Source organism: Oryctolagus cuniculus, chromosome 13 (assembly GCF_964237555.1).
Source record: "Oryctolagus cuniculus chromosome 13, mOryCun1.1, whole genome shotgun sequence".
Lineage (NCBI taxonomy): Eukaryota > Metazoa > Chordata > Mammalia > Lagomorpha > Leporidae > Oryctolagus > Oryctolagus cuniculus.
This window is the reverse complement of record NC_091444.1, coordinates 12,058,944-12,131,032: the sequence shown is the minus strand read 5'-3', so window position 1 is coordinate 12,131,032 and position 72,089 is coordinate 12,058,944.

Here is a 72,089-nt window from a genome sequence, read left to right as displayed (position 1 = left end):
CAAAATAGTTTGTCTTTCCCACCCAGTTAGATGTTAGCCTCAGACTTTCATAGGTTCCTTCTATCAGATGGAGGAAGTTCCGTTCTATTCCAGATTTTCGGAGATTTTAAAAATCATGAATGAATGATGGATTTTGTCAAAAACTTTTACTTCAACTACTGTAAAGATGCTCATTTTTCCATAAGTACCCTATAATATAATGGACTGCTCTGATTCAGGTCTGTTCTATTTCTTGATCAAATGAACTGCAGAATTATTGTTTATTAATTAATTTATTTATTGTCCCAACAAGCAGTTTCATGTTTATTGAACTTTGTTGTTTTCTGTTCTCAATTTTGCTGATTTATGATTTTATTTTTATTGTTTCCTTCCTTCTCTTTGTTTTGAATTTCTTCTACTTTTCATTATTCCTAGTTTCATGAAATAGAGGCTTATATTATAGAGTTAAAAAAACATTGTTTTATACTATAAGCATATAAATGTCCTTGTAATATTGCTATAAATGTATTCCTTGTTGTTGATATGTTGGGTTTTCACTTTTGTTTAGTCAAAATAGTTTCTGTTTACCCTTGAGATGACTTCTGCCTTGAGTGTTCATTACCTAAAACAACACTGAAAGCTTTTAAGAATATTTATAGATTTATCAAATACCTTGTGGTATTTATTTTGTGCTCATTTTTTTAATTTTAAAGGAATTTATTACTATATTAGGTTCTCAGCATCAAAGCAAACACATAACTACTACAATACAGCTTTCATGTTAATGTGGTATTAATACAAGGACAGATTCAATGTACTTCATAGGTACAATGTTAAGCATACAATGATACCACCCTTCCTCCTTTTGCCTTCTGCCCTTCCTTAATCCCTCCCCTTTTCCTCTTTAATTTTTTTTAATCAGAGGACAAAATTTGAGTAATTTCTGTTCCTTTAAATCTAATAAGACTTGTTTTGTTACCCAGAATGTGATCCACTGTGGTGGGTGAATGTGGAGCACTACTTTTCGTGTAGAATGAATTAATGCATTGAAGAACCTGCAGCATCTGGGTGGCCCACCCACTAAATGTCACCATTTTGTCACAGTCCTTTTGCAAGAAAACTTTTCTCTGAAAATATTATGTGCTTTTTGGAGGCAGTGATGCCTCCTGTTAAAAATGACTGATTTTAGAAGTTCTTCCTGAGCCGTGGCGTTGCCTATGTATACAAAGGCTGTTGATTTTTATGCATTGATTTTATATCCTGATACTTTGCCAAACTCTTCTATGAGTTCCAATAGTCTCTTAGTAGAGTTCTTCGGATCCCCTACAAAGAATCATATCATCTGCAAAGAGGGATAATTTGATGTCTTCCTTCCCAATTTGTATCCCTTTAATTTCTTTTTCTTGCCTAATAGCTCTGGCTAGAACTTCCAGAACTATATTGAATAGCAGTGGTGAGAGTGGGCATCCCTGTATGGTACCAGATCTCAGTGGAAATGCTTCCAACTTTTCCCCATTCAATAGGATGCTGGCCGTGGGTTTTTCATAGATTGCTTTGATTGTATTGAGGAATGTTCCTTCCATACCCAGTTTGCTTAGAGTTTTCATCATGAACGGGTGTTGTATTTTATCAAATGCTTTCTCTGCGTATTGAGATAATCATATGGTTTTTCTTCTGCAGTTTGTTAATGTGGTGTATCACATTGATTGTTTTGCGAACATTGAACCATCCCTGCATACCAGGGATACATCCCACTTGGTCTGGGTGGATGATCTTTCTGATATGTTGTTGCATTCCATTGGCCAGATTTTTATGGAAGATTTTTGCATCTATGTTCATCAGGGATATTGGTCTGTAACTTCCTTTCAATGCTGCATCTTCTACAACAGTACAAAGCCGGAGGCATCACAATACCAGATTTCAGGACATACTACAGGGCAGTTATAATCAAAACAGCATGGTACTGGTACAGAAACAGATGGATAGACCAATGGAACAGAATAGAAACACCAGAAATCAATCCAAACATCTACAGCCAACTTATATTTGATCAAGGATCCAAAACCAATCCCTGGAGTAAGGACAGTCTATTCAATAAATGGTGCTGGGAAAACTGGATTTATCCCTTTTAGTATTTTTTTTTTGTTCTACTAAATACTATTGGTTGAATTCTTTAATTAACACATAATTATTCTTAGGTGTTTAAATTTAGCTAACAAGTGATCCCTGTTAAATGTAAGAATGGGAATAAGAGAGGGAGGAGATGTACAGTTCAGAACATGCTCAATTGGACTTGCCCCAAATGGTAGAGTTAGAAATGTGCCAGGGGATTCCAATTCAATCCCATCAAGGTGGCATGTACCAATGCCATCTCACTAGTCCAAGTGATCAGTTTCAGTTCACAATTCATCATACTGATAGGTCTAAGAGTCAAAGGGATCACATAAAGAAGACTAGTGTCTGCTAATACTAACTGATAGAATAAAAAAGGGAGAGAATGATCCAACATGGGAAGCGGGATACATGGCAGACTCATAGAATGGCAGATGTCTCAACAGCACTGTGGCCTCAGAATCAGCCCTTAAGGCATTCGGATCTGGCTGAAGAGCCCATGAGAGTATTTCAGGCATGGAATGCCAAGACACTCTGGTAAAAAAAAAAAAAAAAGAGGACCTAAATGAATGATCTCCGCGAGTGAGATCCCAGTGGAAAGAACGGTCATCAAAGAAGGAGGTGCCTTTCTCTGAAGGGAGGAGAGAACTTCCACTTTGACTATGACCTTGTCTAAATAAGATTGATGTCCATAAACTCAAAAGGTTTCTATAGTCTTGGCAACTCATGACAAGAGCCTAGGGAGATTACTGAAGCCATAAACAATTTGTTAAGTCCACAACAGGAGTCACTGTGCACTTACACCTCATGTAGGATCTCTGTCCTTAATGTGTTGTTCAATGTGAATTAATGCTATAACTAGTACTCAAACAGTATTTTACACTTTATGATCTGTGTGAGTGCAAACTGTTGAAATCTTTACTTAATATATACTAAATTGATCTTCTGTATATAAAGATAATTGAAAATGAATCTTGATGTGAATGGAATGGGAGAGGGTGCTGGAGTTGGGAGGGTTTCGGGTGGGAGGGAAGTTATGGGGGAAAAGCCATTGTATTGCATAAGCCGTACTTTGGAAATTTATATTTACTAAATAAAAGTTAAAAAAAAAAGCATATCCACCAAAAAAGAAAATGATTGATGTTGTGCAGAGCAACCTCTCTCAAACTAGTTGGAGGTAGTGCTAGAAACTCCCAAACATGGGTCCACCATCCCTATTCAGAAAGCAGATCACTGATAGCAGACTTGTGGAAGAACGTGGGATTTATTTGCAAAGTTCAGAGAAAGGAAGCAGGATGCCATGTCTTACGTGCAAGGCTCCCTGAGGGATTAGATAGGAAAGTTCTCACGGAATGAAGTTGAAGATGGGAGCAGCATGTCAGCTTGTGTTCAAGTTCCTGGTTCTCAATGATGTCCGTAGTCTTCCTTGGATGTGTCTACGGTCTTTTCCTCTGCTGGAGAGTTCATGATGACCAGGTGGCCTTTAGTCCCATGTAGGCATTAGTTAAGTTCTGCCCCAGACCTGGAATTCCCCTAAGCAAATATCTCCAGACAATATTCACCATCAAGGTTTCGTCTATTAAAGAAGCAGAGGTCTCTTTGAGTGCAAGGATTAGAATCTTCCTGAATAGCTGTGCCACTCCCTGGATAGAGTGAATTCTTATCTATTCTTAAATGGCCAGTCCTAGAGGACAAGCAAGGGAAACTCAGGCTAAGGGAGAGAGACAGAACCTGGGTCTTCCTTATACACTGGGGACACGCAGTAAGGGCTCCGATTCAATTTCCACAAGTGTGAGTATTACAATTATTTAATAAATGTGGTATATGATCATTAGATATTTCAGATTTACAGGTTCTCAGTCCTGTTTTACTCACTGTAAAATATATTCATTATTAATTTCTTGACTTTTGTTTCTTTTAATTACTTTAAGTAAAATGACCAAATTAAGGAAGAAACTATGCTAATTGATGCTTTCCTTTAGCTGTCTTCTCTTTTCCTTTGTATGTGTGTGTATGAGTGCTGACCTACAAATGCATTTTGCCTTTATCAATATTGGAGACTTTTAATTTTAAATTTTAAATATTAGGAAAATTACCATTCTTTGTATTATAACTTTTAGTATGGTGAAATTGATGTGGACTCCAACAAAAAGATGACTTTTTAGGTTTTGTCTAACGGAATGTGACTTGAGACAGTGTCTCCTGATTGGTAGTGTGGGCAAGCCATGAACCATTTGATAATCACTTAGTAATGACAGCTCTGAGGCTTAGCCCAGCTGCACTGGACCGTCTGCACCCATCATTATCTCTGCTCTGTGAAGTAAGCTGTCATTATGGTGCACACAAATACATTTTAGTCTTTTCATAGCTGGGACAATTCACCTGGGAGAACCAATGGAGGAGAGATCTGCAATGTAGCGATTCTTTTCTGCTGAATAGATAGCTTGATATAAATAATATTAGTAATGGAGTTAGAAAAAAAAAGTGTCTCCCATTGTTCTGTCTGACAGATGGTGTTGGAATTTTCTGATTTTGATGGCAAGAATTTTAGAAGTCACAAACAATTCATCTTCTATTCAAGACCGGTGTGCTTTCATGGATTGGCATATCAAACTTGCACTGATAGATTCGATATTGACTGCTTATAATTGGCTGATAATAACTGATGGAGGTTTTTATCACTTTTTATGCTTTAAACTACAAGTAGAAGTGTGACACCAAGTCACTTGGTGAATATCTAAATATTTACACATTTATTTATTTAACATTTATTTATTTCCTTGAAAAGCAGAGTTGAGAAAGAGAGAGAGAGAGAGAGAAAATCTTTCATCTGCTGGTTCACTCCCCAAATGGTTGCAGCAACCAAGGCTGGGCTAGGCTGAAGTCGCCAGGAGCTATGTTCGGGTCTCCCACATAAGTCCTGGGGCCCAAAGACTTGTTCCATCTTCCAGAGCTTTCTGCAAACACCTTATCAGAGATCTGGATTGGAAGTGGAAAAGCCAGGACTCAGACCAGCGCTCATATGGGATGCCGACCTGACAGGTGGTAACTTAACATGCTCTCCCACTATGCTGGCCCCTAAGTTATTTTTTAAAACAAGTTCAACTGAATTATATAATTGTCCTTAAGTTCACTACTAAAAAAAAAAAAAAAAAAAAACAAAAACAAAAACAAGATAATAATATGCTATATCTCCTTGTACTCTAATAAATATCATCATATTTCACAAAAATTTTAATTGTCATGTTTATTTTTGTATCAAACACTTAAATCTAATCTGACAAACGTGTAGCTCAGCGAGACACTGTCATTACATGGCTTAGGTGTCATGTTTTCTAGTTTTCTTGATTTCCAAAATGACTTCATTTACCAGAAGCACCTACTAATCCGTCAATATTCAACTTGTTTGTTACTTTACTTGAATGTGTGAGATAAAATGATTAATTTCTCCTTTGTGATCTCATTGTAACCTAAATGTTCTGTGCCTATAAGATCTTACTGAGCTACTTGTTTCCCTGTGTCAGTCCCACACCGAGTAAACTGAGCACAGGAGGGAAGTCAGCAAGTATTTAAGGAGAATGTCCTCTGATGGGACTGCAGTATATTGGGATGAATCAGACCAGCTTTTGCCATACAGGAATCATAATTTTTGAAGATTTTTTCCCCCTCATCCTAGGGCCAACCACAGTTTCCGCAGTCCATAGAAACACATTTTAGTCCTTTAGGGAAATATTGACTAAATGGTAAATAAATGATGTCTTGGTAAAGTGTTACATTAGTAACTAAAATGGCATGGCTCCTTCCCCCCGTTTGGCCCACAAGCCTGTACACTAGGAAAGAGTTATGCAATTCCACCACACAGCTTCCCTGGAATCTCGAGGTCTGTGCTGCCTTTGCCTGTGTTGTTGAACCGCCCTTTATAATGAGCAGTGATCCTTATTTAGCAGGTTTATTGTGCAGACTCCAGAAGGTACTTGTGCCGAAAATCTAGTACATATCAGGGGCAAATTTTATTTTTGCTGATTCTGTCCTCAAATCTTTCTATGTAATTATGTGTTCATTCATGACCTGTGGCTTGTAGCATTTTAGTTTATTTTTACTACAAAAGGTGTGTCTTAATCTTATTAATAAAAATTATTCCTAGAATGAGTAAATGCATCTTTTATTAATTAATAGTCTTGTCTTTATCTAGTGCAATGCCTTATACTTCACAATTGCTTGAATCAATTGTTTGTGGAGTGAATACATTTATTTCCACACCAGTCTTTTCATCTTATAAAATATAAATGCTCCCCCTTTGCACACACGCAGGTAGGACTCACAGATGGAAAGCTCCTGAATAACCAGTTCTTCCACTAGACTATAAAAGTATGCAATGAGCATCTAAAGTAAGAGCAAAATTTAATTTTATTTCTAGTAAAAATGGAAAATAATTAAAAGTCAGAAATATTTACAAGAATGTAAGTGATTTTATGAAAAATATATAATTTTAAAAAAATTATGATAAAAATGAAAATAATGGAGAGATATATTATGTTTCAAGCTATAAATGAAGGTGAATTGTACTACATGATCCTCAGGATTTCTTTTAGAAATAGTTCATAATATGGTTTTGTCAGAACACAGAGTTTATCCTGTGGACTGAAATCATTGAGATCTATGTAAGTATTTTGTTCCTATAGTGCATCTCTGTAAAAGGTTAAATTCCTCAAATGCAACAATGAAGAAAGAAAGACCATTTACCTTGAAAAATAATTCTCCTTTCTCCCTTTATATTAAATGGAACTAATAATAGTACAGGTTTAGAAATAACTCTTGTTTACAATACTACCAAATTGCTATCTTACTACTCATCTTTTTATTCATGACATAGTTTTTAAAAAAACGTCACATTTGTAGATTATAAGTGTTCTATTTTCTGATCAGTCTTTAAAATTTTCACCCAGAGAGTCTTCACTGAGAAGAGCTAAACTGAAATGTGTTTCACACATACAACCAATTCGAATTGGACACGGTTCCAATGTTTCTATAGACCACACAGCCATGCTGTCAGCATCAAGTACAGTTGAAATGGTATCTCCCGCTTGGGATGAGGTCATTTCCCTTCTTTTTCTTGTGATGCCAGGTGGTTGGGTCAGAATGAATTTGTCTTACTTCCTAGGAAGCTGAGTGATCTCTTTACACTCATGTTCTGAATCAAGTAAACCATCCTAGTCCTCAGTTTCCCATGTGATACTTTGATAGCTCCCTGAAAGCCTAATGGACTATAAGCATATTCTTTTTTTTTTTGACAGAGTGGACAGTGAGAGAGAGAGACAGGGAGAAAGGTCTTCCTTTGCCGCTGGTTCACCCTCCAATGGACACCGCGGTTGGCGCGCTGCGGCCGGTGCACTGCGCTGATCCGATGGCAGGAGCCAGGTGCTTCTCCTGGTCTCCCATGGGGTGCAGGGCCCAAGTACTTGGGCCATCCTCCACTGCACTCCCTGGCCACAGCAGAGAGCTGGCCTGGAAGAGGGGCAACTGGGACAGAATCCGGTGCCCTGACCGGGACCAGAACCTGGTGTGCTGGCGCCACAAGGCGGAGGATTAGCCTAGTGAACCGCGGCACCGGCTATAAGCATATTCTTAACACCCAGAGAAAGCCCATGAGTTCACTGACACTGTTAACACTTTGCAGGTTTTTTTTTTTTTAAGAAGAAGACTGTTTTTCATGTGTGTCACTCCCTCCCCTGTTAGTAGTGTTGGGGAACCTCTGGCCATACTATGTAACTCCTGCAAAACCATTTAGTCTGGCCTTGACAAGACAACTGCAGATGGAACTAGAAGTGCAATAAATGCATGGCCGGCTAAATTTTAAAATGATAATAGCTCACATGGTGCTTGGCAGAACAAAAGGTTCCTCCCCCTTGCCTGGAACAGAATGAAGGATACCTGCCCCTTCCTCCAGCTCCACACTCCGTTGTGATGCACCACAATGTTTATCTTTATCACGTTCTGCATTGCATTTTTATGAATGTTGAATACAAAGTTCTATTTTTCTTCATTGAGGAAGTGATGTTGCCAGTACTCCTATTGCCCTTCGGGTTCCCTGACATCATTGCACAGCACTAATACAATCTTCTAAATATGAGTAAACAAGGGCAAGCTAGTGCAGTATAGCAGGAGGAAAGATTACATAATGGTGTTGTTCAATCTCTTCCAACCACAAGGAATCATGATACAGAAATTTGCCTTCTACTGCAGTTCTTCATTCAAGTTGTTCATTATTACCCTAAAATTCAGTGGGAACCAACCCATTTCTTGTTTAAGAAGGAATTCTCTTCTCTTGTGCATGTTTGGGCACACTGCCATCACAACAGTGCCTCCAGCATGTTAGTCAAAGTAAACTTTTATTCAAAAAGAAAAGTTTAAATCTTTCTGAATCAGTAAAGAGAAAATCTTAGAAAACATTTTACAACAGGAATTACGCACCTTAACACTTGTAACTAAGTGCATGTATTAATGAAAGGTAAATGTTTCGTTCTAGGATTTGCAAACTACCACACTAGTTAAAAATATTGTGACAAAAAACAAAACCAGCTTACCTACAAGCTAAAGGCAATTTATTTTAACATCACTCACAACCCAAGAATAATATTATTCCACACCAACACAATCAAAACCAAGGCTATTTGCAATGCATTTCATCAAGTTGTATTTATTACTAGAAGAAATGACCCAGAACTTAACAATCATTTTTCTCAGGATTGAATGTGCCCTGTGTATTGTCATACATGCATATAAGTTACTTGGTTAACAATGATGAAAATTGAGGGGTTGAAATAAAGGACAACAATGCAGGCAAAAGACAGACGTGTGTACTTAATTAGAAGAAGGTATCTTCCCAGCCGTCATAGAAAGCCTTGCACATTATCATAATAGTCTTTTTTCAGGTTTAGGAATTAAGGTGATGCTGGCTTCATAGAAAGAATTTGGGAGGATTCTCTCCCTTTCAACTGTTTTGAATAACTTCAGAAGAATTGGAGTTAGTTCTTCTGTAAATGTCTGATAGAATTCAGCAGTGAAGCCATCAGGTCCTCGGCTTTTCTTTGTTGGGAGGGTCTTTATTACCGATTCAATTTTTGTCTGGATTACGGGTCTGTTTAGGTTTTTTATGTCTTCATGGCTCAATTTAGGTTAAGTTTTATGTGTCCAGAAATCTATCCATTTCTTCTAGGTTTCCTAGTTTGTTGGCATACACTTTGTTGTAATTTCTGATGATTCTTTTTATTTCTGTGGTGTCTGTTGTTGCATTTCTTTTTTCATCTCTAATTTTATTGATTTGGGTCTTCTCTCTCTCTCTCTTTTTTTTTTTTTTTTTTTGGTTATTGGGCCAATGGTGTGTCAATTTTGTTTATTTTTTCAAAGAACTGGCTCTTCACTTTGCTGATCTTTTGTATTTTTTAATTCAATTTTGTTGATTTCTTCTCTAATTTTAGCTATTTCTTTTCTCCTACTAGTTTTGGGTATTATTTGCTAACTTTTTCTAGATCTTTGAGATGCATTGATAGCTCATCTATTTGGTACCTTTCCTATTTCTCAATGTAGGCACCATTTGCTATAAACTTTCCTCTTAACGCTGCTTGATGTCAGGTAACCCGAAGGGCAATAGGAGTACTGGCAGCATCAATTCCTCAATGAAGAAAAAAAAAAGATGCTTTGTATTCAACATTCATAAAAACGCAGTGCAGAACGTGATAAAGATAAACATTGTGGTGCATCACAACGGAGTGTGCAGCTGGAGGAAGGGGCAGGTATCCTTCATTTTGAAATGTTGTATTGTCATCTTCATTTGTTTCCAGAAATCCTTCTTTTTCTTTTTTAAAGATTATTTATTTATTTGAGAGGTGGAGTTACAGATAGTGAGAGGGAGAGACAGAGAGAAAGGTCTTCCTTCGGTTGGTTCACTCCCAAGATAGCCATAATGGCCGGAGCTGCTCTGATCTGAAGCCAGGAGCCAGATGCTTCTTCCTAGTCTCCCTTGTGGGTGCAGGGGCCCAAGGGACTTGGGCCATCTTCTACTGCTTTCCCAGGCCATAGCAGAGAGCTGGATTGGAAAAGGAGTAGCCGGGACTAGAACCGGTGCCCATATGGGATGGCCGTGCCGCAGGTGAGGATTAACCTATTGTGTCACAGAGCCGGCCTCTCCAGAAATTCTTTATTTCGCTTTTAATTTCTTCTATGAACCACTGTTCATTCAGGAACATGTTGTTCAGTCTCGTGTGTTTTCATATGTTCCAGAGATACCTGAGTTGCTGATTTCCAGCTTCATTCCATTGTGGACAGAGAAGACGCATGGTATGATTTTTTTTTTAATTTGCTCAGATTTGCTTTATGGTCTAGTATGTGGTCAATCCTAGAGAAAGTTCCATGCATTGCTGAGAAGAATGTGTATTCTGCAAGTGTAGGAAGAAAAGTTCTGAGATATCTGTTAGGTCCATTTGGTCTATAGTGTCGATTAACTCTTCTATTCCCTGCTGATTTTCTGTCTGATTGACCTGTCCATTGCTGAAAGTTCTATAATGAAGCCCCCATTAGTATGGTATTGGAGTCTATGTCTCCCTTTAGATCCCTTAATATTGCTTTTAAAGAGCCAGGTGACCTGTAATTAGGTGCACATACATTTATATTAGTTACATCTTTCTGTTGAATTGATCCCTTAATCATTACATAGTGACCTCCTTTATCTCTTTTGAAAGCTTTTTGGTTAAAACTATTTTGTTTGATATCAGGTTGACTACACCAGCTCTTTTTTGGTTTCTGTTGGCATGGGATATCTTTTTCCATCCTTTCACTTTCAGTTTGCATACTTCTTTGTTGGAGTGATGTTTCTTGTAGGCAGCAAATCAATGGTTTTTGATTTTTAATTCATTCAGCCAGTCTGAATGCAGTTTTTATTTCTTCTATTGAATTCTTCATTTCATATTGCATTCTCTTTAAGATTTCAATTTCATGAGAGAAATTTTCCTTTATGTCTTGTACAAATTTCAGTAGTTCATGAATTTGTTTCTGATTACTTCTATGTAATCTTATGATCAATTTTGTGAATTCTATTTCTTACATTTCTTCAATCTCATCTTTTCATAATCTAGTATTGCAGTGTTGTGTTCTTTTGGGATGTTATGTTATCTTCCTTATTCTTGTTTCTTGAATTGCTGTGTTTGTTATTTGGCATTTGTGGAGATACTTGTTGGTTTCTTTGTTTTTTTTTTTTTTTTTTTTTTTTTTCACTGTGGTGGCTTTTATCTTTGTACTGTGCCTCTGTAGATATGTCGAGTGTCTTCTTTCACTGACTAGTTAGAGGTGTGTGGTGGGAGTGGCCAGGGAGTTCTGTTCAGTCCTCCATGCTGAAGGGTGTGTCTAAGGTGACAAACCCAGGTGACAAACCCAGGGTTAGCGTGGTGAATCTCCTCTTTTTTTTTTATCAGAAGGGAGAATTATTCTGCTTAGCTGAGCTCCTCCCCTCAAAGGAGACCAGTGGCTGAGTGCTAGCCCCATTGGATATAATATTCTTCCACTCTGCCCCAAGAACCACACAAAGGATCTGTGTAGTCCTCAGTGTAAGCTCAGATTCCCTCCCAATGTCCCCAACCAGGTAACCAGGGAACCCTGAGCATGTGGAATCTCCCACACTGGTTTCCCAAAGTCCCAGCCACACCGTGAGTTCTCCCATCCAACCCCGGATTTCTCACAGTCCCAGCACACAAGCCTCCCATAGTCATGAGAACCCAGTCCCCTGTTAGTTCTCCCCACCGGATTCTGGAGTCTCCACTTTGCTAGTTGCTGGGCTCTGTATGAGCTAGCGCAGCTGCTACATATGTCCAAAAAGGTGCCCACCCTATCAGCTTTTTACAGGACACCTTGTAAGGTGACTGGGGAGAAAGAACCATGTCCCCCCCTTTTTTTCCTCCTCTGGTTTGGCAGGTGCACTATCCCACATGGAGCTCCAACCTAGGTTCCCTCTAGGCTCTTCCTGCAGCTTTCTTGCCAGTGGCTTGGGCTGCTACAGTCTGGTCTCACCTCACTCTCCATTGCTGGTGTATAGGCTCTTGGCTGCTGGGGTCTTGAGTTGTGGGTATCTATACCCTCCACGTAGGTCCCCTGTGTCCCTCTAATTTGCATAGAGTTTCCTCTGCCATTTTCTCCCTACTCTTCCCTGATACCGCTCTCTCTCCACTTTTTTTAAACTATCTTCTCCTAGACTAGAGCAATAAGTTCCCTCCCTACTCTGCCATCTTGGAAGCTCTCAGATAAACTCTTATGTATGTAAATCATTGATATTCTTAACACAGTGGGTTTTAATAAATCAAGCAACAAAACCAGTCAAAAATGAATTTCTTTTACCTTACACTCAGGGATTATTGAAAGCCTTCTAGGTGAATTAAATTATTGCAAATTAATTCCATACAAATGGAGAAACTATAACAGTATTGGATCAGCTCCTAAAGGGGCTGGCACTGTGGTGCAGTAGGTTAATCCTCTGACTGCAGTGCTGGCATCCCATACGGACACTGGTTCTAATCTTTGTTGCCCCTCTTCTAATCCTGCTCTCTGCTATGGCTTGGGAAAGATGGCAAGGGCTAAGTTAGTTGGAATACCTGCTCTTGCTTTTCCCAGTCACATTAGCAGAACATAAAACAGTATACTATTAACTATAGGCATCGTGTCCTTTTACAGATATGTAGACTTACTCAATCCCTGTAACTGCAAATTTGTACTCTTTGACCAGTATCCCTCTACTTTCCCTGTCACCCCATTCCTGGCCCTTAATGTTCTGCTCTCTGTCCTATGTATTTGATTTCTGTGAGATTTCACATGGAAATCAGACCATGCAGCATTTGCCTTTCTGTGCTAGACTTACTTCATTTAGCATAATATCTTCCAGATTCATCCAAATTGTTACAAATGGATAAATTACCTTTGTTTAAGTGTTAATATTCATTCTGACAAGCATGTTTTTAAGAATATGTTTATATCACATTTCCTTATGCATTTGTCATCCATCAGTGGGCACGTGGATTGTTTCTATATCTTGACTGCTATGAACATTGCTTGCCAAGAACAAGGGTGCAGACTAGCTCTTCAAGATGCAGATTACAATTATTTTGGGTATATCTCCAGCAGAAGGATTGCCGGGCCATATGGCACTTCCATTTTAAATTTTTTAAGGAACATCCATATGATTGTTAGAGAATTATTTAATCATATATTTTAAAGGCACAGCAAAAAGAGTGAGAGAGAGAGAGAGAGAGAGAGATCTTGCACCTGTTTGTTCACTCACCAAATGACTACAAAAAGCCAGGGCTGCCCCAGGCTGAATCCAGGACCTGGAACTCTATCTGGATCTCCCACCTGGGTGGCAAGAATCAAGGTACTTAGGTCATCATCTGCTGCCTTCCCAGGAACATCAGCAGGCAGCTGGATATGAAGTGGAGCAGACGCGGCTCAAATGGGATCTCTGATATGGGATGCAGGCGTTGCAAGCAACACTTTAACCTTGGGTACTCTTACATTGGGCCTCATCTTATTTTTCTTGATACTTGTACCATTTAACATTCCTCGCTAAATGTTTAAGTGTTTCCTTCTCTTTGTACCCTTGTGAACCCTTTTCTCTTGTCTTTTTTATCATAACCATCATAAGAATTGTGAGGTGGTGTTTATTTGCTATTTCATGTCTTCTTTCGAAAAATTCTTATTTAGGCCCTTTTTGCACATTGCATGTAAGGAATTACATGTAAGAATTAATTTCTTGGAAATATTAACTTTGCGAAAGCACAGACTCAGAAAAGTTAAATTTTGCATAAAACTCCAAAGGTAGAATATGTTGATGTGTTTCAGTGCGTCTTTCTGATTTTCAGCTTCTAGTATTTTGCATGGCTCTGTGCTGAAACTTCTGGCTATGCAAATGCTTGCACTTATGGTTCCCACTTCAGCTCCTTCAAGAAATGAAAAAAAAAAAAAAAAAACACGCACAAAGAAGAACATAATGGCACCCTCCCCCAAAAATCTCAGTATTGCTCTCATGATTTACCTCTTCAGAAACATTGCAAAGCTGCTGTGGTGAAGTCCTCAGCAGGAGAGGGTTCCCTGTGCACCTGCTGTGAGTTGCTATATTCACCACACTTCAAGCCTGTTTGTAGTCTCCCTTCTAACCTAGGCTACCGCCTCCACTGTTTGCATTCACTTTCAATTCATTTGCATTCAGGAAAATTGTCTAGAGTATGTTCCTCTTCTGATAATCTTGGATGGATATAATTAGTACTCCTGGGATCATGATTCTTAGAATCCCAAGTCTTTCCCAGAAGAAAATTACTTGTTTTTGCCATGAAGATTAGTTTCCTGATTGTAATTTTTTTACAAAGATATTTAGATGCCTATTTCTATGTCATGCTTTAGTATTACGTTGTAACTTGTGTTTGTAGACTAGCAATTCAGGAATTAACTGAAAACATAATATTGATAATTAGAAGTGATAAATCTAAACGACTTTTAAGTATTTTTTTAAAGATTTATTTTATTTATTTGAAAGAGTTACAGAGAGAGGCAGAGCCAGAAAGAGAGAGAGGTTTTCCATCCGCTGATTCACTCCTCAAATTACCCCAACCGCCAGAGCCAAGCTGATCTGAAGCCAGAAGTCAGAAGCCTCCTGTGGGTCTCGAACGCAAGTGTAGCGGCCCAAAGATTTGGGCCATCTTCTACTGCTTTCCCAGACCACAGCAGAGAGCTGTAATGGAAATGGAGCAGCGGGGACTAGAATTGGCACCCATATGGGATGCCAGCTTTGCAGGTTGGGGCCTTAACCCACTGTGCCATAGTGCCGAACCATCAGTATTTTGATATATGGCCAAAACTGACATCTATATATGAAATTATACTATAGTCACAAATTTTTTTCTTATGATTTTAAGTCTTACTTCTTACAGAAACTCTGATTCAATCCATCACAGTAAACTCAATACACTTATAATTCCTAATGATGAAATAACTATATAAAAGTTTAAAAAGAGATCAGAGAACGAGAGTTCGAATTGTCACTGGTGAAACAGATTTCAATAAGTTTTGTGATGAGAACCAACTCACTCAGATACTGAGCTTCCCATGCCATGTGGGGTATTTCTACATAACAAAACATTTTCTTACCCAAATACATTTATTACTTCCAGTGTGCGAACTACTGGAGAGTGATGAGATAGGAGTATTCAGTATCCACTGAGAAAAGCACCTAGGTAAACTGTTTCTCTATTGACATTTGTTTGCCCTTGAAGTGTTGTTTTCTCTTCAGTGACCAATGCCCTCAAAGTATCCACTGGTATTAAAATGATGTCTTTTGAGATTGGCATAGTGGTTGTTTACATGAAAAAGTAAATGTTTCCCTCTGTGTGAGTGCTTTTTATCATGCCCTTTTTGTTTCCTGACAGTATAGACAGATGCTACTCAGTTGGACGTTAGCTAGCTTATGATTATTAGAACATTATTTAAATTAACTAATTTAATTAGTCTGCATGCCTCATACAAACATTAATTAGCTTCACCTCAAAGTCATCTCTTTTCTTAGCAGGTCATACACTTTTCTTAAAAATCGGTAAAATATGTAAAATTTAGGAATGCTGAACAACCTAAAATATTGCATTTTAAACCAAACTACTTACCTGATCAAATCCCCCTGTTTATCCCCTCTTTTTCTAATTAATGGGGGCAGTAGGAATTAGAGGCTATTTGAAGGAGGAGATAGGCCTGTATGTTTTTGGAAGGAGTGGCAGCACTGGTCTTCCTCTGCAGAAACCAAGAGTAGGGTTTTTGAGACTGCCTTGCAATTTAATCTGGAACCAAGTAAGAACAACAGAAATAAAACTATATTCAAGTTTCTGTCCAAGAGGTTAAAAAATTCAGCAGTGTTGAAAAGGGGCGTAAAGTAATTCTGAAATCCTTTTTACAAGCAGACTGGATGAACCATCGTAGCTTTCTCTGTACAGAATCTGATTAGCATCACGAGATGTGGAGAGCTATTCAACAGAGGAGAAAAGGAAGTCCAAGTAAGATAGACGGTTGGAACTTCCTGAAATTCACAATATTGGGAAAAATTGGAAGGGGAGGCAGAATGGTTATAATCACCCACAGTTGATTATCTGCAGACTTAGATAAGGATTTTAGAGAACAAAAATCTAAGAGAAAATGAGTAACAAGACATTTATCAAGACAGTGGTGACAATCGCAGAGAGATTTGTAGCGGGTTCAGGTGAAAAGAACCTAGTCCTAATACCAAAATCACAGCTTCTTCAATCTATGCAGTTATGTTTGATATAATTAATAGCAATAACATCAAAATGTGGATATATTGGAGGCATTTTAATACTGGAAAATATAATATTGGAAGCGTTTTAATACTGGAAAATATACAAAGTATTGTCATTTATATGACACTAGTAGTTATGGATTGAAAGCAAAATCAGTTAATTTAGTACATTTTCTGGTTCTAGTACAAAACCATGAATATCATCTCTTTACCTAAAAAACAACTCTCAGGGTGGGCATGGTGGTGAGTCAGAGTCCCTGTGCTTTAACCCCACTGTCACTTCCAGTCAGCTTCCTGCTAACGCGCATACGGGATGATAACAGCTGGTGGATGACATGCTTGGGTCCTCGCCATTCCCATGAGGGAGCCAGGGGAGGTCCTGGGATAACACGTCTGGGAGGCAGCAGATGATGGCCACAGAACGCGGGTTCCTGCCACGCATGTGGGAGACCCCGGTGGGGCTACCGACTCCTGGCTTCAGCCTGTCCCAGCCTCAGGAGTCACAGGCATTTGGGGAGTGAACCACAGGATGAAAACTTTCTCTCTGTCTGTGTCTCTTCTCTTTCTCTCTTATACTTCCTTTCAAGTAAATAAAGGAAAGAAAGAGTTAAGAACATAAAAGAGAAGAAAATATTCAATTTAACAATGAGAGAAGGAAAAAATATCTGGTAATAAACAATAAGAGATAAACAGAAACCAAATCACAACTACTACAAGTCTTAAAAATATAATAAATTGATACTTTCTGTTTATGACTAAGAACAATGTAATTATTATCTTAATTGTTCTACAGTAAGTAAATACATTTATATAAAACCAATAGAAATATAGAGAAGTTAATATTTTAAGCTTGACAGATTATCAAACTTCATTTAAAATTTTAATGCAATAGCATACAAAAAATCTCGTATGACAATACCAGTAAATTACAACACAATGAACTAATGAATTTTTCTGGAGGAAAAAAGCACAAAGATAGGAAATACCTAGGAAAGTGAGTAAATATTCCTAAACACATATACGACATATTGTATCAGTTGTTTAAAAGACTTATTTATTTATTTATTTGGAAGTCAGAGCTAGAGAGAGACAGAGAGAGATTTTCCGTCCACTGATTTAGTCCTCAAATGACCGCAAGGCCCGGGCGGTGCCATGCTGAAACCAGGAGCCAGGAGCTAGGAGCTTCTTCCAGGTCTCCCATGCGGGTGCTGGGGCCCAAGCACATGGGCCATCTTCTGCTGCTTTCCCAGATTCATTAAGAGGAAGCTGGATAGGAAGTGGAACGGCTGGGACTTGAACTGGTCCCCATAAAGCAGGCCGGCACTGCAGGCAGAGGCTTAACCTTCTCCACCACAGTGCTCGCCCCTATGGTAGAAGTTTTAAAATTTGTCTTTTATTTTTTAATTTATGTTCATTTATTCTTTGTTTCCCATATCTTATTTTGGACAAAATAAAGCTTGAATAGTATAAAGACAAAAACAGATACATATCCTAATGCAGTCTCATTCCCATACTCCCATTCAACAAGGCTGAAAATGCTTCAGGGCTATTGGCTAAATATTTGACACTGAAGCAAGTTGGGCAGTGCAGGTTGGTCAAAAGAAAGACTGAGCAGTAATCATGAGTGTACGCATTTCTGTATGATAATGGCGTGGTCTTACGGTCTTAACTGCTTGGCAAACAAAACAAACAAACCAACAGAACAGACAGTTTGAGGAGTGTGGACAGTGTTTGCTTCCTAAGCCTTTCCCTGTTAGAGGGACCACCTCAGTCTAATAACTGCACTGTTCAACAGTGTGACTCAGGCCTCCCGGCTCCTACCGTTTTCAGCTGAAATCCATTTGGTTCGGAATGTTTGAGAAGCTGACACTGAAGTTGTTCTTTCCTTTTGATCCTGAATTGTAGCTCTGTCATCCTGGATAATGACTGATGTTCTCAGCACCCACTGCGCTTCCTCTAAAATGTGCGCTGACAGTTTGTTAGCTGTGCGTGCTGGTGTGGCGTGTCAGAATCAGAGGAGAAGGATGCTAATTCTCCACTGCTCCAACCTACTTTCTTCCCTGCGAAGTCTCATCTTTTATTTGTTCTGACATATGTCTCCATGCAAATACTTCTTCTTTGGTTTTGAAATTACTTTTAAAATACATTTTATATATAAAACATATATGTAATACATTATATATGATGTAATTTATTTATTATCTTTAAGTTACTACAAAAGTAAAAGCACTTTTATTTACTAGACCAAAAAAGAAATCAGTTATTGGTAAAAGTGAAAGCAGCCATGTCATACCTATGTAAAACAATAATTTTCCTACAAATATTTAGACAGGAAACTAGATCGATATTAAGCATATAGTTCATTCTGTAGTAACTATAAAATGCACTATACAAGTGGTATACACTATTTATTTATGGATATTGAGATGCATATTATTTCATTTTATTTACTATTTCATTATTGTGATAAGTACTATTTTCCACATGCTCTGGTCAGAATTCTTATTTAGAAGTTTGTATAAGCCATCAAAATATAAAGTAGTTAAGTAATTCCTGTCATCATCACGTGAGACTGAAGAAACAGCATGAATTGTAGTAATTGTAGAATTTCTATTTTCAACATTTTCCTTCCATGGAAGATATTTTTATACCTTATATTTATGATTTTTATGCAAAAGTATAATTGCAATTTTCAAATTAATTAAGTTCTATTGTGTAAAAATTCCTTCTGTGTCAGAAATACAATAATAAGGGAATAATAGGAGCACCGGAAGACTATCTGCGTACGCCCAGGAGCCAGAGCTTTCTTAGCTCAGGGGCTTTTAGCTCACTCATCACCTCTCTAATTAGATGGGAAAAATTAATCGACTCTCAGAGACTATAATGCAGGTGCTTCTGGATTTGTGAAATGTTAATAAGATGAAAATCAAGAAACTAAATCCTTAACTTACATTCTGATGGCAACTAACTACAGCTGTTTGACCCCTTCCTGAACAATACTAATGAAACACACTGCAGCAAATTCTGCATGAGATTTGGAATTCAACAGCGAAGTCCGAGCACAAAACTGCTGGTGTTTTATAAGAACTTTTGGGGGTTAGCGGAGCAGTTGAAACACGATGTGATTGTTTTCCTATTTAAAGATGATTCAGGTTACAGAGTGCATGCCTTTGATTTATTCAGTTATCCAACAAGTATATAGTGAATGGCTGCTATATAGTCTACTGCCTAGCAACCCTGTCTCTCTCTGTATGTGTGTGTGTGTTTTATAGTAATACCTGACTTAGACACTGATGATTTTGCACACCGGGCAGTCATTCTGCCTAGCAGTGAAAATGCCTTTTGGAACACCAGTATCCAGTATCGGAGTGCTTTGGGGTTTGAATACTAGCTCGGTCCCCAGTTCCAGTTTCCTGCTAATGAGCACTCTGGGAAGCAGCAGGTGATGGCTCAGTGGTTGGATCCCTGCCACTCACGTGGGAGACTCGTTATCAAGTTACCAGCTCCCAGATTTGAGCTGGCTCATCCCATATCTGGCTGTTGAGGGCATTTGATGATAAACCAGCATATGGGAAATTTCCTTTCTCTCTTCCTCTCCCTGTCTCCTTTCTCCCTGTCTCCCTCTCCTTCTACCTCTACCTCTACTTCTACCTCTGTCTCTACCTCTCTCTCTCTCTACCTCTCTCTCTCTCTCAAATAAATAACAAAATAATTCTTTTAGAACATATAGACTATATAATACATTTTTCCAGTGGTACAAGTCCAAAGAAAAAATATACAGGGGGCTGGTGCTGTGGTGTAGTGGGTAAAGCTGCTGCCTGCAGTGCCAGCATCCCATAGAGCACCAGTTTGAGTTCCAGCTGCTCCACTTCCCATCCAGCTCTCTGCTATGGCCTGGGAAATCAAAGAAGATGGCCCAAATCCTTGGGCCCCTGCACTCGTGTGGGAGACCCAGAAGAAGATCCTGGCTCCTGGATTCGGGTCAGTGCAGCTCCAGCTGTTGTGGCCAATTGGGGAGTGAACCAGCAGATGGAAGACTTTTCTCTCTCTCTCTCTCTGCCTCTCCTTCTCTCTCTGTGTAGCTCTAACATTCAGATAAATAAATAAATCTTAAAAAAGAAAAAAAATATAGACCATTGAAGTAACTTGAAATAATAACTAGGGGGCCAGTGCTGTGGCATATTGGGTAAAGCCGTTGCCCGCAGTGCTGGCATCCCATATGGGCACCCGTTGGAGTCCCCGCTGCTCCACTTCCCATCCAGCTCTCTTCTATGGCCTGGGAAAGCAGTAGAAGTCCTTGGGCCCCTGCACCCATGTGGGAGACCCAGAAGAAACTCCAGGCTCCTGGCTTTGGATCGGCGCAGCTCTGACCATTGCAGCCAATTGGGGAGTGAACCAGCGGATGGAAGACCTCTCTCTATATCTCTGCCTTTCATTCTCTCTCTGTGTAACTCAGACTTTCAGATAAAATAAATACATCTTTAAAAAATAGTAACTGGGTTTCAGGACAAGTCTAATGTTGAGTAGTCCTGTCTTTCAAATAGCAATTTTATGTTAGAGATGATCGAGCTTCAGAGCTAACTGTGAATAAGAAACGGCTTCTATGTATCACTTACTTAAAAAGGCAAAAAAATTCAGTTCTTACAGATGGCTGTAGAAAAATTCCAATGCAAGAGTGGAGAAAAGTGATGCAATAGTACAAAGCAAAGCATGTGCTCTTAACAGAATTGAGAAAAGAAGGGAACCTCACCTGTGTGCTTTGTGGAGAGAGGCAGAAAGCAGATGAATGAAAAGGAAGGGGAGGGAGAGGAAAGAAGAAATAAGGAACAAGAGGCAAAGGAGAGCGAGGCCCTTATCCTTAATAATACAGTGATAAAGCACTGGCAGTGGAGTATTTGAGAATGCCAAGGAGTAGAGAGATACAATAGCATCGCTCGTGAGTCTCAGAATTCGTGGAAACCACCGTTACTATTTTTTCGGCAGGTGATATTCAGATCCACGCTTTTACACGTGAAAGAGTTTGCTCTAGCATTGGTATCTGTGTTCTCTTCGTCCTGGACGTGGGTCTAGCTAGCGTTTTCCATTGCTACGTGCACTTAGTTGTTGCCTTGAGCTTGAATTCTGGACAAATTGCTGCTACAGCAATTGCATGCGAGTGTGCTTCCTCAGCAGGAAGGCCTCTCCTTCTGTCAGCTGGGAGATCCCGGAGGCAGCAGTTCTGAGTGGAAACAAAGAGCTCTCCAGGGGCGTTGCTGGACAGTGTCCCCACGACACTGCTGCATGAGGAGACACGCACTTTTATCTTCTAAAGTTCCTGCTTGTTTAAAAGAATTATTTATTTGAAAGGCAGAGTTAGTGTGTGTGTGTGTGTGTGTGTGTGTTCTTGTGAGAGAGAGAGAGAGAGAGAGAGAGAGAGAGAATATCTTCCACCCACTGGCTCACTCCCAGATGACCCCAACGGTTAGGGCTGGGACAGGTAGAAGTCAGGAGCCATGAGCTTCATCCTGGTCTCCTACGTGGGCTCAGGAACTGAAGTAGTTGCCTAGGCCGTTAGCAGGGAGCTGCATCAGAAGTACAGCAGCTGGTACTCAAACCAGCACCCGCCTGGGATGCCAGCATTGCAGGCGGTGGCTTAACCCCATTATGCCAAAATGCCGGCCCCAGAGTCCTGCTTTTTTTAAAACATTAATTCACATGCTTTTAGTAAGATGATAATTAGTTTTATCATCTCATCATTGTTTATATGTGAAACAAATATCTAAGCACCTGATTCACAAAAAATTGATTTTAGAGGAAGGTTTGCCAATATCAGCAACAGCTCTGCTAAACAACTGATGAATGGGTGAAGAAAATGTGATATACCGACTCTGACATGTACTTTGAGGCACCTTATCATGTGTTCATGAAAATATACAAAAGTGTACAAAGCAAGTTTTTACTGAGATTACAGTTTACATTTAATTTTGAATATTATTTTTATTTTCCTTGAAGTATTAAAAGTAAAATATTTAATAAAATGTGCACTAATGTATGATTGCCTATGATAACTACAGTAACTCTTGTTATGAATTATGTTTATTTTAAATAAATTGTTAAAATCAAAACTGAGTTACACCTTTACATTACTTTATTTATTTATTTATTTTTGACAGGCAGTTAGACAGTGAGAGAGAGAGACAGAGAGAAAGGTCTTCCTTCTGTTGGTTCACCCCCCCCCAAATGGCTGCTATGGCCAGCACGCTGTGCTGATATGAAACCAGAGGCCAGGTGCTTCCTCCTGGTCTCCCATGCGGTTGCAGGGCCCAAGTACTTGGGCCATCCTCCACTGCACTCCCTGGCCACAGCAGAGAGCTGGCCTGGAAGAGGAACAACTGGGACAGAATCCAGTGCCCCAACCGGGACTAGAACCCCGGGTGCCGGCACCGCAGGCGGAGGATTAGCCCAGTGAGCCGCGGTGCCGGCCATTACTTTTATTTTTTAAAATAGTATTTATCCATATACATTTTTAAAAGATTTTTTGTTTATTTATTTGAAAGTCAGAGTTACACAGAGAGAGAAGGAGAGGCAGAGATATAGAGAGAGGTCTTCCGTCTGCTGGTTCACTCCCCAGTTGGCTGCAACAGCTGGAACTGCACTGATTTGAAACCAGGAAGCAGGAGCTTCTTCCAGGTCTCCCACACAGATGCCGGGACCCATCTTCCTCAGGCCATAGAAGAGAGCTGGATCACAAGTGGAGCACTCAGGACTTGAACCAGTGCCCATATGGGATGCCGGCACTGCAGGTGGCAGCTTTACCCACTACACCACAGCAGCAGCCCCTATCCATATAATTTTTACAAAGACAGAAAGGGCAATGTAACTGTTTTACCAACACCTATGGACTCATAGAAATAATCTCAACCTTTTACAATGGAATAAAAGACTAAAATACGACAAACTTAAATCTCAAGGAAATTGAGATATTGCCTTTACCTCCAGGTGTGGTCTGCAAACAAACCTGCCTTCCTTCTCAAATATCCACCTTCAATGTTACTTTCTTAGGAAAATGGTCAAAACTGAGACATTGATGGTCAAAGTTTGAGTGTAACGAGGATGTATGAAGAAGAGAGGAATTTGTCTTGATTTCAAGAGCAGTTTAGAAAAATATGCTGCAAAGTTACAGGAATTTAAACTAATAAAGGCAAATATTTAGTAGAGTATTTATTCAAGGTTTAAGGAGGAAAGATATTTATCACAATTTACTGATTTCTAATGAATGATGTCTCATTTATTTACTGTGTCTAGTGTCTGTTATCAATTCATTTTACAGAAGAGACTGAGAAATTCAAGCTAAAAGTGCTGATGAACAGAGCTGAAGCAGAACTCAACCTCCATGACTTGGTTTCAACATTATTGACTCAGGTTTGCATAGGAAGCAAATCTGGAAAGACAAAAACTAAAGAGAATGAAGTGCCTGGGGCACAACAATCTTAGAATAAAATGGTTGCAACTTGTGCAGTACTACAGCGTATATCCTGTAATAATATGAAGTCATGCAAAGCTGCTAGCATTTCTGATATCAAATGGAAGTATTTGGATGTTTTCTCATATATCTGGATCTATATCTAACTATCTACCCACCTATCTATCTACATATGCAACACACCTGGTATCCCACAGCTTATCTCCTGAGGGTCAGGTATAAGATGCTAAACAAACAACAAAGAGGAGGTTGACATTTTATAAATAAAATTTTATTTACAAATGTATTTATTCTAAATTTTATTTGTTATAAAAATAGTCCCAAAGAACCCAGAACAAAAAGAGAAAACATGAGTTGTTTAGATCTTAAAAAAGTTTTTCTAGAAATCATTATCACAAATTTAGCTAGAAAAATATGGTGAGTTTCTGCCTAATGAAGTTTTGAGTCCTGCTGATATCTTTAACATCAGGAAGTTTGGTTTGCTTCTGATTGATTAAAAGCGATTTACTACACTGTAGGTTGTGCTTGAGTGACATGTGACAAATCAGATCCTGATAGAAAATATATTATATCCTCATGAGTTATTTTTAGCTTCTACTCTGAATATGGAGATGTTTGATCCACCTTGATAGTCATATAAACAGATTGATAGATTGCACTTGCAAGAAAGTGGCTACATGCATATTTGCTTGGATGATACAAAATTGAATTCAAATATGTAAAACGATTATACTTAAAATATTTTAGCATGGAATCTTTAGCATTGTGGTGGCCCCTGGGAGTGGTATGAAACATGTAGCCTGCAAAAGTCCTGGGTTGTGAATGCTGCCAACTTATGTTCCATGCCTTTGTAGCTCCATGATGGTCTTTTGCAGTTCTACCACACGGTGGCATTCAGAAATTTAGTTACGAGCCAGTCGTATTTCACACAGGAGCTCCAGCATTGTCACTAGTCTGGTTTGTGTGCTCAGGACTGGGCACATATGTTCCTTCTCTGTCCCCTACCATCAGGTCCTGATCCCCTAACATTTTCCAAACCTGCACATTCCTGTTTGCCCAGTGGTGGGCTCCTATGACCATACCAGCTCTACAATATTAATCCTCTCTGGGAGGCAGGCCAGCTGCATCTTCAAATGGCTATATTTACCAGTTGCTAAGGTGTACCCTTTCAACTAGAACATTGAAGCAAATTGTGTTTCCTGTAAGGTCTGTTGGAATTCAACTCTCCCAAATAGCACACCTACTCTTTCTTCTGTTGGATCTATGATAGACGGTCATTGGTGAAAATATTGGTTCCCCAACCAATATCACATAGTAATTTCTCCTCTGGCACTAGTTATTCCCTTATCCTGCTTCATTTTGTTTCATTGATGGCAAGATGTTTATTTATATGTTCATTTGTTTATTTGGATATTTAACTTCTTACCTATTAAATTATAAACTTCAAGAGCCCGGAGATTAATGTATTTTGTTCATCATTTTCCTGCAACACACTTTCAACCACAGTTCTTGCCGTGTAGTATCTATGCCAGATATATTAGTCAGAGGAAGGGAAGAGTCAATGTGTTCTTGAAAGCAATAGGGATATATCCCTCTACAGTTTCTATGAGAGACTTAACCTTTTGCTAGTTGCCAACAAAGCACAATTGTAGATTATCAGCAAACTACTTAAATTTGTAGTATTCTACACATTGACCTAGTTAAATTCCACTTTGTACCTAATGAGTTTCAGAAAAACAAAAGAAATAAAATAAAAAAAATTAAACCTTATGCAAATATCTTATAATAAGTCTCATTCATATAGTGCAACAGCATGTATTGAATTTTTATTTGTTAAAAAATACATATTTATTTAGTTGAAAGAGTGACAGAAAGAGAGGGAGAGACAGAGAGAGGCAGAGGAAGAGAGAAAGGGAGACAGAGAGAGAGAGACAGAGAGAGAGAGAGAGAGCGTGCACAAAAGCCAGGCTGGGACCAGGACAAAGCTAGAAACCTGGACCCATCCAGATGGGATGTAAGCATTTGGACCATCCTCTGCTGTCTCTGTGTCACACTTGCAGGGAGCTGAATCAGAAGCAGAGCAGCCAGGACTCAAGCCAGTTCTCTGATATGAGAAACAGGCATCCCATAATGTGAAGCCTCTGTGCCACAATGCCTGCCCCTTACAGAGGTTTTTTTTTTTTTAAATGTATATCCTTGGGGCCAGCAATGTGGCTCAGCAGGTTGTCTCCTCCTGTGACCCTGGAATCCCACGTGAGTGCTCGTTCTAGCCCTGTATGCTCAACTTTGCTCCCTGCTAATGCACCTGGGGAAGCAGTGGAAGATGGCCCGAGTGCTTGGGCCCCCACCATCTGTGAATGAGCGCCAGCCCAGCAATATCAAAATTCTATAATAATTTTGTGTATTACAATTTAAGAAAAAGTAAATCAGGCTTACTTTAATAATTATTAACTTTATCTACCAATTACATCACCTAAGCCGTTGTGTTTCTTTCATTTTCTCAACAAAAAAATTAGCAAATGAGAGTTTTTAGAAAGAGTTTGTTTGAAATTAGTCTTTATTTTACTCACTATGGCTATTATTATTATGTAGTAAAAGCTATTATAACATAAAAACTGTATAATTCACATTAAAGTTATTATAGTAGGCATCTTCCGTGGGCCTCTGTCAGAGCATCCATGAAGTGCGGAGCCACCGTCTCTCTAAAGTATACATGATCTGGATCAGTATCATGGATTCTGAAGGCACTGCGTTCCTGTGTTCCTGACTGCATCCTTTTAAAAGCTACATCCACATCGAACCTCGGTAGCCCTTCTGGAAGACATGGAGCACTAATCATAAACAGTTCATTGTCTCTAAGGAATTTATTTTTAGGCACACATGCTGGGAATTGATTAGAGATGTTATTTGTGTTGTTCGCTTTAACATGCTTTATTCGTAAAACAAAAAAAAAAAATATAATACCTTATAGTAGTATATCATCATCTAAAAGATATCTACATTCAGATCATAATCAGAATTAATAGAATTTCTCTATTTACATATGCATCATTTATCAGAAGTACTCAAGAGGGTAAGCGAACTTTGCACACATCCATAATCTCATGTCATTTTCTTAGTTTCATGGTGATTTTCCTGGAAAACAGAGACACTCTCAGGGCTTATTAGTATAATTCATTCTGTAACATAAATTAGCATACATTAGTAGAGTACATTTCTCTAGTTTCTAATATAGATTTTTATGAAATGACTACAATTTTTATTTTGCATGTGGGATATGAGAAAATTTTTGATAAGCATTAGAGATCTACAATTTTGATTTCCTTCTGTTTATGCTGTTTGAAATTCTTATAGTCTCTAGGTAAACAAAGGGCAGAGGAAAAACAGAAACTAGGTTGTGTGTGAGGACTTGTGCTTCTGGCAACCATATAGTAATAGGAAATGGTATTTATCTTCTTCTTTAATTAGTAAAATAATAAGAAATTAGAGCCCTACTGAACAGTAGGAAGTACAGGAAATTAACCCTTAAGAACATGGAAAGGGATTAGGAGAACTCTCCATTGACCTAATTTATTGCTTGTAGAGAATTTTGAGATTGAAACACAGAGAAGAAGAACTCAAACACAATATGGAAGACATACTAAGTTTAGTAGAGAGAGAAGTAGGGGCACAGCTGGGTACAAATTATAAATCAAAACAGTGGAGAAGATACTGCAATAAGAGAGAGAGCTCTGCAGATCTGCAGACAAGAATCCTGAGTGTTTGTCTGAGTCCTGAACCCGGCACCAGTGCAAGACACTGAATCCCTCACACAATGACTACCAACAATGACAACCCCTGAAGCTCAAACAGATAGGAAAACAGTTTATGCACCAACCTACAAGGGTGAAAAAACTCCTAAAACATGGGACCTATCATAGAATAGCTTTGTTTTACTCATGGTGCAAAATTAACAGTGGACTAAAAAGTGCTCTGGACCTTCCACAGGAAGACTTAAAAGCAGGTCTGTAAAGAATTAAATGAATTCAAAGCTAACTACATCTGAATAAAGTCAAAGAAATAACAATAAAAGAAAGTAGACAAAGAGCAAAATTATTTTAATGAGTACAATGTGCCATAGGTAGCATCAAATAACAAATTCCAAGCAAGTAAAAAAATAAGAAAATCAATAAGTAACCAGGGGGAAAGTCAACCAGTGGAAATAATCCAACAACAGAAGAGGCAACACATGCATTAAAATACTCACGGAAAGTTTACTCCAGATGTTCAAGAAAGTAGAAGAACCTACGGATGTCAGAAGACAGACGAAACCACTGTTGCCGAAAAAAATGTAGTATCTGGAATAACAAACATTACTCCACTTAAAAGGACAGCAAAAGAAACTATAATGATAGCAAATTACTATCATATATAGTATATATTATAAATATAAAAATACCTTATATATTTATAAAATATATGTATATATAAGGAAAACTAAGCAGAGAACCAGTAAGATGCAGGTGTATAGCAAGGGAGATAGAATCAAATAATTGGGATAGCAACAGCAAAATATTAATATAGCTCTGTTTCCAACTATGTCGACTCACCTCCATCTTACCAACCAGACAGAAATAGTCACATTGAGGTGTAAATTTCATTTACCCTAAGTTGAATAATGATATGGGATGTGATAATTAAAATGTACTGTGAACACTAGGTTTTCACATTACGTGCTTGCTAATAGTCCAGGGGTATGAATAAATATTTGATTGGGGTGAACAAAAGAGTGAAGAGTTCATACACTTTATGAAATTGTCTTCTATGTGGAAAGCACTGAGTGAAGATTTTAAAATGCCTCTTTTTTTTTGACAGGCAGAGTTAGACAGTGAAAGAGAGAGACAGAGAGAAAGGTCTTCCTTCCGTTGGTTCACCCCCAAAATGGCTGCTACTGCCGGCGCACTGCACCAATCTGAAGCCAGGTGCTTCCTTCTGGTCTCCCATGTGGGTGTAGGGCCCAAGTACCTGGGCCATCCTCCACTGCCTTCCTAGGCCACAGCAGAGAGCTGGCCTGGAAGAGGAGCGACCAGGACAGAATCCGGCGCCCCGACCGGAACTAGAATCCGGGGTGACAGCGCCGCAGGAGGAGGATTAGCCTAGTGAGCTGCAGCGCTGGCAAAATGCCTTCTAAATTAGATTTTATTAACTACATAACACATCACAACTAAATGTTCCCATTGGTAAATGCAAAATACATATTTGACCTCATAATACATATAGCAATATACTTATGAGTAATATCAACTATATTATAATATGCTTGATCAGATAACTTAACTTTTTGAGCTGATATTTGAAAATATACACCTGTACATTTTCCTTTATTTAGTAACATAATAATTAATGAATACGAAAATAATATAGTGGGGCCAGCACTGTGGCATAGCCTGTACAGTTGCAGCCTGCAGTGTTGGCATCATACTGGGTGCCAGTTCGAGTCCCACCTGCTTCACTTTTGATCCAGTTCTCTGCTATGACCCAGATAAGCAGTGGAAGATGATCCAAGTCCTTGGGCTCCTGCATCCACGTGGGAGACGTGGAAGAAGCTTCAGGATCCCGGCTTTGGATTAGCCAAGCTCCAGCTGTTGTGGCCATCTGGGGAATGAACCAGAGGATGGAAGATCTCTCTCTCTCTCTCTCTCTGTAACTCTGTAATTCTGGCTTTCAAATAAATAAATAAAACTTTAAAAATAATATAACATGCACATCTATTATCTATCCATTTCTATCCATTTATTATCTATCTATCTATCCCTCTATTCATAAACAATCTCTATCTTTACTAACATTCAAGCACTCTGAATTTTGAAAATCTAACTAGTTGAGAAACTACAAAACACAGTTATAGTATTATAGTCAGTTTTTGCCCTTAAGATAATTTAGTTGAACTTCTAAAACATGTTCTTTTTATTAATGGAAATGAGGCAGACAACCTTTTGGTTAGACAGCTTTAAAAAGGTCAGAAAGCCTAGTCTTTATGGAAATCAAATTTTAAAATTAAAAATTCAAACCACATAAAAAACAGTTGCCTAGCACCTTTATTAGGATATACAGATAGCAAGGTAACTCATTTAAAATACTTTAATGGTTGTTTTAAATTTATTGTGGCCTTAATAATATACGCTCTTTTCAAATGAACCATGTTGTAAACATTTCAAGAGCCAGGAATCCATGGATTTCTGTATGTTATTAGCTGAAAATCGCACAATTTACCCAATCTAGCTGTCTATTTTTTTTCTAATTGGATGAATTTTAAGCAATTCTATTAGAGCTCTATGGAACAAGCATTGCTCAATGAATATTATTATGGTTAAATAAAATACTTCTAAATGTCAGTTTCACAGACATCTGGAAATAATAATCCAAAGTTTTTTTTTAAACTGTGAAAAATGAAAACAGTAAGTGAAATATTAACCCTAATACATGTAAACTGGTTTTGTAAAGCAAAACCTATGCATGAATTTCAAAATATTTTTGCATCAAATTGAATTGAACTTTTAATTCGATTCTTCCCTAATATTTTAAAATATTCTCCCATAATATGTTTTTCTTTAACCATTCATTTGTTAATGGAATTTAGGCTGGTTCCACATGTTAGCTGAAGAGAGCTGCAATGAACATAGGGGTGAAGATATCTTTGAGATGCTGACTTGACTTATCTTAGATAAATATCCAGAAGTTGGATTGCTGGATCAAGTGGAGGTTCTACTTTAATATTTTTAGGAACTTCCTTGCTGCATTTGTAGTTCCTGAGCCATTTTGCATTCCTAGCAATGGTGAGCAAGGATCCATCTTTTTTTCATTTGTTCATCAGTACTTCTGTTTGTTTATTTTTTACCTGTAACAACCATCATAACATGGGGAACTGATAGTGCCTTAAAAGTGAAGAAAGTCTGCAATGTGCTGCATCATAAATCAACTTTGAGAATATCATGCCAAGTAAAATAAGCCAGCACAGAAAGATGGATATGACGCAATTCCACTTATAAGAAATGCCTAAATAACTACATGTCATGTCTCAAATAATCAAATTGATACTAACAGAGGGTGGAGTGGTGGTTGACAAAATAAAAAGGAGTTGTAAATGAGTGGGGATGAAGTTTCAGTAAGGTGGGGTGAATAAACACTGGGTCTGCTGAAGGTGGCATTACAACTGTAGCCAACTTGGATTATGGGACACTGGCTAACTTACTAAGAGGGCATGTCTCGTGTTAACTGCTTTTGCCACAATAAAATAATAAAATGTAAAGTAAAATAAAAGACACTTACAAATTCCAAAGATCATTTGACTATAAAGTCATTGCAAGTTCAAGATATTTCTTTAAGTAGAAATCTGAATAGAAAATTAACAGCATCATCTGTTCATTTTTTATTTTTGCTGATGCTAATTTTACTTCATTTAACTAGTTTTTAAAATACTTCTATGAGAACAATACTTTGTGTGAGCATGCAAGCATGATTTTGTGTATTTGCAGGTTTGTAGGATAGGTCTCATTTGGATATTATTTTTATTATGGAATGTTAATTTAAAGGAGAGAAATGTATTCCTGGTTCAACCACTGCAATCATTAGAAAAATCTGCCTATAATTTAATTTTTAAAGTATTTAGCTTTGGAGCAGAGTTTTTGTCTAGTGGTTAAGACACCCATGTCCAACATCAGAGTGTGTGGGTTGAATACCTTGTTCCAAATCCTGGATTCCCGCTAATATGAGCTCTGGGAGACAGCAGTGTAGGCCCAAATAATTGGTTACTAGGACCTTCATGAGAGAAGTGATAGAGACCAAAGCTCCCAGCTTTGGGCAAATACAGTTTCAGCCATTGCAGGCATCTGGGGAATAAACTCAGAGTTGGGAATTCTGTTCTGTTTTTTTTTTTTTTCTTGGTATCCTGAATTATGTTTATTTATCCTTAATTATTTGGGAAAAGTTTTTAGAGAATATAAAAGTGAAATGTGGACTTGTAAAAATGGGTAAATACACACTTTTGGGAAAATTATATAGCATGCTAAATTGATTTGTATAAAATAACATAGAATAAGCTATATATATATATATATATATATAATATGTAGCATGGTTACTCTATAAATTAAATACTTACAGTTTCTGAATGAAATAAAACAACAAAGTCAGTAGCTAAGAGCGACCAAAGTTTATTTCTTCCCAGTGCAATGGCCAGTCTGTATTGTTAGCTTGTTTGTGGCTTCCACACGTTCTGTGAGGTGCTCCTGTTCCTTCCATCTTGTGACGTTGCCTTGCCATGGATCTCAGAGCCCTCTGGTATTTTTTATACCTCTGTTCAACAGATATGACAAGAAAACATGGCAGGACTTACAAAACATCTGTGCCAGAACCCTGCAAGGAGCATATTTTTATGATCATTATCTATTATGCAATACCCCATCACATGGGCACACGTCATCAAAAGATAGGCCAACAAATTTAGTCTGACTCTATAGGAAAGAGACCTTCCAAACACATATCTTGGGTCACAGATATGCTAATTTCTGACTACTAAGTAAGGTCTGTTGAATCTACTCACAAATCTAATACTTAAATTTCTGGAGAAAATGTATCAATTGATTCAGTAGAAAGACATTCAACAATTATTCATAAATTGCTTTCTCTTTACTGAGAAAATGATCTAACATCTGTAAATTGTATTATGTATGAATGCGGACCAACCATTTCAGTTAGCCTGGGCTTGGTAAATTTTTATTTCATAGCTAAAATTAAAACAGTCCTGCAAAATCTAGGAAAATGGGTGCCTTTAAAAATATTAGTAAAATTATTATAAAAGACATATCCCACCAACATATACTAACATGAAATGTTTATTATAAAATATTAGAAAATGCAGATAAAAGGAAATTGCGTATAGAAAAGTGTTACTGTTTTAGTGCACACATCTAATTGCATTATCATGCAACTTCATAATACAAATACTAGATTACTAATTTTTCATTTAGTGTTTTTCTTGGTAGAATTTGATTAGCTTACAAGCTAGTGACTATGTATCTCTAACATCATTTTAGTTACTTCGTAGCCTTTTAATGAAAGAATGCACAGCTATTCCTTATACTGCTTTTTTTATTTTTTATTTTTATTTTTTTTTATTTTTTTACAGGCAGAGTGGATAGTGAGAGAGAGAGACAGAGAGAAAGGTCTTCCTTTTGCCATTGGTTCACCCTCCAATGGCCACTGTGGCCAGCACGCTGTGGCCAGCGCACCGTGCTGATCCCATGGCAGGAGCCAGGTGCTTCTCCTGGTCTCCCATGGGGTGCAGGGCCCAAGTACTTGGGCCATCCTCCACTGCACTCCCAGGCCATAACAGAGAGCTGGCCTGGAAGAGGGGTAACCGGGACAGAATCCGGTGCCCCGACCGGGACTAGAACCCGGTGTGCTGGCGCCGCTAGGTGGAGGATTAGCCTATTGAGCCGCGGCGCCGGCTCTCACACTGTTTTCATTACTGAGCCTTATGTTCATCTTAACAGCTACAAACTCAGATGAAATTAAATGTTAGTACATAGATTTTTGGACATGTGTGTCAAGACAATCATGGTAAAATATCATGTGGGACATAATCTTGATGTGGATTTAGTGAGAGAATCCAATAAGGATGGGGCAGTACCTGATACCAAAGTAAATTGTACATAACAATGAGATTTCTACTTTCATATCTTAGATGTTTGATCTCCTTGTCTGTGGCAGCCTCACTTGATTCTCTCATATCAGCAGGGCTGGAGCCTTCCTTGAGGTTACCCCATGTGACATGTTAGAACCTTGGTGTCCAACTCTGCTTTATGTTTCCCCTGTATTCTATCAAAATCACTCAGTTAATTAATGGAGCTAAATGATTCATAATGTGAATCTGGGGTCATGACTGAACTCATTTTGCACAAAAACTTGTGCTCTGGGAAGTTGGGCTTAGAATATCAGCCTGAGCCAAGTTAATCTTTCATTCCTCTTACATAAATGGGTCAGAACATATACAATTAACACCAAACAGTGATGCAGACATAAAATGAATTTTTGGTTGAGGGAAATGTTACAAACACAAAGACATTAGAACACACAAAAAAAGCTTCAAGATTCTCCTTATCCCACAGATGATCTGCAGGGGTTATGAGTAGTATCTCTGTTGAGACAGACATTGGTCTCGTAATAATCTACCTTTATGTCCTACAACCTATGCCAATGTAGGAAACAATTTTGGGATCACATAGAAATGGGAGTCTTTGAGTGAGAATGTATGTGAAACAAGTCTTTGATAAAAACTAAGTCTCTCACATGGGATTTATGAAAACTGGACAACATTCTGAGCTCAGTAACTGGAATCATCTTTACTCACTCTTGATTCAACTCAAGGAGACTGAGTCACTTCTCTGCCAAGCCACTAAAAAGGGAGTGAATAAATGAACTACCAGAATTGCCTCATTTTGTCTCTTGTCACTCTCAAGTTTTCTAATAACTAAAATAACATCAATCATAATCTTAATTGAATGCTTAATGGAACATATTCCTAACATCCTTTATATACAAAGCTTTTAAGAGATATTTTGTTAACTTTTAATTTTCTCCATATTTTGAAAATGGGGTTTGACATTAATACTCATATTTATAGTAATCAAACAGATAATATAAACTTATTTATAAATAAGGTACAATTGCAAACAGAAACACAATGGGGTGGGGATAATGAATGTCAACAAATACAGTAATATTAATTTACACCATATTGTCTTGCCAGACCACTGAGAAAAAGCAAAACGGTATACATACACGTTTAATTTATCTTCTCTGTCTGCCTCTCAAATGAGTAAAAATAAATAAAAATGGATTGTATTTTTCTTGTTCTACTCTTCATCATCTCTATTATTTTAATGCTTTTGAATTGTGCAAACAATCACTTGAACTCTCAAATAATTTTATCTTTGATTTGATTAAAAAGAAAAATAGAAATGCCAGGAGAATTCTTAAAACCAGCAATAAGAATTTTCCTGGGTGAATGAAAGAGTGAATTATATAGTATCTTTGTTCTAAAGACTACTCATTAAAATGTTCTGGCCCATCTTCTGTAAAGTTGAACTATCTAAATCAAAAGTTGAGATGCATTTTAAGTTTTCATGAAATTTTATGTTGTGCTACATTTGGTGTTTTTCATATGATAACCACTGTTGGAAGTTCCTTTTGAACTATTCATATATTCAGTATTCATATATTCAATATTACCCTCAAGTTAAACTGAGAATCTGAAACCAGAAAAAATAAAAAATAAAATTAAAATGAAATGAAATAAAAAAAAGCAAGCAAGGAAGAAATGTGGTAGAGTTGAGCGATGCATCAGAGAAATCTCTAGGGACCGTTCTGTGCCATTATTATTTGCCCCTTAAAATAAATGGATATTTTAGTGAAATATCATTGCTTTATTGTGTATCCCTTATTGGTTTGGGAGCTCGTCATATAAAAGTAAAAGCCAGGACAGCATGAATTTGATTAAAAAAGAAAAATAGAAATGCCAACACAACTCATCTTAAGCCCAACACTTGCCTTCCATTTTGGATGACAGATTATCTTATAACTATTCACTGATTGTTTTTGATGGTTTAGCACAACATAATGAAAATATAAGATTTACAAAACTGTTAATCAATTATAGCCACAGGGTTTCTGTCACACACCATTTATACATTCCAAATGAATGCTCTAAGCAAATGAAACATGAGGTTTATAAATATGGACAGATGTCAAATCCTTTAAGTCACACTCTCCTGTTGAGATTTCTGAAGGAGTTACTTCAGGGTCTTTCCAAGCCATGAGAAACCTAAAAGATTACTGCTCACTGTGTGGTTGAAAGTTCAGAAAAGATGTTTTTTCTTGTAAATACAGAAACTTTTATTTATTTAAAATATTGTAAATGTTACTCAGATGGACATAATTCAGAAAGGAGATCCCATAACACAGTGTACATGTGTTATTATACATGTACACAGTTGATATAAACAATGCATTTTGGTTTTAGAATTTCTATTCATGGAATGTATGTCATTTAAAAATCCTGTTCTTGGACTCAGGCTTATTTGATTTTTTTATTTGCAATGACATTTTATTATTTGTTATATTTTCATGTTTAAAAATTTTAATTTAGATAAGTGGAACAAATTTCATAGGTACAGTTTTAAGAACATAAAGACAATTCCAACCTCTCTTCTTTCTTATTTTTCTTTTAATGTTTATGTTGACATACTTTCAATTTACTTTATAATCACAAGCTTAATCTTCTACTAAATAAAGAATTTAGCAAGCAGTAAGTAGAAAAACCACTGTTCCTCAGGAGAACAGACAAGGGCTATCAACAATAATCACATCTCAAAATGTCAGTTAAAGTCCAGAGATTACTTTCTGTAGTTGCTTATGCTGGTTGCACAAGGACACTGGAACCTCAAGAGTTTTCTATTGTGCACTAATTAAGCTATGGCCATTACTATCCCATCTCCAATGACATCATAGCCAGTTGCAGCTATCAGGAAGAGAGAGAGGGAAAAGAAGTGCACTTCCCCTCATTTTAAAGAACACTTCCTAGAAGTAACTCACCTCAATTCTACTCAACCTACGATTGGTCAAAACTTTGTGATGTGTCTGGAACCAACTGCTAAAAAAACTAAGGAGTTCACTCTCATTGAGAATACAGTCATGCTCACACAAATTCTTGAGTTTTACTACAGAAGAAGGAAAGAAGATACTGTGAAATAGTTTGCAATTTAATTAGATGCTCATAAACGCCTGCCCTGTCCTAACCCCCATACAGACAGGCTCATTACTTCCCCAGGACAGACTCCCCAAAGTACCATCTGAGTATGACTTTCAGCTCAGAGTTCGTGATCTCCAGATTATATTTAACCTTCTTTCTCATAAGGCTTAATTCCTCAGTGTTCAATGATTTACAACATAAAGGGCATGCTATTTGTCCCTAATGAGGAAGAAATGCATAGTAACATCTGAAAGTACCCATAAGGAGGGAAAAATGGGGAGGTCAGGGCAGTTGGTGCTCTGTAGGACTCACCAAATCCCACTGGGCAGAAAGAGCCATGGCCCCTTTTCAAAGCTGCAGAGTGTGTTCTTTGTTTAACCCATTTGGCATGGCCGACTTCTGCTTTTTTTGGAAGAAACGTCTTTAAAATTTATTTATTTGACACATAGATCAATGGAGAGAGAGGGGGAGATTGAGAGATAGGAAGAAATAATTTCCATCCACTGGTTCTCTCTTCCAAATGGTTGCAACAGCCAGGTCTGGGCCAACCCAAAGCTAGGTACAAAGAACTCCATCCTGTTCTCCCACATGAATGACAGAAGTCCTAATACTTGAATCATCTTCCATTGCTTTCCCAGGTGCACTAGCAGGAAACTGGAGTGGAAGTGGTGTAGTTAGCAAGTGGCCGCTTAACCAACTGTGCCAATAAGGCCAGTCTCTGAGAAAATTTATCCTCCAGCCTCCTGCAGGCATCCTGAGTCTTCCTGTTGCCCTTTTTACTCAGTAAACTCCATGGTTTCTCTCGCATAGATATTGGACGTATTCTTGCCTTGGTATCTTTGAAACCTACATCTTGCTAATACAGCATTATACCAAGTGCCACCATCACCTGGCTAGTAGCTGTTTTGCAGCTACCTGAAGGAAAATGCACATTTTTTGATAGGCAGAGAGCCAGAGAATTCTCGTCTACTGGCTTGCTCCCCAAATGCCCACAAGGAGTCCAAAGCCAGGAGCCAGAAAATCAATCTCATTCTCCAAGTGGATGGCGGAAACCCAACAGGTGGAGCTGTCACCTGGTGCCTCCCAAGGTCTTCATAAATATTAAGCTAGAGTGTGGAGCACAGCCAGATACCAACTCAGGCACTTGGCAATTGGAAACAGGTGTCTTCACTTGTAGTCTAAACACCTCTCATGAAGTATCTTAGCTGCTAGGATGGCCCTGCTGTGGTATAGAAGTTTTCTCAAGGTGCTTAAAAGTTTATGGGGCTCCAGAATATTATTGATGCTGTTATAAGCCAGTGATAATTATTATTTCTGTTTGGGTTACAGACTATTTTTAAACAGAAAAACTCAGATTGCAGGACAAAGATCACTGATACAGGCATTTCTTCCATCACTTTTAAACTCTTTCTAGGAGTTTCTGAAAAACACGCTGGGAACAGCCCACACGCATCAGCATTCTAAATTTTGCTAGCATTTCCTTTTTATGTGGTTTGGTTTTCCATGGTAGCACTGACTACACTTTTGCAGCACCATAAAGATTATAATTATTTTCAGCTTGTAATATTTAAATCCTTGATACCTGGTGTTCAACTACGCTAATATCACATATTCATAGTATTCTATATTAACTTACATTCAGTTATGGAGTTTCATGTTCATAATAATAATTACAGTTAGATTTGTATATGAGTGAGAAAAAAAGACAGATAACAGAAGCTGAAGCAGGTAAGGTTTAATCATGTCTGTCAAAGTCCAGAAACCAATCATCCAGGTTGGTATGGCAGAAATCACTAGAGCCTTGGATTCTTTCCAGCTTATCATTCTGTAATCCTTAGGAGGCAAGCAACTGGATTTTCTTTGAATTTTCCATCTTTACATCTACAGTAATTATTACCTGTATTTTCTTCATTTTTTTTTTTTGCATAGGTATTTGGCCTAGCAATTGAGTTACAGTGGACATGCTTTCATTCTACATCAGATTACCTGGGTTCAAGTCCTGACGCTCCTCCCAATTCCAGCTCCATTCTAATACAGACATTGAAAGACAGTGGTAATACATTAAGTAATTGGGTCCCTGTCACCCAAGTGGGAACCCTGGATTGATCTGTTGGCTATCATCTTTGACCTGGCCCAGATCGAGCTGTTGTGACCATTTGGGGGGTAAACTAATGAATGAGAGTGTGCTATTTCTCTCTAACATATAATTTTAAGGGCCTGCATTTTGGCTCAGCAGGTAAAGCTGCCTCCTGCAGTGCCAGTATCCCATATGGATGCTGGTTCGAGTACCGATTGCTCCATTTTTGGTCCAGCTCTCTGCTATGGCCTGGGAAAGCAGTAGAGGCTGGCCCAAGTCCTTGGGCCCCTACACCTGTGTGGGAGACCAGGAATAAGCTCCAGGCTTCTGGCCCAGCTCTGGCTATTACAGCCATTTGGAGAGTGACCCAGTGGATGGAAGACTTCTCTTTCTCTCTGCCTCTGCCTCTCTGTAACTCTGCCTTTCAAATAAATAATATTAAAAAAATTTAAAGTTTGTTTTTAAGAAAGAAAGGCAAAATCACAGCATTTCCTAGTTAGTGTTTTTAAAGATTTTTAATTATTTATTTGAGAGGTAGAGTTACAAACAGAAGGGTCTTCAAACCTCGCTTTCACTCCCCAAATGGCCACAATGGCCGGAACTGAGCCAATCTGAAGCCAGGAGCCAGAAGCTTCTTCCACGGTCCTCACATCAGTGTAGGATCCAAGCACTTGGGTCATCTTCCACTGGTTTCTCAGGAACACTAGCAGAGCGCTGGATTGGAAGAGCAGCAGCCGAGACAAGAATTGGCACCTATCTGGGATGCTGGTGCCTCGGGTGGAGGCTTAGCCTACTATGCCACAGCACCAGCCCCTTCCTAGTTAGTTTTCAATTCACTATGTGGAAAAGACATACTAGAAACCATTAGTGGACTCCACAGGGGTTGCTGGAGTGGTACTCATCCTGCCATTAACTAGGGCCCTTGAACTTCTCAGGGTAATTGAGAGCAGATGTGATCAGACCCAAAGTAATGCAGGACACATTATTGATTACTCTCCTGCTGCTAAACCATGGATATCAGGCAATGGTCAGTACAAATTAGTCTCAGAGAGACAAACTAACACATATTTTTTAAACCAAATATCTTTTCTAGTCTTATTTCCATGGCAACCCCCAATTGTCTAATATTTAGCATGTAAATAGATCTTTTCTTGTCCTTTGCTATTTAATTCTATCTGAATCACTAGTTGCCATATTCCAAAAATTTCAAAAATCTGAAAATACTAAAATTTTATTTGGCAATTAATGCTGTGTTTCACCATAGGGATGCTCATATTGCCTTACTTATTGTTGTGAAACTGTGACATCTTTTGGTGTTACAAGAACTGGAGGTTTCAGGTCATGGAAATGGCAAAACCATACGTTCTAGAGTTTCTGAGGTGCTCAGAAAATATGTGTGGCACACCATGTGCAAAAAAACATATACATACACACGTGACCATATACTCAAAGTAGCTGAAAATTATTTATAATAATAAGATCCTAAATCCTAATTTCATTTCAGCTAAAATTTGATTGCACAGCTTCAATATACACTGAGATCCAGGAGTGCAAATACCATTGCACTGAAATAAGATTGTATATTAATTGGTTTGGATCTTTACCAAAAGTTGCTTGCAACTTAGAAAAAGAAGTCAAAACATGGTTGGCACTATCACTCATGTTAGTATGAGAAATGTAGCTGTATAAGTATAAACTTATTGCTGTCCTAAATATTGTGATTCTACACTGAGCTTGGATTATATTTGTGTAGATTTATTTAATTATGCAATGTATAATTTTTCACAGTTGATATACATGTGCTACAATCATTAGCTTACAACACATGGAGCCAAAATCATCATTAGCTATTTGTGAAAATTCTGTTCTCAAATAGTCCCTGTATAGTTTGTAAATATTTAGGCACATTTGCTGATGGCATTATCTTGACTTTTTTTTTCTTTTGGTCCTGAGTTGTACAGAATAGGAGTGGTGTCATCTATGCTTTTTTTTTTTTCCTTTTTTTTTTGACAGGCAGAGTGGACAGTGAGAGAGAGAGAGAGAGAGAGAGAAAGGTCTTTCTTCCGTTGGTTCACCCCCAAAATGGCTGCGCTGACCCAAAGCCAGGAGCCGGTGCTTCTCCTGGTCTCCTATGCGGGTGCAGGGCCCAAGCACTTGGGCCATCCCCCACTGCACTCCCGGGCCACAGCAGAGAGCTGGCCTGGAAGAGGGGGCAACCAGGACAGAATCCAGGGCCCCGACCGGGACTAGAACCTGGTGTGCCAGCTCCGCAGGCGGAGGATTAGCCTAGTGAGCCATGGTGCCGGGCCATCTATGCTTTTATTTTGGACTGTGAGTATTTCCTACAGAGGGACAGTTTTTATTTTCAGATTATGTGAATGCTCTTGCTTTTATTATGAAATACAGCATACAGTCTAAAGAGAGTAAGGGATATCTGAATAGTTTAAAGAATAACAATATAATTAATAGTCTTGCATATAATTCTTGGGTTTTTAAATAGAAAAAGAACCAAATCTTTTGTGTGCCCCTGCTAGTCACAAGTGTTCACTGTACTGAATGTTAATTATTATTTACTTCACTTTTTATAGGCTTATCACTTATGTTTTCATCCCCAAAACCATATTATTGTTTTTTTTTCATGTTATAAAATTTTATGAAGATAGTACCCACTTCCTATTTTTCCTGGGTCCTGTTCCTTTTGTGTAACATTCCATCATATACATAGATATCAATTTAATTGAATACCCTTCTGACAATCCTTTTTTATTTTGTTCTGAATGTTTGCAATTACAAAATAACCCTTATACAATACTTTTAGTAATAGCTCCTTTAGATCAATGCAAGACTTCCTCAGGCATTCAACTGAACGTAAGCACTCTGTGTAGTAAGGTTCAGGCCGGGATGGTCTTAAAAATATTTAGCCACAGTGGTATCATGAGTGGTACCCTATCAGAATACAGATCACCAGCAAACATCTTCGTAGACAGTACTTGTGTGGAAGAGACTAGTGTCCAGCAATGTGTTAATAATTATCAAACAACTTCAGATTGTTCTCTGCTTATTTATTTGAGAAACAGAGAGACAAATAGACAGTATTTCCAAATGCCCACACCAGTAGGACTGGGCAAAGCCAAGTAGAGCAGTGAGATACAGTGCAATCCGGACACCATCCAGATTCCCCACATGATGGCGGGGGGAACCCAGCTTCTGGAGTGAGCTCTGCCGCCTCACAATGTCTGCACTGGTAGGAAGCTGGAGTCAGCAGCCAGGAGTCAATCCAGGCCCTGTACTGTGGAATCTGGGAATCCACAGCTAAACTAATCACCTGCTTCTGCTCTGTTTGTATTCCCACTAGAAGAAAATGAGAGCTCCCTTTCTTCAGGTTATTTGACAGACTTGGGTATCTTTGTGAGAAAGTAATTCACACATCCTAATGATTTTTTCTTACATTTCCTTGATGATGAAGAAGACATTTTCTGGGCTTAATGCTTATTTGATTCATCTTTTAAAACCTCTATTCTTTTCCTCTAATTTTCGCATACTTTATTTGTGTTTCCGGTACATGCATAGATTGCTTTATATAACTGGTGGTTGTTAGTGTCTCAAAGTTTTCTCCCAGGTTGTGGTTTATATCCATGGTGCCTTAACGTGATGAATTATTGAATGTGTACCTTTATGAAGTGAAATGTTCCATTTACCATTTCCTGGTTTATGGGTAATTTAGTCAATAATCACTTAATCTGAAGTTGTATTGTTCTCTGTGCTCTACAAAAAACAAACAAACAAACAAACAAACAAACAAAAAAACCATAATGCTTTGGACAGTGTAGGATCAAGGATCCCTTTCTTTCTATGAAGAATCAGTTTTCTCAGTTCATACAGCAACATATCTATTCATACTTTCTTCATTTGTCTATTATACATCTATACCATAAAAAATTACAAGTCAGTGTTGATCTGATTCTTCTATCTATATTATTTTATTTTGTTAACTTGTGTATGTTTGCACAAATACACACCTGTCCTCCTTACTGAAGGTTTAATTATATTTTCCTACGGATAAGGCAAAACCCTTCCCTCAGTTTTTTTTCTGATAATCATCTTGGCTAATTTTAGTCTTTGCCTTTTAAAAATGTGTATATGACAATTGGTTTATGACAAATACCTCAAATATAATTCATTTAATCAAAAATTGTTAAAACTACACATTACATCAGAGACCCAAACTGAGTTCCTGGATCCTTTGACCTGGCCCAGACCTAGTAAGTGCAGACTTTAGGGATTGGATCAGTCAGTGGAAGAGCTCTCTTTCTATGTTTCCACCATTCTCTCTGTTCAGCTGCCTTTCAAGTAAAGAATGAAAATCTATAAAATAATAATGATAATAGTGCTTTCTTAAGTCAATTCTTTAAATTTATTTTTAAAATATCATCTATGCTAAACAAAATATGAATATTGTCATAAAATATATTGGCATATAAAATATCACATCATAATTTTCCATATGTTAATCATTAAATTGTATCATTGACATGCAATCTAAATTTAGAGGAATATTCACTAAACTAATTATTATTGAATATTATACATATATTGTAATTAGAGTTTTCTTAGTATCTCAAAAGAACTTCCTTTTTTATGCCACTTAATAATTCTTAAAATGTAAATCCAATTATTGCCTTATGTATTTTCTAGACTTCTGAGTAGAATCATAAAATATTCATGCTACAAGGGAACTGAGATTACGTTGCTTTACACCTTCATTTTACAGATGAGATTACATTTTCTGTATGCCAGGAAACGGATTCTTCTTACTTTTTATTTGAGGATTTAAATGTTGAGTATGTAGATTACAAATACTCTCCTTGGCATATTTTAAAGCATGATCATTCTCTGAAAACTTACAAAAACATATCTCAGAAAAAATAAAAGGTTGACAATGATAGAACATAAAATCAATGCCCAAATGAAACAATTTCTGTGATAATTTTGAGATTACAAAATATTGGCTTAACTCACAAATTAATATTATGGATTCCATTTTTAATAATACCAGATGATTTATATAATATATATATATATATGTTTGACATTTTCAACAGTTGCTCAAGAACCTAACTTCACATTTGAATCATCAAAATTCTCTTAAGATATATTTTAATACAATATGCTTATAAATTAATATTTATAGTAATGAAGGCTGTTTTGTCAGAGTTTCCTGCAGTTTCCAAAGAAGTCATCTTAAAACCATTATAGTTCTTATCTGGGGGGTACTATACCAAGTATATGTCCACTTACTAGGTTTCATATTGTTTTCGAAAGAATTTCCACATCATTTCTGATATAACATTTTTAGGAAAGATAAATTGAAACAAATTTATGATGAAAACTCAATGATTATTTTTTGGTGTCTTTTTTCTGCCTTTATTTTTTTAAACTTTTATTTAATGAATATAAATTTCCAGAGTACAGCTTATGGACTACAATGGCTTCCCCCCCATAAGGTCCCTCCTACCCGCAACCCTCCCCTTATCCACTCCCTCTCCCCTTCCATTCACATCAAGATTCATTTTCGTTTCTCTTTATATACAGAATATCAATTTAGCATACATTAAGATTTCAACAGTTTGCTCCCACACAGAAACATAAAGTGAAAAATACTGTTTGAGTACTAGTTATAGCATTAAATCTCAATGTACAGCACACTAAGGACAAAGATCCTACATGAGGAGTAAGTGCACAGTGACTCCTATAGTTGACTTAACAAATTGACACTCTTGTTTATGACATCAGTAATCAGCCTAGGCTCTTGTCATGAGCTGCCAAGGCTATGGAAGCCCCCTGAGTTCACTGACTCTGATCATATTTAGACAAGGCCATGGTCAAAGTGGAAGTTCTCTCCTCCCTTCAGAGAAAGGTACCTCCTTCTTTGATGACCTGTTCTTTCCACTGGTATCTCACTCATGGAGATCTTTCATTTAGGTTTTTTTTTTTTCTTCCCCAGAGTGTCTTGGCTTTCCATGCCTGAAATACTCTCATGGGCTTTTCAGCTGGATCCGCATGCATTTAGGGCTGATTCTGAGGCCAGAGTGCTATTTAGGACATCTGCCATTCTATGGGTCTGCTGTGCATCTCACTTCCCATGTTTGATCATCTCTCCCTTTTTTATTCTATCAGCTAGTATTTGCAGACACTATTCTTGTTTATGTGATTTTTTTTGAGAGTCAGCGAGAGAGAGAGACAGAGAGAAAGGTCTTCCTTCAGTTGGTTCACCCCCGAAAATGGCCACTATGGCTGGTGCGCTGTGCAGATTTGAAGCCAGGAGCCAGGTGCTTCCTTCTGGTCTCCCATGTAGGTGCAGGGCCCAAGCACTTGGGCCATCCTCCACTGCCTTCCCGGGCGACAGCAGAGAACTGGACTGGAAGAGGAGCAACTGGGACTAGAACCCGGTGCCCATATAGGATGCCAGCACCGCAGGCGGAGGATTAACCAAGTGAGCCATGCTGCTGGCCCCCAAACTCAATGATCTTAGAAATGAGAGCAATTTCAATATCAGTGCAGGCCAGGTATCTACTGTATAATGGGTAAAAGATCACACATTGATGGAGCCAGCTCATTTGTCCTTGTCTGTCCTCCCAATTCTTTATGGAGATGAGAAAAAACACGCACTAGAGAAAAAAAAAGAATTATAATATAAAAGAGCTATAAAATTTCAAAAATGTTACAGATACCACCTGCAGAACCGGCATCCCATGTGAGCTCTGGTTCTAGTCCCTGCTGCTCCACTTCTGAGATGGTTCTCTGCTGTGGCCTGGGAAAGCAGTAGAAGATGGCCCAAACCGTTGGGCCCCTGCACCCATGTGGGAGGCCTGAAAGATGCTCCAGGCTCCTGGCTTTGGATCCGTACAGCTCTGGCCGTTGCTGCCATCTGGGGAGTGAACCAGCGGATGGAAGACCTCTCTCTCTCTCTCTCTCTCTCTCTCTCTCTCTCTCTTTCTCTTTGTCTCTCTCTGCCTCTCTGTAACTCTGCCTTTCAGATAAATAAATAAATCTTTAAAAAAAACCATACATTGAACATTGACTCATGACTGCTAGAAACAACTAATTATAAATATCTTAAGTATGAGTTTAACCTGTTTCAATTTGAACTCTTTGTGCATTTTTAATTTGCTGTTTAATTTGGGATAATTCACTGGTAGGTGTAAGAAATAATAGAGAACCTGTGTACTTCTTAGTCAGTTTCCCCCAATGATCAATTCTTGTAAAACTATAATAGAATAGTAGAATCAGGACATCAACAGAATATTTCCATCATGCAGGAGTCTCTCGTGGTGCACTGCTATAGTCCTTTGAATTATTCACTCACTTCTACCCCTTCCTTGAATCCCGCCAAATACGAATATGTTTTAGTGCTTATAACTCAATCATTTCGAAAAACCTATCGATGACATTGATATAATAGATAACGCTTTGGGGTTGGCCTTTTTCCCTTGGCACGATTCTCTGGGGATTGATCTAGACTGTCTTGTATGTCACACTTGTCATTTTTTTTTTTTTTAATTCTAAGCATTCATTGAACGAAGAGCATCTGCATTGTTTACAGATTTTGACTGTTATGAATAAAGCTGCTGCACACGTCTGTGTACAGTTTTTATGTGGGCAATCTGTTTATTTCAGTCGTAAAAATGCCTAAGAGTAGAATTACTGGATTGTGTGGTAGTTGCATGCTTAGCCAAACCTTTAAACAACTGCTAAAATGTTCTCCAGAGGTGTTGTACATTTCACATTGCTGCCAGAAGTGCATGGCTGTCCACGTTTCTAGGCATCCTCACCTAGGTTTGTTGTTGGCAATATTTTTTTAAGCCGCTCTGGGAGGTGTTGTGATATCTCTGTGATTTTCATTTAAATTTCCCCGTTGACTAAAGGGTCCTGGACATAGTTTTGTAGACTCATTTCCAATCTGTGTCTCTTCTTTGGAGGAATTCACATCCTCTGCCCATTTGCTAAAGGGATTTCTTTTTGCTCTTGAGTTTTCAGAGTTCTATATATTTTTGATACAGATCTTTTTTTGGATAAGTGGCTTGAAGATATTTTTCTCAGTGTGTTGTTTTTCTTTCCATCTTTAGCTGTTCATTTCACAAAACAAGTGTTTTGAAATTTGATGTATAGTATTTCAATTTTCCTTTTATAGATTGTACTTTTGATATCAAGTCCAAGAATTCTAGCCTTACGTCTACTTTCCAAAGATACTGTCATAGTACTTATTTCTAAAACATGATGATGTCACATTTGGAGGGAAAATAAGAGGAGAAAAGGTGCAAAAATTTTGAGATAAATTTTGGCATCCAGCATCAAACACGACCATACAAATAGCACCGCATAATTCACTTCTCAGTTACTGGGTGGTTACAGTCATGGCCGGGAGCTTCCTCTAAGACAAAGCAAACAACCAGCAATCACTCAATATGGATTTACTGTCCACAGTATTTGCCAAATTTACCAACATTTACTACATGATCAGAATTCAATACTCTTTTCCTTCAAGTGGAATGAAATTTCAGATATTTTCTACCATAGGTGCAATGCATTCACAAATTTATAAAAATACATTCAAACCTTCCAAGTTTGTGATATATGTTAATGTTATATCTTGTAAATAGTCTGATGTGGCAAAGATGAATTCTGTAGTAAGACTTTTCTAAGTTCAAACCTTCATTTTGGCAGTTACTAGTTTGATTTTTTTCATCATTCCAAATTTTCTCAAAAGAAAAATATGGGTTTTTAACATGAGCAAAGCAATATGTGTACTTCAAGCAATTCAAAAAAAAACATTGAATAGAAAGAATAGTAGAATCAGGACATCTTTTTGAACCCTATATCTAGTTTGTGCATCATTTTTCCATTAAGTCAAAGCAAAAGAAATCTGATAGTCAATATGTTATTACCTAAGAGTGGAAATAATTTTCTATTACATTTTTTAAATCCTCCCACGTGTTTTGGTCACAAGAGACAACTAGCGGCTACAGAAGGAAACAATCAGTGGAATGAAATGAAACTAAAGAGTTAATATCTAATGGGCTTGCAGAAACCATAGGTAAGTTCATTTTCAGCCTTCTCAATAAAAATAAATAAATTATGAAATGAAGTTTGGCACAACTTGAGACCATTAACAAATGCGTAAGTGCATGTCCTCAGGATCCTGGAGTGCACCTGAGAGGAAACTTGTAAGAAAATGATGGTTTTGGGTAAAGTCTCAGATGTTGCTTTACTTTTACTGTAATAATCACTTAGCTACTCCAGGTATCATACTTAGTTGATCTCTTGTTCTCTGCTGTAATGCTGGGATTCCTAGCGGTCTCTTCTGAACTGTCAGGAACTGTTCCTAAAGGCAGACAACCCATGATCAGAGAGAGGCCACCTACCATTAAGCAGTACATCAAAAGGTAGCAGAGTGAAGGCGATTTGTTTTTTTCCTAATGTGTGTGCTACCCTGCTGAGGGAAGTGCAATACTTGTTCTACTTGCTTTCTCTTTATCTGTGGAGATAGCACAGTGCAAGTAAATTATGTCAGACGCATTACCTCAAATGAATGTGTTTCTCCCACATGCCCTGAGTATTATTCACTGTTTGCAGAATTTGACATTGAATCTTCGTGGAAGTGCATATAAATAGATCATAAGATTTCTTCTCTCTATAAGTGTAGAAAATGTCTGGAGAATCACAGGAAAGAGGCTCATTTTTCTTTAAACTCCTTATTACAAAAGCCAAAAATGGATGCGTTTTACATTATACAATGTGTAGTAACTCTTTCCCAGTGTTTCAGTTTGGCTTTGAATTTTAATTGTGCAAATAAACTTATGCTTAGTTATAATATACTGCATATAAATATTTAAATCCATATCCATCATTTCTGAAAAGTAAACATGTAAATTTCAAGGGAAAAGCAAAACTTTTGTGATTTATTAATAAAATTTGTTTCTAAATTAAGATTAAATCAGGCTTATTGTTATACACAGCTATTTCAAACATGATTTTTGTACAGATTTATTCTGATGTAGTTATTGAGTTTATTTACAAATATAATACAATAATACACTCATTTTTCAGAATCTGAGTTAATGATGATAATGTCTCTTATTTTGTAACAAAATACTTTGGGAAGGAAAGTTTCTTATCACACTATTTTTGACTAATTATTATTACATGTAAAATATTTCATGGCATTTTCAGAATATATGATGTATAATGCATATTTAGTTTCAAGCAATATATAATGTATAATGCATATTTAGTTTCAAGCTAAATTGTCATGCATATATCTGTAATTTGCACAAAGCAATAAATTGCTCACAATTTTGAAGTAGAAAATATGGCTTAATTTTATTGCAGATTTGCAATTTCTATAGAATATATAATATTATGATACAGGTCCCTTACCTCCTAAAGTAAAAAAAAAATACAATTCCATTACTTATTGTATCCTGCAAAAAATATCTAATGAATAATCAGCATTATATAAACATTTGTAATATTACATTAGGAATTCAAGTTACTTCATGTTTAGGACCAGTTTATAGCTTCAAATTTTAAGCATAATTTAAAAATTAATTATTTTGTATGACTTTATACAATTTTATTCTAAATTCTGGAGAAAATAAGCCATATATAAAATTCCATATAAAGTACAAACCAACATAATCACTGGGTTGAATATTTTATAGTAAATATATTCACAGACAGTGTTTTGCTATATTTTATTGCTTAATCATTTTTATACATTTTTATATTTTATTCTTTTTAGTTCTTTAAATATTAATAAAGATTTATTCTAATTAACTAATGGTCTATTAACTAATTTAAGATTAGAATCAGCAAGCCGCATGCACTTAACCAGAAAAGGAAATTAGGGATAACACATAGGCTTGTATTCTAGAGCCACCTACACAAAAGCAAGATGGGGGGCCAAGTACTGGAATGCTGGGAGTGGAACAGAAATCCACTTGCTTTGTTTCTCTTTGTCCCTTATGCACCTGGATCCCATCCTTGTCTTCTCTATCCTCTCTTGTATTCATCTTGTGTTTTCATGATTTACTTTTCAACATGACTTGAAATTTATGAGATAAAATTAACTAATTGGGGAATTCCACGTGACCGTATATTTTCTTCTGCACTTTCTAATAGCTTCCAGTTGGGAGAAATCATCGTCACTATACTCGGTCCACTTTACACTGCATTTACAAGAGAATCTTAGCCTGAAGGCTCACGTCTCCTCCAAGGGATAACACACAGCCACTCTGACCAGAGGAAGCTCCACTCGGGTCCTGGCCGCGTGGTTCCCTCATATTGCCCTCCCGTATCCTAGGCCACAGCATCGTCATAGCTACAGTGCATGTACTGATGAGGCAAGTTCTAGCACGTGCTCACAAAGGCAGCAGGTTCTTTCTATGTTGCTCTGATGAAAGGTAGTTTATGTTTTAAATAAGGAAAATAGACTTTCAGTCATTTCTGTTAGATTCTGAGTATGGAAACCTCTGAGTGACCACCTCATCTTCAATGTACCAAGAATTTTGTATCTGTTGCTCTTCCAGAATATAGGTGTCTGCATTTTAAATGGACTCAATTTTACATTTTTCTGTGAAATATTTACACCTCTATCCACAATGTGTTAACTGATGAGAGTGGGTACAACCACGAAGTCGGATGTCTTTATTGGGCTGGATTAAGGTGAGGCAGAGGGCCCCTTCTTCCACGTTAGCACTTTGCCCGGTGCACGGCCACTTTGTCCTCAGTGTAAAATGCTGCAGGTTTTGTTCTAGGCCAGGTCAACAGCACGTTATTTTCTTTCTGCCTGTTGTAGATTGGGCACACCTGTTAACAGAGAGACGTTTTTCAGAAAAGGACCACATTCAGAAGACGGATGAACAACTATTGTCGTTGGGGTGCTAGTGTTGAATTTTGTAAAATAGAATTTACCATCGCTAATGGATGTTCAGAAAATTTCCATAGATGGCTGACAAACAGGAATCTATGTTTCTCCGTTTCTGAGAACAAGCATATTTCTGCAAATATACACATACAACAACAACAAAAAATCTCGTGTTCATGCGATGCAGCCCTGAAAAGTAAAGCCCGTCTCTAAACTCTCTTTAGATAAAAACGTGGTAGGAAAGACAGGGCGTTCACTCGGGAATGATTACAAACAGTGGGGAGACTGCTGATGAAGACAGAAACGGGACACCCTGCTATTTCACGCTGGTACAATGCAGTTTGTACTAAGGGGTTGTGTTCAGGCTCTTTCCTTTCTTCTTGCACTGTTCTAAAGAAGAAATGTTTATCATGAGTATCATATAATACTTCGTTGTGTGGTGCCTTTTGGAGCTTGTCAAACACAACAGTGTAAACCCAGATTGGTGCTAATTCTGCGCCACTGTCTTCATCTTGAGGTAAGGACCTTTGGAATTCACCAGTCATGGAAGGGGGGATGGGTACACGGCTATCTATGGTCCACATCTGAAAGATTAACTGTGGAAGTAGCAGATGTCATTTTTACCTATGTTCAGTAACTGAGTCAAGTTAGAGGACCACTGCTCAGGTCAAAAGGATGAGAATTAGCAAATATTTTGAACAGCAGCAATAGAATATTTGACAGAAACAGAGAGTCTAAGATAAAATTATGGCTTTGCTATTTAATAAAAATGTTCAGAAACTTTAAAGCCTCTCTGTATACTATAGTTTTCATCTAAAAGAAAACAAGCATAATTCTAGTAGCCATTTCAAATTGAGTGAGGAGTCAATGACAAACTTCCTGGAACATTCCTGGTTCATTATCTGGCTCAAAAACATTTTTTTTAGTTAAACCATGAAATAGTGGATTAAAATTTGTATAATAAACACTAAAACTTGGCTCAGATAAAAATGATAAATATGCTTTATTTCTAATCTATCCTCTATTTATGAAATTGATACCCTCAAAATTATGGCTAAATGCCTTTCTCAATAATAGATTCTTTGCCTGGGGCTCTCCTTGTCCATTGTTAGTTCTGGAAGTAGTCTTCAATGTTTTAACTAATGTTCATAAAATATGCCTTGATCAAAATTAAGAAACATCCGTCAACCCTAAGATATAAAATGGGACTTCAGAGTACATAAATAGAAGGGAATAAAAGCTGTTATCAAGAAGGCAAGATACAGGCTGGCGCCGCAGCTCAGTAGGCTAATCCTCCGCCTGCAGCACCAGCACACCGGGTTCTAGTCCCAGTCGGGGTGCTGGATTCTGTCCTGGTTGCCCCTCTTCCAGGCCAGCTCTCTGCTGTGGCCCGGGAGTGCAGTGGAGGATGGCCCAAGTGCTTGGGCCCTGTCGCTCCCCCTCTTCGTGGAGGAACGACACAGGACCCTGCGCTGTTCTTTCGTCTGCTCGGCCCTCCCCGGGTTTGCTGCTGGTTCTTCCCGGGTTGGCTACTATCCCTTCCACCTCCGTGGAAGGGCAGTTCCCCCTGGCCACATTCCCCACTTCCGCAGGGGAGCGGCACACCGCCGGCCGGCTCTCTTCGGGGGCTGCACAGGTGTTCCTTCAGCTAGATGTTCCCCTTAGATGTTCCTGGTGCATGCCGTCTCTCTCCTCCTTTATAGTCCTCCTCCACCAATCCCAACTCTGCTACCCACACGCCGAGCACGCTGCTCTCCTCCAACCAGGAGCAGGTCCTACAGTTCCTTGGTTGAACTGGAGGCAGCTGTGTAGAAGCCTCTTTCTTCTCTCCCAGCGCCATATTGTGGGAGAGCAGATGCATAGAATAAGTCTTAATTCCAGTAACAATATAGTCCGAGTTGCTCCCCACAGTGGGAGAGCAGATGCATAGAATAAGTCTTAATTCCAGTAACAGTATAGTCCGAGTTGCTCCCCACAGGGCCCTGCACCCCATGGGAGACCAGGAGAAGCACCTGGCTCCTGCCTTCGGATCAGCGCGGTGCGCCGGCCGCAGCGCGCCAGCCATTGGAGGGTGAACCAACGGCAAAGGAAGACCTTTCTCTCTGTCTGTCTCTCTCACTGTCCACTCTGCCTGTCAAAAAAAAAAAAAAAAAAAAAAAAAAGGCAAGATACCAAAATATAAAACAATGCCAGTGACCAATTTTGGCAATTGTATACTCTACAAAACAGAAATCTGTAGAAGTGTTATGTACTGAAAGGTCATTTATTTTACTCTCTGAAAATACGATTTATTTATAATAACCACTGCCGAAGTTTGGCTTCCTGCTAAAGCACCTAGAAGTCAGTAACAGAACTCACCCACACAGGAGACCTGAATTGGAGTTCCAGGCTCCTGACTTGCCATTTGGGGCATGAAACAGCAGATGCAAGATCTCTCTCTCTCTCTTCTCTCCCCTCCTCCACTCTCTCTTCCTATGTTACTCTGCCTTTCAAATAAATAAATCTTTTTTTTTTAAAGAAAGAAAACCAATGCACCCTATGCTTAGGAGAAGCTTCACAACATACTGTCTCTCAAGCTAAAGAGAAATTAGTTTTGCTCCTGAAACTTATTGATCTTTTAACTGAAAAATCTTTGTGTCTGCTTTTTTCCCCCACCTACTATTGCAATTGTTACTGCTTCAAGGACAAGGAGGACACTGTTATATCCTGTGTTGTCAAAAGACATGGACTTTACCTCATCCTTTGCTTTAAACCAGTCATTAAGGAGGACTGGAACAAAGCAGGGGCCTCTTCAGATGCTTTTCCCTGAGCCCAGTGGAGACTTCTACAAGAGGTCAATTGTTTCTATTGTATACCCTATGACTTCTCTAACATTGATATTGTCATTTCCTCAAAATAATAAATAAGTAATAATAAAATATTTTCAAGTATCACATATTTTAATTATTTCTTGCACCATCTGATACTTTATATTTTCATGTGATATTAATACAAAGATAATAGATTCAATGTAATATGTAGCTAGAATTCTAAGAATGTAATGATATTCCTTAATGTAAATAAGAAATTCGCACTACATAACCTGCTATCACTTTATATTTCTGATATTTGCATATTTATGAGTTTGCATTTATATCCATAAATTACTGAGAGATAACATTTATTGGAAATAAAATCTATGTTCAAAAATTTATAGGAGGCTCAGGCATTTAGTCTTGCAGTTAAGACTTTGCTTGGGATGGTTGCTTCATGGATCAGAGTACCAGCTCTGCTCTCACTTCCACCTTCCTGCTCATGCACACTCTGGGAAGTAGCAAGTGATGGTTCCAACACCTGGGTCCTGGCCACTGATATCGGAGATCTGAAGTGAGTTTCACACTTCTTTCATTGAGCATGGCCTAGCCTTGGCTCTTGCAGGCACTTGAGAATTAAACAAGCAGATGAGAGCTTTGTGTCTTTATCCTTCTTTCTGTTTACCTCTTAAATAAATAAAAATAAATTATTTTTAAAATTATAAGAAGATACTGTTATATGGTCATAGCTGCTTGAATAAGGGATTCTAAGACCACAGAGTAGTTCATGTGTATAATATCTTCAAGAGATATAAAACATATGCTCTTGTTTCATGCCATGGTTAGCTCACATTGTTCTAGTTTATCTCTATAATGCATGTTTAATAATATTAGCTGGAATATCAAATGAAGTAAATTGCAATTCAACAAAAAGCCATGCAAGGAACTCATTTATATTAGCAAAATATCACTGTGATCTTTTTCCAATGTTTTCTAATTAATGAGGATTAGAACTGAATCTTTCAGTTTGCATGCTTAATATTTCATTTTTCTATAATCTTTATTCATTGCAATTTGTTGGGAAAGTTGTATGTGCATAAAGCAGAGTAGAAGTAAATAGAAAATTTCATTGATTTGTTTTTTTTTTTTTCAGTTATAAAAGACCTTCAACTTCCTTGCTTCTTACTTTTGTTCAAGGATGTTTTAGATAACAGGATTTGACTTTTGTGAGGCCTGAAGCTAGGACATTCAGCAAGATGACATTAGAATGTAAGCAAAGATCAGCTAGAAGAACTGATTGAAATATAGATTAGAAAAATAGAGAAGGGAAAAAGCAAAGGTAAATAGTAGTTATTTAATGAATTTTTAAAAGATAATATTTTACCAGAAATCCATCTTAATAACCTTTTTAACAGCATAGAGATGCCAATCACATATTACTTAGAAGAGTCCATATTACCAATAAGAGTATTGGCAAAACAGTGGCACTGCAAATTCCCTTTGAGGAATTTCACCAACTGAAATCAAGATATTTTATCAGCATACACTGCACTTCTCACTCAGGGTAGAGCATCTAAAGTTCACGCTGACATTTTAGATAAGGTGCTCAGAGGTAGATAAGATAAAGCATAACTGCAGCCAAATAATGCGTTTGCTTAATTTTTACTGGATATGAAGTGCTGGCCCCTAAGGATAACTTGGTGGCTGGTGATGAAATGGAATAAAATAACAAGTTTGCAAAGAGTTAATTTTTTAATACATTGGTGATCATTCAAGGAGCAAGTTTGGGCTAAATATGCGAAGTTTATTTTAATGTATGTAATACAAAATTATAGCTATATAATAGGAAACAATCATTAAATTATTGATTATACATATATACAAACTCTAATAATAATATATAAAATTAAAGAACATCCATCGAATACTCAATTCAACAAAGAAACTCTCCTCAGATTTGAAGAATGAGAAAATCTTGCAAAATTATTTCAAATATTTATAACTATAGGATAAAAATTGTTAAAAATATTTAAAGGCGGGCCGGCGCCGTGGCTCACTAGGCTAATCCTCCGCCTAGCGGCGCCGGCACACCGGGTTCTAGTCCCGGTCGGGGCGCCGGATTCTGTCCCGGTTGCCCCTCTTCCAGGCCAGCTCTCTGCTGTGGCCAGGGAGTGCAGTGGAGGATGGCCCAGGTGCTTGGGCCCTGCACCCCATGGGAGACCAGGAAAAGCACCTGGCTCCTGGCTCCTGCCATCGGATCAGCGCGGTACGCCGGCCGCAGCGCGCTGGCCGCGGCGGCCATTGGAGGGTGAACCAACGGCAAAGGAAGACCTTTCTCTCTGTCTCTCTCTCTCACTGTCCACTCTGCCTGTCAAAAATAAAAAAAAAAATATTTAAAGGCAAATATAATACAATAATCCATAGTCAAATAATGTAGCACGATGTGTTCTCAAGAGTTCAATATAGAAAAAAATAAGAAACAAAGGGCTTTAAGTTATCCCGGGTGCATATGATTTACTGCAGACTATACTTAAACTTCAGTACAAAATTATTAGAAAAAAATAAAGAAGAGAGGAAGTCAAGCTCAGGTTGGCTTCAAGTCCACAGTGTCAGTGGCTATACAGAGGTCAGCAGCCTGAAGCTGCAGCAGGTAGATTCACAGGGCCTGCACAGCTGCTTCTGGTCCATGCTGGTGAGCCAGGCATTCAGTATCTAAGATGAAAGGCCTAGCTTATTTCCAGAATTTGTTTCTTTATTTAGGGAGAGACATGTTTTCATATATCTCTGTGGAGAGCAGACAACAAGTCTTACGTAGGACTTTTAGAAAGGTGGATTTCAGAGGTTGGTTGATTTCCAGGTATGAATTGACATTGTGGATATGGGGTGGTTCTGATGAGATGACTGTTGTGTTACTGGTGGGCACTCTAGCCATATTCTCTAGCGGAAACAGACTGTCACTATAATGTGTGTTCACTTAGACAATCATCATTATCTGATTGATTGGCGTGGTGAAGAACAGTCTTTTCCTTAATGTACAGGAACTTCTTGCATCTCAATGATGATGAGACAATTGGGTACATTAGATGGAGCCTGCACCCTACCTAGCAAGTGAACCAGAGAGAGATTCTTCCTGGTATAATTGTAATTTATCTACATTTCTTTAGATGCGACACAAGAATACTAAAAATGGTTTAGAAATTTTTTTTTTTTTTTTTGGCTTTATAGCTGCTTTAGTTTTTCCTACTAAGGATCAGCACAGGAAAACAGCAGCCAATTACCAGGCATGTGAATAAATCCTCGGGTCAGCAGAGTCACCGAAATGCCCCACATTCTCCTGCAGTTCCATGATCAAGAAGTAAGCTGGGCCAAGCTCAGATCAGACCATACACTATGAGAAAAATAGAGATTTGTAACTGTTTATCGCTTAAACTTTGTGATCATTTGCCACAAAACATTATTTGGCCAATAAAACACACAGGTGAATCAAAACAGGTGTCTAAGAATGATGAGTGCAATTATGACCATGCATCACGGATACAGAACTCAATATTGGATTATTTTTATTTGATGCATCATCAGGAATAGGTTCACAGTAGGAACAGAAACTCAAATATAGTTCAAATAGTAGTTCCAAATTAGTTGAACACATAGACTAGACTATGAAATGGAAAGAAGCATGGCATGTATTTGTATAAATAAAATATCTAAATAATAGTGATTAGGGACATTTGAAAGAGAGAAAGCATCTGACCTTGAAGCTTAGACTGATGAGCTTTTGTCCTGTGATTTATGAAAGGGGAAAGCAATTTCCTAGACATGAGTGAGACCTACAGCATGTTTTAGAGACAAAAAATGATTTTACAAACCTCTGTGATATTGTGACCCATATTCTGAATAATTATGTGCTAATTTTTAATTTAAGGAGATAATATGATTAACTAGACTTAATCAACCATTACAAATTATATAAATGCATGATATTATCATATTCTACTCCGTAAATATTTGCAATTAAATAATAATATGAGTGGAGTTGAAAATATTTTCATTTGATTATTGTTTAAAACTCTTGTCTATTTTCTTTCTGAGTTATGGTCTTTATTTTTTTTTGTTTTAAAACAAGTGAAGTCAATATTTTTTACCTTTTGTTTGTTTACCTTTTATTTATTTTATTACATTGCCTTATAAAACTTTACATTTAGAATGAATTTTATCTTATTTGATAAATATTGTTCGAGGGAAAATGTGGAGGAAAAATAGAGTAATCGATATGCAGTCTAAAACAAATTTTCTTTGCACCATGAAGTAAGTTATTTAGCAAGATAGTTTTTATTTCTTAGACACAGAATAAACTTCTGTGATAACAAAAATAAAACAAGTGGAAGGCAGATCCATTTGTTACCATCTGACTTGACAGATAAGACCAAAATTACCCCCTTAAAAACGTTAGCAGTATGTAATTAAGGACTTTAAATACTGGTAAACACGAAAAACATAATCTGAGGTGAGATAGAGTAATAAAAACAAGTATTATGAAACTTGGGAATAAGTAAAATGAAATGCAAATAAAACTGGAGGGTGAATTTATTAAGACAATAGATCATATAGAGAAAGTATAGACAAAACAGAAGGACTTAGATTCAGATAAGTCCTGGTTTGGGAGCAAATTGACAAAATTGGACAACAGGCTTTATTTCAAAGGGTCGACAGATTGTTTAAGAAGGAATTAGGTTATAGAGAGCTTGGGTTTGATGCATTAAGTAGTTTGACTTGTATCTTCTTTGAAATAGACAAATATTGACACTATTTGAACAGGTAGATAACAGATGGTAAGGGAAATGTTAGAATGGATTGATTGGAAGAGTGATCACACATGAAAATTAAGAAAACAATTTCTTCAATTCACTTTTTTCGTGTGTAATGTCTGAGTCAGCTGAAAAGTGTTATCCCTCTCTCGGTGGGAAGCTGGATGGAGAATTTTAAGTGTCTTACACTGGGTGCCGCGGCTCACTAGGCTAATCCTCCGCCTTGCAGCGCCGGCACACCAGGTTCTAGTCACAGTTGGGGCGCCGGATTCTGTCCCGGTTGCCCCTCTTCCAGGCCAGCTCTCTGCTGTGGCCCGGGAGTACAGTGGAGGATGGCCCAGGTGCTTGGGCCCTGCACCCGCATGGGAGACCAGGATAATTACCTGGCTCTTGCCATCGGATCAGTGCGGTGCGCCGGCCACGGCGGCCGTTGGAGGGTGAACCAATGGCAAAAGGAAGACCTTTCTCTCTGTCTCTCTCTCTCACTGTCCACTCTGCCTGTCAAAAAAAAAAAAAAAAAAAGGCAATAAAATGTTTAAGTGTCTTACACCGGCAGGAGGAAGGAAGGTGGATCCTTTCTTCTGCAGAGCAAAGCTACCCACTGGGCTGGCAACCACAGCATCTGGGAAGTGCCACCGGCTCTCTTCAGAGGAGTGTGTGGCCTGATTTCTGGTAGGGGGCTTCCCCAAATCAATGGATCCTCTACTTACTCGAAGGAGGGGGCCCCCTTGGCTGCTGACTGGATGCACAATCTGGAGATCAGTTTCCCTCAGCTATTTAATCGGTCCCCTTTTGGCGTTCCTTACAGGGAGTGTATAATTGCACTTCCTCAGTAACAGTACAGTTGATCTACTTCCCAATGGCATTTGACAGGGGATCCGTCTGCAATGGGAAATGCCTTTCTTTTTCCAGGCAGAATGAGCATGGAGAACTAGGTAGACACGCTCAGAATCAGTGTGCGTATTTTCCATTTTATCCTTGCTCTGCTCCGGGGCCCTTGTCAGAGCTACCAGCTCTGCTGCTTGAGCAGTCATCAGAGAAGAAGACAAGAGCTCATGACTGTCTAGTGTAAGGTATGGCATAGCCAGCCCTGGCAGGTTCCTTGTTCAACAGAGGAACTCCTGTGGGAATAAGAACCCAGTCTGGGTCTTCTAACGGGGTCTCCTTGAGGTCCCTAGTGGCTGCATGGGTCCGCAGAACCACCTGTTTATAGTCACGTTGTGGCCTCTCCCTCTCCTCTGTGAAAAAATTAACTGGACTAAGAGAAGCAAGTCTCAATTGGACAGTAGGGTGTTCAGCAGTGTTGCCTGGTATTCTAAAAGGTGGTTGTATGTTAACCAAGGCTTCCTTTTGAGGCCAGCAACCCTATCACAGTATGAGGGGTTCACACTATTACTCCTTTTCCTAGGATCAGTGTGGTGGCTTCTGGGGTTAAGAGGGCGATAGATGTCACCACTAGGACAGGAGAGAGAGCACACAGAGCACACATTCCCACCACTTTCTACCACCATGCAATCGGCACAGCATGCAGGACTGGATCTCGGATGTAAACGAGCTTGGATGGGACTTGGAATGTTGTTTCATTGACCTCAGCGTGTAAAACACCAGGCACAGCATAAGTTTGGCATCATTTTGTATAAAACCATTTTATAACCCATTTAACCTGATAATTTTTTTAAAGATTCATTTATTTGAAAGAGTTACACAGAGAGAGAAGGAGAGGCAGAGAGAGAGAGAAGTCTTCCATCTGCTGGTTCACTCCCCAGTTGGGCACAACAATTGCGGCTGTGCTGATCCAATGCCAGGAACCAGGAGCTTCTTCCGGGTCTTCTACGTGGGTGCAGGGGCCCAAGGGCTTGGCCCATCTTCCACTGCTTTCCCAGGCCATACCAGAGAGCTGGATGAGAAGTGGAGCAGCCAGGACTTGACCTGGCCCCCAGATGGGATGTCGGCACTGCAGGCGGCGGCTTTACTTGATACACCACAGTGCTGGCCCCTAACCTGATCATTTTTAAAAGATTTATTTATTTATTTGAAAGACAGAATTAAGGAGAAAGAGGGAGAGATTTAGAGATCTTTCATTCACTGGTTCATGCCCCAGATGGTCACAATAGTCAGGACCCGACCAGGCTGAAGTCAGGAGCCAAGAGCTTCATTTGTGTCTCCCAAATGAGTGGCAGGGACCCAATCATTGGGACATCTTTCTTTGCTTTTCTCAAGCCACCAGCAGGGGAGCTGAATTGTAAATGGAGCAGCTGGGACATGAACCGGTGTACTTACGGGATGCAGCATCACAGTGGGCTTTACCCACTCTGCCATAACACCAGTCCCGAACCTAAGCATTTTAACCAAAGTTGTGGCTCTGATCTAATCAGAGTTATGGTGATCACTCAGACAATTAAAAATAGGCAGATAATGTTAATTCCTTTAAGAATAAATTCTCTTAAGCAATTGAGACTCAATATAGACACAGAGAAGACATGAAAGTTTCCCCCAAAGTGCTTACAATTTTTATTACGAAGGCAGTTGCAACCTTACAAAAATCTTAATTAAAAGGACTGGCACAAGACAGCATAAGATCCCATTACTTAGAGCATTTAAATGTATCATCCAATAAAAAGGTGGTGAATCAGATACTCCTGTTGTCAAGAGCTGAAGAAAAACAACATCAACAATATGAAAACTGCAGATAAGAAAGAAAAGGATCCATCAGGTTGGAAAGGGTCACTGACACCACAGAGGGGCTGTGGGGGTCCAGGTGCAGTGGGGGAGCCTTTGGGTGACCGGAAGAGGCACTTTGGTCAGAGAGGCTCAGCTGCTCTGAGATCTTAAAACGGGCACAGCAAGAATAACATTCCCAGAGCAAAAAGGCAAAGCGAGATTAATGGAGTCCACTATCCTAAGCCTGGGGAATGTTACCCCCCATTGATGAAACATTTCTAGTCTTCTACCCCATGCAACTCCAACTGTGAGGTTTCCAGTCGGGCTGAATGCCTCCCGTCATGGCATCTGAGTCTTTAGTCACCCTTATTCTAACCTGAACGCTCTTCTTGTCTTCTCGCTAATTCCATGCTTTAATGAAACTGCTGCCTGCTCCTGGTGAACTCCAGGCAGATTTCTGCAGTTCCCTCATCTGTGCTCCTCTTAGCATTCTGCCTTGTGACACTGACCTTATTGGTGTCTCTGAGCGTTCTTTCTTCTATTGCAGTGCAGGAAAAGGCATTGCACCAAAAGGATCAAGCTTCTTTCTCCTGAAAAATTATTTCAAAACTGTAGGTGAAGATCATTAGGGTCACCTCACTCCTTCTTAACTCTCCAACGATCACTTTCCTGAGTTCTTGTGGTCTTTGTCTTGAAAACTATTGGTTCATGAATTTGGCCACGTGTAAATTATCTCATTAGAAAGATAAATTCAATCTCTCTTACTTCATCTTGGTCAGAGCATAGAGCTTGTGATTAAAAACTGACAGCTCATATTTGTAGTTATTAATTTATTATGGAGATTCAAATGATGAAGATATTAAACAATGACAAAATATAACTTAAAGGTAAGAATTATTCAAGAACTTAAAAAGTTATTATAATTAAGCCAAATGAAAACAACTTATAAATACATTGTTCATGGTGCATCCTGAAAGTTCCAGGATTGCATTTGGAAATTAATGTTCAACACCTTTATGACCTTTCTACAGATGTTAAAAATTGTCCTATCATATGACTCAGCAATTCCTCTTCTTGGCATACGCCCAAAGGAAATTAAATCACCGTCTTGTGGTGACCCCTCTACCCTCATGCTCATGCAGCATTATTCACTACAGCAAGATAAAGAAGCAGACGAAGTCTGTGTTGATGGACATATGGACGAAGAAACTGTGGTATATACAGACAGTGGAATATTGCTCATCACTTAAAGATATGGTCGTTGTACCATATGCCACAACACGGATGAGTCTGTGGGACATTCTGCTGACAGAAATAAGCCAAACACAGAAAGGAAAATATTGCATTGTCTCAGTGATGTGTGAACTCTGAAAAAAAGGAAGAAAGAAAGATATGAATACAGAGAACAAAGTAGTGATAGCCAGGGATGGAGAAGGGCAGAGAAAATGGGGAGACTTAGGTCATAGATACAAAGTAGTAGACAAGAGGCTTAACAAGTCTAACATAGGACATGTCAACTACAGGTGATGAATTTGTGCTGTATATGGCGTGATATTAAATGAAAGGATATTAGCTGCTCTTGGCAAAACAAAAAAATTAGTATGAGCAGATGAATATGTTGATTTGCTTTATTATATAGTCTTATCTATCTTATCTATAGGTATCACTTAGCACCTAACTATATGCAGAATTGTTTTTTAATTTGCTGAAGAGTTGCAGAAGAGAAAATTAGGACATTTTGATGAATTTTACCACAGCATTTGACTTAAAACTCCAACAAAACAAAACCCAGCAGTCAAACTCAGACCGTGGAATGAGTCTATATCATTTGTGTGGACAGACAGGAAAGTAGATTATCGGGGGATAAGATAGAATAATGTAGTCCAGGTGAATAAACATTTCAATTTGAAAGGAGAAACAAAATTATTACAAGTCAATTTAAGTAATATACCAAGTGACTTCAAAAATTTCTGGAAACTGCGTATTATGAAAAATTGTTCGTGGATTTCAAAATTTTTTTCAACAAAATAAACTTGTCTTCTAATTTTATTTTCCATGAATTGTTAGTGTACTCAGGTATTTTTCACTTTTGGATTGGATAAAGAAAAACACCAGGTACAGAATCATAATAACATGGACAAATTCTACTAGATTATAATAAAGATTTTGATTTATTATCATGAAATAATTTCTTAGAGAAAAAGAACATGGCACAAATGGTGAGAATAGATCTGCAGTTCCCATAACTGATAAAATAGTAGTAGTATTTAGCATTTATAATGATTAAAAATTAGAATTAAAAAACTTAAACAGGATAAAAAGAAACTTTGGGAGACAAAAATATAAATAATGTGCAAACATATGAAAAAAAAAACAATTTGTACCACTAATGATAAAGAAAATGAAAATTGAAATCACACAGAGATAGCATTCACACTGAGGAAGTCAGATAACTATATGTAGATAACCATACGAGGTGTCAGGGAGGTGGAGCAGGCATAGTACCCATTATGCGATTGGAAGCATATCTCTGTTGTCTCTAGAACTTCAAATGTTAGAGTCGACCGCCCGAAAAACATCACCAAGAGACACGTCTCTTATGCAAACAGCACGGGGAAGTTTTATTGATTATCCAGCATGCTGGGGCTGTCTGATCATCATGAGCAGAGCAGCCCCGAATAACCAAAGGTCAGGGTTTATAGAGGCAAAAACCGCAAAACCGGGAGGGGGGAGAATACACAGTTGCTAAGCGGTTGCTAAAGTCTTACAATCAGCAATTATGATCTTAAGACATAGACAAATCACATCTTCATTATTAGCCCAGGTAACCCAGGTGCAACCTTTCTACTTTTAAGCTTGAGCAATCATGCTAGGGGGTTTTTGTGTGTTGCCAAGGGTGATGTAGTACACTGCTCTTGTCTGACTATTTGAGATCATAGTTTCGGACCAGAGTCTCACGGTGGGGGGGTTGCTTTCCCAGAATGCAGTCTCAAGTGCTCCAAAATGGAGTCCCTACTGTCAAGGTGATACTTCACTGTTTTATTTTTACAGCTTCACCAGGAAGGTTTAAACCTGTAAGCTTAAGCTTAACTTTTTACACCTGCACATATACAATTTTAACTCTTCACAAAAACTAATTTGGTAAATCTGAATTTTTGGAAAACCCTGAAAAATAATCACACCATTACATAGATATGAACATTTCTATCTGGTAGCATTTTAGTATTAGTTTTCTGTCTAACATAGTTGTTTGCACATTAGGAAGATGTAAAAACTCAGAAAAAACATCCATCAATGGTAGAATATGTAAGTCAGTTGTATTACATTCTTACAATGAAATAACACCATCCGCTAATTAAAATGAATCAGTTACAGATACAAGGAAGAATTTGAATGAAATGTCTTAATAAAATGTTGGACAAAACAGAGCAAGCTTGGAAGCTGTACTCCAGTCCTCATTCATATATACCTATATCCACACACGTAGTCCAAGCCTGCTTGTAAAATTACATCTAAAACTCAAATTAAAAGAAAATGGCCGGCGCTGCCACTCACTAGGCTAATCCTCTGCCTGCGGCAGCGATTTCAGAAAGTTTGAGTAAAGTGCAAGGTAAAGGCACGTGCTGGTATTTTCTGGAGGAACAACTGTTTATGATCCACATGACCTCAGCCAGAATGTGCTGTACTTGTACATTAATTTCATGTTAGTTGTCCTGTGTTGGTTCCTTCAATTTAAAGCAATAAACCCCAAGCCGGCGCTGCAGCTCACTAGGCTAATCTTCTGCCTTGCGGCGCCGGCACACCAGGTTCTAGTCCCAGTCAGGGCGCCGGATTCTGTCCCGGTTGCCCCTCTTCCAGTCCAGCTCTCTGCTGTGGCCAGGGAGTGCAGTGGAGGATGGCCCAAGTGCTTGGGCCCTGCACCCCATGGGAGACCAGGATAAGTACCTGGCTCCTGCCATTGGATCAGCACGGTGCACCGGCCGCAGCGCGCTGACCACGGCGGCCATTGGAGGGTGAACCAACAGCAAAGGAAGACCTTTCTCTCTGTCTCTCTCTCTCTCACTGTCCACTCTGCCTGTCAAAAAACAAACAAAAAAAACAAAAAAACAGTTTCTCCCATGATATTTCTCTTACTTTTAACATTTCACTGATATGTCCTGAGGTTGTATTGTGTCAACTGGTTTACTATTCATTTCCATCTAGAGCACTTTAAAAACATTCCATGAAAATTTAATTTTGCTGTCGACTGAAGACGTTTCAAAGCCTTGAAATGGGACAGAAAGTGTATGTACTTGTACTTGTACAGCTCATTTCTCATCCGTGCCGACATGCCCACAACCAGCAAAATTGCCAGCAAGTAAATTATGACTCTGCTAAATTTCAGTTGAAGAGAAGATACTAAAAAGAAATGATTCCATCAGATTCCAGTGCTCATGGACACACATTTTTATCACTTCTGTGAAATGTGGAGATTATAAAAGGGCTGAGTGATGGGGAAAGAATAGCATTAGGAAGGTCAGCAGTGGGATTAGATCTACGTCTGATAGGCTTCCTGGATCGTGACTCGTTCAGTTTTCACTGGCCCGTTCCCTACTCACCCCAGACACACACAGTGCCTTAGTGTGGCAGTGTGGCTGGCTGCAGAAGAAATAGGATTTCTCTCTAGGCTGTCCATCACCATCCTCCACATGCATCACGTGGAAGTGAGGACAGTTAGATATGATCACTCTTGTTTCTTTCCCAAGTTGCTATAGACTAGTGTTGTTTTATGAAATGAAATAATCTTCTTCTAATTTTGCTCCTGTGAAATGGTATGTAAATTTAAAGCTACATTAGTAAAGAAAGGCATGAAATAATGCTTTTACCACTGCAAGGGATCTTTGAGAAGTTCATGAAAACTTATATTAGAAAAACGTATGCATGTGGTTCAAATATTTTGCACCAAAATAGACTTATCTTTAATTCTCTTTCCCAGAACCACTGTGTACTAATATAGGGGGAAAATAGTCTCACCTCTTTTTTTCCTTCATAGAATGAATGCAATTCAACCTTCTACATCAATGAATCCTGTTAATAAAGTATATTTTTCTTTAATTTCAAATCCATCTATGTTCTGAAAGGGACATACCCAAAAATTCAAAACCAATTTTATACTACAGTTAATTATATTTTAATCAATAATGTATGATTTTGGTTGAAACACTACATAAAAACAAGCAATGCAAATTATAATCCAGTCAACACTAAAAGTGGAGTTGCCAAATCTGCTTGAATTGACCAGAATGGTGAAAGTTGAATACTACAGCTTAGAAAGCATCACAGGTCTATCTGTTGGAAGCAAACTTGTGAGATTGCTAGATATAAATTTTCCTTGTAGGAAAGAGAAACCATGCCCTAACGGGTCAATTTGAGGAGCAACTGATAAAATAAGGCTTTCTAGAAGTTTCACGAGAGTGTTAAGGGACCACAAAAGTCCTTCCGTAGTACAGAAACAGCAAGAGCATCTACCCTGATCTGCAGGTGGAGGGAAGGGAGACAGGCTTGACTAAGCTGTGAGCTGTAGTGACTAGTAAGGACCCTTACTGATAGCTTCCATCTATGCTGCTTCTGTTGGTTAGACAGATTTCCAAACACAAACAAGAAGCCAAAGAGCTAATTAGGATTTTATGTTTTAATTGAGCTAAAGTGTGCATGCATAGAGTAGATAAAATGTACATATATTCAAAGAACATTACATAGATATGAACAAGGGTGACCAGTCTCAGGTGAAAATGTAAACATTTCTCTCAGTGTCAGGCTGTCTAATACTCCATTCTCCCAATTAATACAGCTCATGGAAAAATAATACTCCAATTCTATTACAATTCATTACTGTGCTGCTTCACTGTATATATAAACCAAATTACCTATGTAAGTATCTATAAATAGATATGTTAATTGACATTTGATTGCATCATATGAGTGACTGTAATTAATTAGCTACTAAGCATATTTTATATGTATTTTGGTGAATATATACCTTTATTCTATTGTGGCTGTATTAAAAATAATCAACTAGGACTGGTGTTATGGCACAGCAAGTTAAGCTTCTGCCTAGAACATCAGTTCAACGCCTTGCTACTCTGCTTCTGATCCAGCATCCTGCTGATGTATCTAGGAAAGCAGTGGAAGATGTACTTGGGCCCTTGCACTCACTTAGGAGGCCTGGATAAAGCTCCTGGCTCTTGGCTTCAGCCTGGTCCAGTCCTGGTTGTCACAGCCCTTTGGAAAGTGAACAAGTGTTTGGATGATTTTTCTCTCTCTCTCTGGCTCTCTCTGAATATCCCCTCTCTCCATAACCCTGCCTTTCACATAAATGAATCTTTAAAAATGTAATTAACTTGTCTAGAGTTACACAGTTTCAGATACTGCCAAACCATTTTCCAAAATCTGTATCAATTTCTATTTCCAGCAATCATGTGTGACAAGTATATCAAGAGATGCTTAATGCTATCTTTTCAAATTTGACTGCTCTGGTTCCTATGCAATGGATTTTTTGAACTTAATTTGCATTTATCTGATACCTGATGAGATCAAACAAATTTTCATTTGCATATTGGACACTTAGACTTCTAGGTTTTTCTCTACTGTGCATTTATCTTGCTTTCATTCCCCTTGTTTTGGTCTTTATTAATCAAGAGAAGACATTTATGTTGAGGGGATGTCTCCTGAGATGGAAGGGACATATACAGAATTGTTGATTCCAATGAGTAACTGATCATGTTGGAAAATGATTTTACCAGAGCTAATGCTAATCAATCAATTCAGAGAAAGTAAAATGCTTTTTGCATTCATTTAATATCATCACTGGCCCCTTAGCCCATATTCTACTCCAGGTAGACAAAAAAAAATAGAGTAATAGGAAGGTATTTGGCACAGTCATTGCAATGCCTCTTTGATATTAACATTCCATTTCGGAGTGCTTAGATTTGAACATCAGCTGTTCTGATCCCAGCTTCTAACTTCTGGGATGCAACTGATCAAGATCCAGATGGAGTTTGGAGTTTTTGGCTTTGGGACCCAGCCCCAGCTCTTGTGGGCATTTGTAGAGTGAACCAGAGTATAGAGGATATCTTTAAGTCTTTCTTGATATCTCTCTCTTCTTTCAAAAAATACAAATAAATACTTTAATTTTTAATACAATAACTTGGAATTGAGGGTATAAGAATTTAAGAATATAGGATACTTGGGTGATCAAAACATATATATTATCCCAATGTAGTATTGTGGCCATCAATGGCACAGAGATTTTTCATTCTGAGGCTGTTCATTTCTGTATTTCATGGGGGGGAAAAAAAAAAAAGCAGTCCAGGATGTCTTCATTCAAGAAAGCAACCTACATGCATAGGCGTTTCCTATACTTCCTGGGTCACAAATTGAAGTAGCACCTGAGTACCCTAGAAGAGATCCTTTATGTTGTATTTCTCTCTCTTCACACAGCACAAGTCCCAAGTTTTCATTCTGTGCCCCATGCTCAAGTGATGCCATTTTACTCTTCACAGAGGCCTCAAAGCTTTGAAGTTGGGGAATGGAATGGACACTCTAAATGCAGTTTTGTAATCACTCATCGAGGTGCAATGATGGAAAAAAAAAAAAAACAGCTAAAGCTGAGACTGCATTTCAGGTCAGTGCTGTTCAAGGGGCGGTTCGTGGATTATTGCTGGGCCACAAATGGTTTGTTACGGCACCAACGTAAGTACAAAAATAGAGAGTACCCATCTGGAAACTGCTATAGCAATTTGACAATTGCATGCGGCAAAACATTCCTGCTGAATACCAGCAATAATAGTTTAATGTCATTTTGATAACATTAACTCAAAAGCATATAAAATATAGAATTTTTTCTTCTACAGAAAGATTCATCAAATTTAATTATATGAGAAAAATTATAGAAGTTAGAGGGAAAATTAAAGATGAATTTTCAAAATATTGTAAAATGTGCTATGTTTTCTACCTGCCTAAGATTATGGAATAAATAAATAAATATTTATGTTTGTGTAATGCATGATTATATAAACTCCATTGGGCAATGTATGTTCTGAACAACGTGTCCATTAACTAATTAAATCCTTGGGTTTTCTTATTGGTATCTGTGGGTGTAGAAATAATACCAGAATAGAGAATGAAAAATGCTGGCTGTTATTATCTAGGCACTGGTATTCACTCACATATTGTGAATTGAACACTCATTTTCTTCTTAAGTAAAGATTAGATGAGGAACTCAGTCTTAGTAGAAAGTTTATTTTGAACAACTATTTATTTCTTAATTTTAAATCCCTAGAGGTTTTATATACAACAGGGAAGTTTTCTAACACTAAGATACAGTCTCTAACTTCATCCACTCCAAAAATTTCAGTAACTCTTACCCAAAACCCCAGGGTAAATGATATGTTGAATGCATCAAGTATTTGTTAAGCTTGGAACTCCTACTTTCCAGCAAATAACTTCTAATTTCAATATTTAATAGGACGTAGGTTTATCACCATGGATTTTATACCCTCTGTGAAATTTAACAGCAGCATAGTTTTTATAATGGGTTTTTATGCATTTTTAAAAATAAATTTGCATAACACTCATTGTTTTAATATCTTCATCCAAATCACATTTGAAAACATTTTACAATTCTGTAGGCAGCCGGTCTGCTTACACTTTTTCTTAATGAGATTCAGAAATTTTTATTCACGGGGCTGGTGCTGTGGTGTAATGGGTTAAGTTGCTGCCTGCAGTGCCAGCATCCCTTATGGACGCTGGTTCCAGTCTTGGCTGCTCCACTTCCAAGCCAGCTCTCTGCTATGGCCTTGGACAGCAGTGGAGATTGGCCCAAGTCCTTCGGACTCTGCACCCCCATGGGGGTCCAGGAGTTCAGATCAGCACAGCTCTGGCCGTTGCGGCCAACTGGAGAGTGATCCAATGGATGAAAGACCTCTCTTTCTCTCTCTCTGCCTCTCCTTCTCTACCTGTGTAACAGATAAATAAATAAATAATAAATAAATCTTTAAAAAAAGAAATTCATTCATAAACATCATTGAACACCTACCAGGGGCTGGACATTGCCTTTATATATTTGAAAAATACATAATCTTTAATCTCAAGTAAAAGGAATATCAAAATGAGAAATGTGTACTTAGGTTTTAAATGAATGGATAAAGATATATTAGAAAATTTATGTAAAATAATATTGTAAAAGTGTATCTTATAGTCAGGATGCTTACAGTGTGGAAGGTTATAACACAAATAAGAAGCATAAGGGAAAGCAAATGCAAGTATGATAATGCATCATTAAAAAGTATAAATGCAAGGATGAACTTAATTTAATACATAAGAAATATTTCACACTTATTCAATTTACATACTAATATATATGTATTTAACATTTATACTGAAAACCCATGATGGCATTATGATGTATTGCTATTTTAGAGGTGACTGTGCTCTGGCACAGTAGGTTAAGCCTTCGCCTGCACCAGCATCCCATATGGGCACTGATTTATGGCCTAGCTGCTCCTCTTCTGATCCAGCTCCCTGTTTAAGGCCAGGAAAAACAGTGAAAGATGGTCCAAGTGCTTGGGCCCCTGGACCCATGTGGGAGACCTGGAAGAAGCTCCTGGCTCCTGGCTTTGGATCGATTCAGCTCTGGCCATTGTGGAAATTTGGGGAGTGAATCAGTGGATGGAAGACCTCTCTCTCTGTCTCTCCCTTTCTCTCTGTAACACTACCTCTCAAATAAATAAGTAAATTTTTAAATAAATAAATAAAAAGATGGTACCGAATAGTCATTTGATGGAGTTATTAAGATGCAGATTGGGATTCTGCATCCCATATCAGAGTAAATAGATTAGAATACTGGCTCCACACCTAATTGCAGCCTGCTGCTAATACATTCCCTTGGAGGTAGCAGTGTTGGCATAGGTTCTTGGGCCTCAGCTAGGCACACTGGAGAACTAGAATGGGTTTCCAGCTCCCAGTTTCAGTCTGGCGAAGCCCTGGCTCTTGCAGATATTTGGGGATTGAATCTGTGGATGGGAGATTCTCTCTCTCTCGCTCTCACTCTTGCTCTCTCTCTCTCCTCCTCCATGTCTCCCTCTATCGCAAATAATTAATAACCAATTAAAATTCAAAAAGATAATACATAGAAGAAATTCTGTTCCTTTCTGGCACGGATGAGTACAATAAAGGAGATTGAAGAAGGATGGGCATCCAGACCTCTAATTTTAGATTTTAATTAACAAGAACAAAAAGTCTAATGTAAATGGGCCAAGATCCAAAGTGTTAGGAAAATGACACAGTCTTATCTATGGTGTGATCTACACCCTGAAACCATCCTGGGCTCTGGTCCCTGCCGCCATTGTTGGAAACCAGGTGGCCACGTGGCCCAACCACTGGTGTCAAGCTCCACCCCCATCCTAATGGGATTTGCTGCTCCTGCTTCCCTGCCCGCCCTCCGGCAAAGTTTTTAAAGTACCTGCTCCTGAACACATGGCTCTCTCTAGCCTCCTCCTCTGGTCTCCTTTCTCTTCTCTCTTGGCTCTTCTCTCCTGCTTGCTCTCTCTTCTCTCTTGGCTCTTCTCTCCTTGCTAGCTCCTCTCCTCTCTGTTAATCTCTCTCTCATACTCTCCTTCTCTCCCTTTTTCCCTTCGTCACCCCACCCCTCCGGTCTGTTGGGTCTTCCCCAATAAACCCTTTCCCTTACCCTGGTGTTTGGTGTGTTTTGTGACGGCCTAACACAAAGAATTAAAGATATTATTTAGTACTTTAAGTTTATGGATATTATAAAACATAGAACATGTGCCTGAAGAAGGAGATGGTCATAGGTAGGTCCATTTACATCTAAATCTATCAACATAGTTCTGGAAATTTTAGCCAGAATCATTAGATAAGACCAAGTAATTAAGGAGATACAATTAGAAAGCAGGAAGTCAACTTACCCCTGTATGAAAATGACATCCTTTATAGAGAGAAACCAAAAGACTATTAAACTGTAAGACAATTCAGCATATTTCCAGGGTATATCATCACAAAAATCAATATCAATCTTATGTACTAACAATGAGCTGGCTGAGAAAAACTCATAAGAACAATTCAATTTAAAATGACTACAAAGGTTAAATACCTTG